The sequence below is a fragment of the Garra rufa genome, chromosome 17, assembly GCF_049309525.1.
Source record: "Garra rufa chromosome 17, GarRuf1.0, whole genome shotgun sequence".
Taxonomy (NCBI): Eukaryota; Metazoa; Chordata; class Actinopteri; order Cypriniformes; family Cyprinidae; genus Garra; species Garra rufa.
Window position 1 is genome coordinate 32,871,773 of NC_133377.1, and position 72,089 is coordinate 32,943,861.

The 72,089-nt window shown below is 33.6% G+C and overlaps 3 protein-coding genes and 1 long non-coding RNA gene across 5 annotated transcripts; 2 read left to right on the top strand and 2 right to left on the bottom strand.

The window, feature by feature from the left end:
- Positions 1–1,679: 1,679 nt before the first annotated feature.
- Positions 1,680–16,040, top strand: LOC141289710 (uncharacterized). Its single transcript, XR_012339976.1, has 3 exons — positions 1,680–1,803; positions 2,162–2,292; positions 15,901–16,040. It is a non-coding gene; the product is annotated as an uncharacterized lncRNA (long non-coding RNA).
- snx27a (sorting nexin 27a) lies at positions 13,120–34,006 on the bottom strand. The gene is made up of 13 exons (XM_073821883.1): positions 33,602–34,006; positions 27,102–27,333; positions 26,807–26,999; positions 25,383–25,447; positions 25,202–25,306; positions 24,998–25,076; positions 21,625–21,788; positions 21,128–21,217; positions 19,549–19,698; positions 19,306–19,434; positions 19,139–19,198; positions 19,009–19,057; positions 13,120–16,896 (listed from the first exon to the last, which is right to left on the bottom strand). The coding sequence occupies exons 1-13, from the start codon at positions 33,925–33,927 to the stop codon at positions 16,829–16,831; spliced, it is 1,710 nt and encodes a 569-aa protein (XP_073677984.1). The 5' UTR covers positions 33,928–34,006; the 3' UTR covers positions 13,120–16,828.
- Positions 34,007–38,179: 4,173 nt separating this feature from the next.
- Positions 38,180–39,098, bottom strand: s100a10a (S100 calcium binding protein A10a). Its single transcript, XM_073822064.1, has 3 exons — positions 38,988–39,098; positions 38,729–38,896; positions 38,180–38,611 (listed from the first exon to the last, which is right to left on the bottom strand). Exons 2-3 carry the CDS (start codon positions 38,867–38,869, stop codon positions 38,447–38,449), a joined length of 306 nt encoding a protein of 101 aa, XP_073678165.1. The 5' UTR covers positions 38,870–38,896; positions 38,988–39,098; the 3' UTR covers positions 38,180–38,446.
- A 2,879-nt stretch (positions 39,099–41,977) lies between these two features.
- trim46b (tripartite motif containing 46b) lies at positions 41,978–58,267 on the top strand. 2 transcript variants are annotated; one of them, XM_073821923.1, is made up of 12 exons: positions 41,978–42,112; positions 44,817–45,072; positions 45,163–45,313; positions 47,093–47,291; positions 47,512–47,658; positions 49,222–49,317; positions 49,401–49,654; positions 49,748–49,869; positions 52,353–52,691; positions 53,585–53,814; positions 53,918–53,985; positions 56,777–58,267. In XM_073821923.1, the coding sequence occupies exons 2-12, from the start codon at positions 44,823–44,825 to the stop codon at positions 57,213–57,215; spliced, it is 2,295 nt and encodes a 764-aa protein (XP_073678024.1). In that variant the 5' UTR covers positions 41,978–42,112; positions 44,817–44,822; the 3' UTR covers positions 57,216–58,267. The 2 variants fall into 2 exon arrangements, with proteins under 2 accessions (XP_073678024.1, XP_073678025.1); XM_073821924.1 differs by lacking the exons at positions 53,918–53,985; positions 56,777–58,267 and having other exon boundaries at positions 52,848–53,675.
- The last annotated feature ends 13,822 nt before the right edge of the window (positions 58,268–72,089 follow it).

A 72,089-nucleotide genomic window follows, 5' to 3' on the forward strand; every position in this document is an offset into this window, starting at 1 on the left:
TGGAAAACGAATTTTGAAGTCGTTTATCCGTTTTCTACCTGTGAACCAAAAAAACGAAAAATCGAGCCAAAATCTTGTTTTTTCGTTTTCTGAACAAATGAAAAAACGAATAAATGAGCCGTTTTCTTATTTCTGCTTATTTCGTTTCAATTTGAAAATGGAAAGGACGAATGATACACGGATTTAGGATAAATAAATCATGGGGTAGTTTTCATTTTTGGGTGAACTGTTCCTTTAAGGAAGTAAATGGGCTCAATTTTGATTTCATATTTACTTTAATGTTGTATTAACACTTTTGTACATCCTTCTTTGATAACCTGTATTTATAAATTCATTGAAAATGTCTGAATTGATATCAAGTGTTCATAAATCTGTAAATTAATTAGCTTAAAAATTGTTGAAACAAAAAGTAAATTTCACTAAAACTTGCTAATTGACAGGAGTTAAGTTATACGATTATGATTTGACCTGTTAAACTACATTACAAATCTTACTGTTCAAATACTTTTGACTGGTAATGTTTTTTTTTTTAAGTATCTTCTGCTCACCAAACCTGCCTTTATTTGATTCAAATTACAGCAAATTTTTTGAAATATTTTTACTATTTAAAATAACTGTTTTCTATTTGAATACATTTTAAAATGTAATTTATTCCTGTGATCAAGGCTAAATTTTCAGCATCATTACTTCTGTCTTCAGTGTCACATGATCCTTCAGAAATCATTCTAATATGCTGATTTGCTGTTCAAGAAACAATTATTATTATTCATATTTAAAACAGTTGAGTAAATTTTTTCAGGATTCTTTGATGAATAGAAAGGTCCAAAGATCAGCTGAAATAATAAGCTTTTGCAACATGCAAAGCTTGGAAAAATTATAGAAATTCATACTTTTATTTAGCAAGGATGCTTTAAATTGTTCAAAAGTGATGATAAAGACATTTATAATGCTACGTAAGCTTTCTATTTCATATAAATGCTGTTCTTCTTAACTTTCTATTTATCAAAGAAACCTAAAAAATTTTTTTTTTACTCAACTATTTTCAACATAATATTTATGTTTTTTTTTAAAAGCAGCAAATCAGAAATTAGAATGATTTCTGAAGGATCATGTGACTGGAGTAATGATGCTAAAATTCAGCTTTGAAATCACAAGAATAAATCACATTTAAAAATATATTCAAATAAAAGCAGATATTTTAAATAGTAAAAATATTTTAAAATTTTACAGTTTTTGCTGTACTTTGGATAAAATAAATGCAGACTTGATAAGCAAAAAAAAAAATCTTAATGTTCAAAAACTTTTGACTGGCATTCATGCATTTCTGTTTTGTTATAGCACTGTTTCTAATCCCAAATGGATGTTGGGCCAAAAATGCCATTTTATAAAAGTAAATGTCTATTGCAATTTTGACAACATTATGATATAAGCCACAACATCCCCAGAGTTGAGCGTTTAAGCAATTCTATATATCTCAATTTCCTATCCCAACATGCACTATGGCTCTCAGTTAGTGCATCAATGAATAAAGATTGCGTGTGTCTGCCATTACTGCAGCAGCCATGGCTCGTCTCGTCTGCCAGAGTAATTCACTCGCCTCTCTCTGCGAATGTGCTGTGCTGGCACATTGACTTGTCCAGATTTACCGTGCTCACTCAGATGGAGAAAAAGAGGATATAGGGGAATAAGAGTGGGTGTGTTGGGCAAATAAAGGTGATGGCACACATGTTTTTTGCAGAGATATGCCAGAGATGATGATTGTGTGTATGAGCTGGAGAAGGACAGAGCTAGTCTTGTGTGAAGGTAAAACTAGCGTGGATTTGACACTGTGCTAGAAGATTGATAGTTTGGCTTCTCAGTGTGTATGAAATGTAAAGGGTTGAATGTAACTGTAACAATCTATATGATTTATAACTATATAAGGTGTGTACTGTAAGTGGGAACGAGGGCTTAAAATGGTGCGACAAAGTGTGAAATTAAATCCTTAATGAGCCTTAAATGCATAAAGTCAGTTTAAAATCTGATAAATTTGTCTTTATAAGGTGAGAGGGTAACAGGGTGGAACTATGTTGATAAGCACTTATGAAAGGCAGCAATATTTGAAGATGCATTAACATTTGCTCTTTAAATTTGTTAATTGTCTGTCTTTGTTTTTTTTTAGTGTCATTCATCGTCCCTCTTAAAGACACTGACACAAACAAATATCGGCTGATCTCTGAATGGCTCTTCCTGTGACGCCGTCCACAATATTGCTGGCGTGCAGCCGGCGATCAATGGCTTTTAATTAACGGGGTAAGATGGGCACGGTCGATAATAATGACAAGGGAGAAGGAGAGAGAGAGAGAGAGAGAGAGTGATTGAAAGAAAGGGATTGGGCTGTTTAGGGAAAAATAAAAGAAGATATAAAGATGCAAGTCTATAAACGTATGTGGAAGGAATGCATATAGAAATGTTGAAAATACATATTTATTATATTAAAACTATATATCTGTCTTTTTTTGTATCTTATCTGAAGAAAAAAAAGAATAAAATAAATATTTATAAAATAAAATCCTATTAAGATCCTATGATTATTTCATAGCACATTAAATAATGTTTAATTTAAGTTTAAAATGTTTAACTTTTTTTTTTTTTTACTTTTAATAATAATAATAATAATAAGGAAACCCTTTAACATTACCTTAACAAACCTTTAATATTTATGAATAATAATAACAATTTAAAGTATAACCATTTTACGTTATAATAAACATTATTTGTATTAATAATACTTTACAATGTGAACCTACATGTTATAATAATTAATAATAGTAATAATACTAATAATATTTTAATAATAATTTACATTATAAACATTATACGTTATAATAAATAACCTTTATGTAAACATTTTATATAATATTAATAATAATGAAAACATTTTACATGTTATTATCATAATAATATTTATAAATAATAGTAATAATAACTGAATTTATTAATAATAATAATTATTATTAATAATAATAATAATAATAATAAATTAATCATAATAATAATTTAAAATGTAAACATTTTACATGTTACAATAAATAAAATAGGATAATTATTAATTCTTTACAATTTGGACCATTATGTTTTTGCTAATACTACTACTACTACTACTAATAATAATAATAATAATGTTATAATAATTAATATAATATGATTAATTATAATAATTTAAAATGTAAAGCTTTTATATATAATATAATAATAATAATAATAATTAATAATAATATTATAGTCATAACAATAATAATTTAAAATGTAAACATTTTACATGTTACAATAAATAAAATTAATATAATTATTAATACTTTACAATGTGAACCTTTATGTTTTGTTATAACAACAACAACAATAATATATTATTAATAAAATAATAATAATATAATAATGAAATGTTATTATAATAGAAAATGGTTAAGTATAATTATACTTTAGATTGTGAACCTTATGTTACAATAAAAAAATTATATTTTGAAATGTAAACATTTTATATAATAATAATAATAATAATAATAATAATAATAATAATAATAATAATGAAAACATTTTCATTATCATAAAATGTATGAATAATAGTAATAATTGAACATATATAATAATTATTAATAATACATTAATAATAATAATAATAATTTAAAATGGAAATATTTTACATTACAATAATTAAAATAGTATAATTATTAATACTTTAAAATGTGAACATTTTTGTTAAATTAATAATATAATAATAAACATTGTATAATTAATAAAATATGATTAATTATAATAAAACTTTAAAATGTAAATCTTTTATATGAAATAACTAATAATAATAAAAATATATTCATAATAATAAAAATAATTTAAAATTAAAACATTTTACGTGTTACAATAAATACAATAATCTAATCATTAATACTTTACAATGTGAAAAATGTTTTTTTTTGTTTAAATAATAAAATAATATATTTCTAATAATAATAATAATAATAATAATAATAATAATGTTACAATCAATATAATACAATTAATTATAATAATACTTTAAAATAAACCTTTTATATAATAATAATAATAATAAAAATGTAGATGTTATACTTTAAATATTATGAACAATAGTAATTATTTAAAAGTAAACACTTTACATGTTATAATAAAGAAAATAATATACTTATTAATACTATACATGTTGTTATAATAATAATAATAATAATAATAATATTAATATAATAAATACATATTAATAATAATACTATAAAATGTAAACATTTACGTTATAATAAATTAAATAAATATAATTATTAATACTTTACAACGTGAAAACCATTGTTTTTTTGTTAAATAACGTCACCAAATAATTATAAATTCATAAAAGTAATAATGTTGTAATAATTTAGACAATTTCGATATTGTTATATTTGAAAAGAAATATGAACAATAGTAATTATTATTATTTAAAATGTAAACACTTTACATGTTACAATAAAGAAAATAATATACTTATTAATACTATACATGTTGTTATAATAATAATATTAATATAATACATAATACATATTAATAATAATACTTTTAAATGTAAACATTTACATGTTATAATAAATTAAATAATATAATTATTAATACTTTACAATGTGAACCTTTACATGTTACAATAATAATAAACATTTTAAAATGCAAACCTTTTAAATCTATTAATAACAACAACATTAATACGCAAACCTCTCAGTAATAATAATAAAAATACTTTTCAAATTTAAATCTTTTACTTATTATTAATATATATTTTTAATAATATTATTAAAAACCCTGTAAGCATAAGCAAACACCACTGAAACATGTAGAAGCAAAAGAATAAAGATGCAGCGAGTGCTTCCTGAACTGACGACTCTCATGGGAGCATTAGTTAGCACAGATTTGGCTCACTAAAACACCTTCAGTCCAGCGGAATGACCACAAGTGGCCCTATGAGACCACCACGCTCTCTCAAACACAGTATCCCTCATTTAGACTCTAATCTTTCAAGCATCAACCACTTACAGGCAAAGACACACACGCACTCTTCAGACAGCTGAGATCTGAGCTAAAGCGGACCAACACTTCATCTAGTTTGACCTCTGCAGATCGTTGCAGTTTAGAGCTGTATTGATTCCCTCTAACCCCATGGACAGCTTCATCCTTCAATCCGGCAATGGCAATTTATTACACTCTCGATCCCTCTTAACTTTACACTGCTTTTATGACGATGTAATTATGTATGTAAATAGAGAGCGGAGCATGCTGAAGTCTCTAAGTGCCTATGTTTATATGCACACCATGGGATATGGTGTTAAAGTTCATGCAATGCTGAAGATGCAGCTATTTGCTAAATAGCTGATGATCAGATATTTCTATCATCGTCATACTCATGTGAATCAGATGTTGATTCAGAAACTGCTCTGTTGGATTAAATTTAGTATGAGTCAGACTGATTCATTCAAAGAACTGAGTCAGGCTACACTGCTCATGCTCGTGTGTTTTTTCTATTAAAGAGATCCGGATTATGAGTCATTTCTTTATGAAGATTTGAAGTATATACTAAATTGGATGAAGAGCTTTACCATTAATAACATACACATATATAAGTCAGATTTGGAAACGTGGAAATTTTTTCTTTACACTACAAATTTAGTATGTATTCAAATTGTATAATATCCAAGGTACATATTACTAGTAATTGCGCAGTTAATCCTCATATTGTATTTTCAGAAAGTTTTGAAATACGTCCTCTCCCTTAAATTTGTCACTACTGAAACACAGTAATTTATAATTTAATAAGAAGAGTTATATTTACCTATTAAGATTTTGCTTACATCTTCCTTGTATATATATTTGTTTCTATTTTATTAAAACATTTTTAGAGGTAAATCAATAACAATTACAATTTTAACAATATTTGAACTGTGATTTATGAGATTTGAATCCAGTTTTTCTTTGTAAAAGGCAAAAAGTTGATCATACTGATTTCAAACTTAAGTATTTATTAGTCTGAATATACATTGAACCAAAAACTTCATAACATCTTAGCTGATAATTCAGTTTATTTTTTTTATTTTGACAAAACATCGGCAACGTTTTGGTAGTGATAATAACTTGCATGCTACAACTACTAAAACATGTTAAAATACAAAAAATTGGCATAACTGTACAAAAATTTGATTTCCCCCAAATATGAGGATTATGTGTTCCCTTTGTCACTGCCGAAACAATGATGACATATATATGGCTGCTCGATTTTGGCAAAAATCATAATCACTATTATTTTGGTCAATATTGTATTCACGATTATTTAACACGATTATGACTGGGTCCAAAACTTTATAGTAGGGATCAACTTAAAGATAGCAATACAGCAGAAAAAAAAGATACAAATAAGAAAAAACTGCTTTAAAAAAAAAAAAAAAAAAAAAAAAAAATATATATATATATATATATATATATATATATATATATATATATATATACTTCTCATTCAGGTGTGTCCAAACTTTTGGTCTGTACTGTAGATATGAATTCAACTGAAAAAACTTGTGAAAAATATCTTTCAGGTGGTCAAATAGCAAATAGTGGAGCCACCTACTGGTAAAAGTTATTTGTAGTTGTTTTTTTTTACTTTTAAAACTGGATTTTCCAAAAGATGGGCAAAAATCTTACACTAAACCATGTGAAATTATCCATGTTATACCTATGAATTAAAGTTAGAAATGTGGGTCTTTTATTTTGCATAAAAAGCAGTTTTTGTATAAAAACCCCATTTAAAAAATATTTATTTATTAATTTATATATATTTAAAAAATATCACTAACCCACTGAAAACTGCACAAATGTAGAGTAAAAACTTTAATAAACAGAAAAATATACAGTACAGACCAAAAGTTTGGACACACCTTCTCATTCATTTGAATGAGAAGGTGTGTCCAAACTTTTGGTCTGTACTGTATATTCACTGCAATAGTTAAACATACTCTGTTTCTTTTTAAAACTACAAAAGTCCTTCATTCATGAGTTCCCTCTTACAGATAATAAACTGAGTGAAAGGTTGAGCGTATTTGGCGTGCTGTCCGGGAGAGGGCCTCGAGCTCGGTAGCCATTTCCGAGCCCGGGGCTCTCCCCCGCCCAGGGCAGAAGGTGAGGAGACGGGGTGGAGGAGGGGCGTTAACAAGACAAGAGATGGTGAAGGTAGGAATGTTGTGATATTTATAGGGATTTCCTGGGTTGATTGGATATGGAGAGTAATTGCTAAGGGTGAATCAGCCGTGTTAATTATCTGAGCGAGCTCCTCCCGAAATTTGTTCAAAAACATCACTTCAGTGGGTGATCAGTGCATCAAGAGCAGTGGGTGATTTTTCTCTTTGTATTTAAGTTTTATTAAAATTAAGCACAGAGACGGCAGAAGGAATATTATTTGTTGCTGCTTTAAGTACCACATGGATCCAATATACTTTTACATACGTATTTTCATTCTCAACTGTTTATGATCATTTAAGACATAACTGCGAAGGGTTTACATGAATAATCACCAAGCGGTTTATTTTGAAATATTTTTGCGTGTTTGCATTTAGGCGCGCAGCTTGAGCTAAAAGATAACTTACATGTCCGTGTTCTGCTCAGTCTCTGAGCGCATACACAGAACAGCGCAAGTTTTCTTACGCACTATTAAAACCACGAAATCAAAGAAACATTAATAAATCAAGCACGTCCCATTTTATGAAAGTCACGTTACATGATTTTGCTGATTTGCATGTGAAATTAGGCTTTTATGGAGGAGTAAAAGCACACCACTGGTAAGGGGCGGAATGGGGTGCAATCAAAAATATGGACGTAGTATCCGTGACGTCACCCGTAGGATTCTGAAGCGCTATTTTGTTATTTTTGGATATTTTGACTCAGACCCCACAAAAGAAAATACTTGTTTTATTATAAATTTAATTCTTTTCCTAAGCAAATTTTATATTCACAAATGTAAATTCTCAAATTCTAAACCTGTCTTTGTGGTCTTTTTAAGAGATATGGAAAATTATATTAATTTGATTTCAATATCTAAAAATAAGAAAGCTATGAAGACTGTTAAAATTTGCTCTGCACTTAAAGTTTTTGTGTAAGAAATCTTATGTACAAAAATAGCCCTTTTTTGCTTTGTTTATTTTGTTTATTTATTTTTTTATTATCTGTTTAGTTTTTTTTGTTGTTTGAATGTTTGTTATCTTTCAAGTATGACTACTGCTGATATTTGTACCGATTTGTATGATGATTTGATACAATAAAAAAAAAAAAAAAAAAAAAAAAATTTTGAAGCCTGTAGTGGGCGGGATTCGGCCGTCGCCATCTTGGAATCGCGTCACCGCACGTCACTCCCGGATAATCGAAAATGGGCAAAAAGGCGGGACGTGGGTGGAGCTGGTTGCTGAAACCACGCCCGCCTAACACGACAGTGGTGACAGCAGCGGCAATCCCCCTGTCACTCAAGTGGCCACGCCCTTAATTATGCTGAACTTTAAGGCTTAATATAACTTAAACCGATGAGTTATAAAAAAAATTCACCCCTCTCACAGTTGACATGAAGGGCAAAACTAGCTATATAGACCAAAACCACTTTTTGAACCAGGCTGTAAACATACTTTTTTTCTGCTGTAAAGTTGGGCATTTTAACATGGGGAGTCAATGGGACTGACTCTCTAGTGGCCAGTCGATGAATTGCAGTTTAAGCCACTTCCGTGTTGGTTTCAATCAGGTTTCAATAGAGAGAGCGGGAGGTTGCCGCTTGGGTGCAATAATAGTTTCATCTCAATTACTGCATTTTCATGATCGTTTCATGAGCAGAAATCGAAATTCAATTAATTGCTCAGTCGGGACTGTTTTTTGGCAATTTTAGTTTAATGTTGAACCTAGCTCAACGATGCTAATGGTTAGCTAGCACAGTTCTGAACAGTTTTACCCATATAAAAACCAAACATGTATGAAATAACTCCCAACAAAAGCATTTCATTATAGAAAAATGGTGTTTTGTAGTGTAGTGACATTCTTTAAAGTTACACACAGATTTTTCATATTTATGAACATATTTACCTCACCATGTAGCTGTGAGAGATAGGAACACATCAATATTTTCTGTTCATAAATGTAGCAGTGTAGTTAAAATAAATCTTGTGAAAGTATGTTGAAGACTGACACAAAAAAGATCAAATTGTTGAATAAAGTCATGATTTTCTTTGCGCACAAAAAGTTGAACCACTGATGTCGCATGGACTATTTATTGTTGTCCTTACTATAAATGTGTCAGTTGCATTGCTGTCTATGCAGGGTCAGAAAGCTCTCGGATTTCATCATAAATACTTATTTTGTGTTCCGAAGGTGAACAAAGTTCTTGTGGGTTTGTAATGACATTAGGGTGAGTTATTAATTACAGAATTTTCATTTTTGGGTGAACTGTCCCTTTAACTTGTCTATATGAGGCTTTAATATTCAGTTAACAGCACAAATGTCATACCAAGCACTGGTTTCAGACTTGCCTTTTATCTGCTGAAAACAGTTTTTTGTGTAATACACTAATTGGTCTACTGAAACCATATCTGCCTGCTGAACTCTCTGTTCATATTGACGTTCAGGCACAGACATGCTTTAAGTGTGGCTAATTCTCTTGTTAAATCCCTGGAGTCCTTGTGATAATAAATTAAATTCCATTTAAATATTTAGCTGGCTTGAAGCAAATTATTTCCCAAGTGGTTACGCATGAAAGACAACGATACAAATTGGTATTTAATTCCAAAGGCAATACTACAACAGGAGCACAAGATTTATTCTTATTATGAATACTGGATAATTTCTTGAAGATATTCTGTTTTCTTTTTATGGTTTTAGTGTTTTATTTAAAATAATGCTTTGTTGTCGAAGCCTACTAAAATTTTTCAGTTCGCTTGACTTTAACAAACATATTTCACGGAGTAAACTATAAAACGTTATGACATACCTTAAGATAACGCATTGTCTTTTCTGCTCCGTTGGCAATGGCTGACATTTTCCACATTTGCACCACCAAGTCTCCTTTGAACCTGAACGCGGTCTGCCCGAAGCTTGTGTCGCCACCGCCGCCGCCGCCGGGTAAAGACTAGAAGGGAGACATGATTCGCTACTGGGCATGCGCACATCAATCTAACGTTATTTTTATCACACTGTACAACAATAATACTGTTTTTTTTTTTTATTATAGTAAGGGCTAAGTTTAGGGTTGGGGTAGGTGTAGACGTTAAAAAACACAATCTAATAGGTACAAAAATTTATTTCATTGTTAGTTTCCGGTCGTAGATGTATCCCTAGCCACAACCCCGCCGCCGCCGCGGGTCTTTAGTTCTGCATACGTCACGCGTGACCTTTCCACGTGATTGCGTAGTACGAGATAGGGGTGTTCGGTTCCGTTTTTTTTGGAGTCGACTCCGACTCCCGACTCCTAATTTTGGAGTCGGTGGAATCGACTCCTCGACTCCATTTACTTTGAATTAAAATAGGGTCAGGATTCAGAAGGTGCGTCTCAATATGCTTCCTCGTTTCCTCACTTTTTGCTCGTATGTCCTACGACCCTAAAAAATGACGCATTTCTATAGACAAAATGCATCTAAAAATGCATTTGAGATGCTGCAGGAGAGTTACCTGATCCAAGCTGGCCAAAACATGAGAATTTATTATTTTAAACTTGAAGTTTATAGCGTAATTGCTTGCCCTGTGAGGCGCTTTGAGATCCGTTTGTAACCCTTAGCATGAAAACTTTCAGTTTACGGTCATATCCTTATCTGTAAATGTCATACATTCACACAAGCATTTCCATTTATGCATAAAAGTCCATTCTGGCAGTCTGTACTGAATGAGCGAGTCAGACTGGAACACAGAACACAGACAGGGAGACAATTAATACTCAGCGAAAAAACATTCATTGTACTGAAACATCTGTCGTTGAATGTTAAATTTAGATTTAAATTCAACATGTAGTGCATGAATTTATGGAGGGTAGGAATGGCTGTGGCTCAAACATTATTCACAATCATGCGTGTTTATTTTAGCAATTCCGTCGGTGAACAAGCAGCCTACAAAACGCTAAAATAAAAGAAATAATGCATTTAAATAAGAAAGTAGCCTAAATAAGTGTTAAATAGGCACGTTAAATATAAACAAATATTTGTTGCAAAAATTCCTAACCTCGACAGCTCATCTGAATTACTACTGGCCGAGTTCTCTTTCTCTTGTTCTTTGTTTTCCTGGCATTACTTATTTTTTCCTCTCATTTCTTTATCTTTTTGTTTTAATTTTTGTATCTTTACGTTCATTATAATCTTTTCGTTATAATGAACTGTTGCTGTGTTGAACTTGAAAAAAACACTCGACACTGGGAGTGAATTCCTGACCTGGAGTCGATTCCGACACTAGGGCTGTGAGAGTCGAGAAATTGACTCTTTTGGAGTCGACTCCCCATCTCTAGTACGAGAGTCGCGAACGCGCATCACAGCCCTAGTGCTAGACGAGTTTCAGTGCTTAAAATGTATAAAAATATATATTTTTCTAAGAAAATGACCGATCGTTTACAGCCATTTGAAGCCGCATTTAAACTGCATTTTGGAGGTTCAAATTTCAAAGCACCATTTAAGTTCATTATATGGAGATATTTCCAGAAATGTAAAAACAAAATTTCTCAACGACTGACGAAAAAAGACATAAACATCTTGGATGACAAGGGGGTGAGTAAATTATTGTTCTGAAATTGAAATAATCCTTTAAGTCGGCCAAGTATTGAGATGCTACCGACAATCAGCAATCAAAAGCAGCAGCTGCGCAGCTATCAGAACCAAACTACAAAAGTTGTAGTTTAAATGGCGTTTATGAACGAGCTTATTTTCTATTGGTCCAGCCGACGAGTAGTCCCGCCTTAAGCTAACGCTATTGGTAGAGAACTGCCTCCAACTTTTCTGATTGGTTAATAGGGTCTCGGTCAGATTGTTTACTAAAGATGTAACATTATGCTGCGTTCCAGCCTTTACAGTCTATGGTTCCAGCCAGGCAGGCTTTTTTTTACTGGTAAATCACCACTTCAAACCACGACTCACGACTTTGTAGCGTTCCAGGAAAGTCACGCCAAATTGCCTGGGCACATTTATGAATTACTATTATTTTTATATTATTATTAATTTGATTGCACCGTTATATTGTCCTAAACTCTATTTTTCCACCGTGTGCCACTTGCCTAAACACCGCACGCATTAGGGCTGACTTTGTTGCATGCTATGTTACGTCAGAACTTGTAACTGGGAGTCCATCGATCTAGTACGAGTTCACGAGTGTGAAGTCACGGGTTTGACTGCCGTTTGTGCACTTTCACTGGTAGAAGGTCGGAAAAACACGAGTTACGTGTTGTCTGGAACGTGGCATTAAAAATGAGATTTGGAAAAAGAAATCCGACAATACAAATTATTTTTTGCCATTTATCACATTATTTTACATGATGATATTTATAATTGCCTACTTAATTATACACCTACTTTGAAAACAACGTTATCATTACCCCGGAGAAGACTAATTTATGTAACGATCATTAAAAATGAACGGCGCTTCTGTCGCTAATTATAAAGCCATTCTATCACAGTTGGCACACACTGCATAGTTCTGTTTCAAGTCAGCTGGAGTTTAGCAAGGTTTAAAGGCATAATTCATCCAAAAATAATTACTCACCCTCATGTTTCTCCAAACCCGTAAGACTTTAGCTCATCTTCAGAACACAAATTAAGATATTTGTCAAATCTGAGCGCTTTCTGACCCTGCATAGACAGCAACGCAACTGAAACGTTACCAGGCCCAGAAACGTAGTGAGGACATCAGTAAAACAGTCCATGTGACACCAGTGGTTCAACCGTGATTTTCCAAACTACGAAAAAATAAAAATAAAATATCGACTTTATTCAACAGCTCTTCTCCTCCAAGTCACATTTTACACCATTATTGAGTACAGCGATGTATGTGTTGTCCTTACCACGTTTCTGGTCCTGGGAACAGCGAAATCCAATAATTAATAACACACACAACCTTTTTTTTTTTTCAATAGGTCATTTTATTTAAAATAGTATGTTACAATGTTTCAACCTACATGATGTTTCTCAAAGTTTTTTTCATGTTTTATAACTCTGGTTAGTTTAACCTTCACACATTTCAGATATAAAACTATTGTATCCCGATATTATTGTTAATTTACGCCATTATCTAGGCTACATGAAATAATGCACGCCCGTTTATCTCCTTCACGGATGCATTATATCTTTTTTCCATACAAAGCCCCTCCCTAAAACCACCACAGCCAAGGCCTTGTTTCAATCCCCTTGATTTAGCAGAAAAATAAATTAATGTTTTCAGTCAGAAAAGCTACAAAGACTCTGTCAGTACTACACATAAGCAGTAAAATTTACAGATGAAGCGCAGAACACAGACATAGAGCCGTTAAACTTGTCAGTAATCGTCCCGACACACCAATTTTGGGGAAAACACAGTCAAAACAACAATAATACTTTCAAGGTGGGCCTAAAGTTAAAAAAACACTCAGTGGGAGGTTAAAAATAGGTTAGTGTTTTAAATTTTAAACTGAAGCGTTATGATAATCGTAAATGGTTGCAGTTCAAGTTAATGTCAATAAGTAAATACATTCTGGTACATTCATATTCTTTTTTTTCCCCCCTGGCACATTGACACAAAATAAGAAACACTGACCGAACAATTCATATTTTATAGCGCTGGTGAACAATACAGGGTGGAACACTTTTGACATTTTCCAAAAGTGTCACACCTGCACTCCTGACAAAAAGACAAATTACACAACCATAATAGACAGGTCTTACTTTTTTTTTTTTTTCTTCATTCACATTGATAAACTGGCTGAACTAATCAAACAGGGAAATAATCAGGAATGAAGACACAAATGAAGATTTTGTAAATATGCTTAGACCACAGATGCTACTGTGCTGCTATAATAGAAGCCTTTATTCTAACCAGAGAGCAATCTGATGTGGAACACACACACACACACACACACACACACACACACACACACACACACACACACACTACAAACTCACTTATTGATCAGGGTATCCTAGCCAAGGTGGCTTAAGCATTTTGATGAGGATAAGCTGAGTTATCGCAGTATTGTGCTGGAATGAAAAGCTTTTGACTTGCATTAAAAATGCATGTCTGTTAAAGGTACAGTTCACCCTAAAATAAATATTTGCTGAGAAATTTAGCATTGCATCACTTGCTCACCAGTGGATCCTCTGCTGTGAATGGGTGCCATCAGAATGAGAGTCCAAACAGCTGATAAAAACATTACAGTAATCCACACGACTTCAGTCTATTAACTAACATCTTGTGAAGTGAAAATCAAGTGAGGTAATTCTAAATTTCTCCAAATATGTTCCTAGGGTTAGTACATTTTAAGATTTTACTTTCGGGTGAACTCTTCCTTTAAGAAAATGGTACAAGTGCTCCTGTTTCTGTGACAAGGGGGGCCCACTAAGGTCTTTTATAGTATATCATTTTGGCTATACCATATTTTAAGCTATGGTTCTCTACTTAGATTTTAAGGTCAAAAGTTTACATGCACCTTGCAGAATCTGTAAAATGTTAATTATTTGACCAAAATAAGAGGGATCATACAAAATGCATGTCATTTTTTATTTAGTACTGACCTGAAAAAGACATTTAAATATAGTCCAAAAGATAATAATACTGCGGTTAATACACAGTTAATACTGTGTTCTTACCTGAATGATCCACAGCTGGTTTTTTTTGTTTAGTGATAATAGTTGTTTGTCCTGAACAGTTAAACTTTTATTGTGTGTGTATTTTAACTCTTTCCAACAATGACCGTATGATTTTGAGATCCATCTTTTCACACTGAGGACAACTGAGGGACTCATATGCAGCTATTACAGAAGTTTCAGACGCTCACTGATGCTCTTAGAAGAAAAAATGATTAATTAAGAGTTAAAAAAACAACAACTTTTGAACAGAATGTGTACATTTTTCTTACTTCGCCTAAATATATACATTTTTTTTTTTCATGTAGTACCTCCCTTCAGAAAAGACATAAGATATTTAATGTTTCCCAGAGAAAATAAGTTAAATTTACCAAGTTTTCATCCCCCAGCTTGTAATGCATCGCTTTTTTTTTTTAGTTGCATATGAGTCCCTCAGTTGTCCTCAGTGTGAAAAGATGAATATCAAAATCATACAGTCACTGTTGGAAAGGGTTCAAATACACAAAAATGCTGAAAAACCAAAGAATTTGTGAGACCTAAACGATTTATCTGAAGAACAGCGAGCAGTTTAACTGTTCAGGACCAATAAGGGACTGATGAACAACTATTACTAAACAAACAAAAAACAACCAAAAAAAAAACCACAGTTGTGAATCATTCAGGTAACAACACAGTATTAAGAACCAAGTGTGTGTAAACTTTTGAACGGGGTCATTTTTATAAATTCAACTATTATTTTCTCTTGTGGACTACATGTAAACGTCTTTTATGTGACATATCTTATTCAGGTCAGTACTAAATAAAAAAATAACATGCATTTTCTATGATCCCTCTTATTCTACAAGGTGTACCGAAACATTTGACCTCAACTGTATGCGTTAAAGATTAGAGTTACAAAAAGAAAAAGAAAAATAGCTGGAAAACAAAATGGCTGTTATTTTTAGCACTCTGGGGATTTGTAAATGAATTGAAAAGCAACTGCCTTCTGCTGCCTCAGTTCTTTTTCCTGAAACCATATAAGAAAAACACTTCTGATATTCTCAATCTGTCTCTTGTTTTTGCTCTTCAGATTCTGTCAGCAAGTAGCTGTGGTGCTGTTGTCTCCTTACGACTGAGCAAGGGAAGCCTCTGCAGTGTTAAACAATAAATAACACTAAAACCAACTCAGACGAAGACTCCATGATGCTCCCTCTGAGACCAACAAATAAACCGAAGGCAAAAACAACTGTATTCTGAGCGCGGCTGCTTATGTGTTTGATACTGGGGCCCCCTACAGGTCGCTTATGCAAACTACACCTGTCCATATACACTCCTGTCCTTTTACCTCTTAATTACACAATCACACTTACTCTTCTTAGTGCTCCCACACACTTGTTAACTTCTCATTTAATGGGAAATAAAGTGAAAACGAGCTTTGGGAAAATTAGAATCAGTAATAATGCCATCACAATATAATTTTAAAGAGATCCCATATTGTGGCGACCTTGCTACACAAATTAACTTTTGTTAAGGCATGACTTTCCCCCTCCCGTATATATATTGATTTTTTTGAACAATTGTGATAGCGGCTGCTGTTCAAATCACAAAGTGGTTGTTTGTTACTACGCTGCCCTGATAACAGTGCTCTATTTTAGCTAACGCTCCCCCAAATCCAGCCAGTAGACTTACAGAAGAGCGTGTCTCCTAAACCGACGGCGTGGAAGATCTCGTCCTATGTGGTATTTTACATGAGTTCAAAGTATCTATTGATGAAATGACAGCAGAACCCGTTGGTGCAAAACATCCCCACAGCGATAGTAATGCGTCTGCTTGGCCACGATAATGGCGTTTTTGCGTTGCCGTGGTTGCCATATGGAACGCTCTGCATCTGGAAGGCACACTTTTGTCTCCGTGGGAAACGTGGTTGGTATGGCGTCGCTAGGGTGTTGCCGTGGTAACATGGTCGTTATGGTGGTCTGCTCTAGTGTGATGATCCACAGGGCGTCTAGAGATGAGGTTTAGGAAGTGGCAATCTCGCCCCCTAGGTGGCGCCATCCCTGCTGTTGCTCCAGTGGCGAGAGGTATTCTGCAATACAGAACTGGTTCATTAGCTCTAGTGAATGATTAGAAGAGTTTTTATAAATTCTCCTTTCTGTTTTACAGGTGCAACCAGTTCAAAATCATTGGCCTAGAATGGGGCATGTCACACCCTTCATACTAAACTTCGTAAAGTTTAGTATGAAGTTTAAGAATATTTTTTATCACCGAGGAAAACAAAAGCTAAATATTATACTGTATATAAATATGTAGAAAAATAAATACACAATAAAATATAATAAAATATGTATGCTAATTTTTAATAATAATATTTACATTACATAACTATATTTTTAAATATGTAGAAATATTTTTTATTAAATATATGCTTCATATTTACAAATATGAAGAATATATTACACACACAATTGAAAGATTATTTAATAAATATTATTGTTTATATTTAAAAACATTTGAAAACTATTTTATTTTATATTTGCTCAAAAATAGTATTGTTTCATATTTAAATGTATTAAATAATCTTTATATTTATTTATTAAATATTATTCTTTAAATGTAAAAATATTAATACATTGTTTTTTATATTTATATTTTTATATAGCTATTGTTTTATATATAAAATGTATTAAATCTTTTTATTTAACATTTATGCAAATTATATATACACACACTATACATTATAATTTTCACATAATTATTTATAAATCTTTACATTTAAAAATGATATATAACTATATTATTAAATATGTATAAATAATTGTATATTTATTAAAAATGATAATGTATCACAAAATGTACTAAATAATCTTTAATAATCATTTACAAATATATACACACACTGTAATTTTTAATATATTTATAAATATTTTTTAAAAGATTTAATAAATATTCTTTTATCTAACAATATTTATAAATTATATTTTGTATTTGTTTAAAAATTGCATTGTGTCATATATGAAATGTATTAAATAATATTTTTATTTAAACATTTATAAATACTGTATATATTTTTCACTAAATTATTTATAAATCTTTACATTTAAAAAATGATACATAACCATCTTAAATATTTATACATTTTATATTTATTAAAAATGATAACGTATTACAAAATGTATTAAATAATCTTCATATTTACAAATACATATACATACTATAATTTAAATATATTTTTAATAAATTTTTTTAAATGGAAAGACTATTTAATAAATATAAATATTTATATTTAACAATATTTATCGATTATATTTTGTATTTGTTTAAAAATGGTATTGTTTCATATCAAATATATTCATTTTTATATTTAAAAATATTTATAAATATTATATACATTATAATTTATAATAAATTATTTATAAATATACTATATATACACAATATATTTAAATATTTATAAATATCTTCATATTTACAAATGTACACAAACACACTATAATTTTTAACACCATATTTTACATTGAAAAATTATTTAATAAATATTATTCTTTATATTTAACAATATTTATAAATTGTATTTGTTCAAAAATGGTTGCTTCATATATAAAATATATTATAAATCTTTACATTTAAAAATATTTATAAATATTATATACACTATAAATTGACACATATATAAACATTTATGGATACTTTTTATATTTATTAAAATTTGAAATGTCACATAAAATGTATTAAACTTTAGATTTACAATATTTTTTTTTAAATATTATGAATTTAGTACAGAAAACCATTAACATTTATTGTATTACTTCCCATATTCACTTCTATTGCACAAGCACTGAAATATGCCAATTTATTATTCACTCAATGAATAAAACAGTGTTCAATAATAAAAGCACATTTGTTGGAGTATTTCCAATCTGTGTTTGCCTACAGTGCAACTGAATCAATCTGTTTCCTGCATTTTGTTTTACATAATAAAGGGATACATGGAGGGTGCAGGGTTCATTTCATGCATTGACGGTTCAAATGAGCATCACACGCATGACATGTGACTCTGTACTTGAGACTTAAAGCAAGTGAGGTAAGAATGAACCAGTACTTCAGGTTTCATTGTGAGTATGGTCATCAAATGAGTACACTCAGAAAAATCCCATTAACTTGTGGGTGATAAAATAAGGGCATGCAGTTTTCTTCTTACCATTATTACTACAGTTCTTATTGCCTTTGTCCGAGGCCTCGTCTTCAACCTTTAATATATCAAAAAGAAACTTAACAACAAATTACAAGAAAGGTAAAGAAACTATAAGACAAAAGTAAGCTATTAATACCTCTTTCCTCCATTTGAGCTCACAGAAAATCCTCTCAAAGCACTCGTGCATGTAGTTGAACTGAAGAAAAGAAAACAAGCGCATAATTTAGAGACTATTTCTGTTCAAAATCTACAATGAAACATAATTGAACAGGAAGCTCTAATTCAAATCTTTGGATGACTCACATAAGGAGTGAATATTTTGACCCAGCGAGGTTTCTTTTCTCCCCGCACATATTCAAAGCAGAAGGCCATTCCTTCCTCATCCGTGTCCCATCTTTGCATCTCTGACCATTCGAACACGATCACCTGATTCTGTGAGTCACAGATAAAGTATTACTATGGCCAAAACATATTTTCACAGAATTCGGTGATATGCTTTAATACTATATATACATAGAGAGGCAAATGAGGTATCGTTCGACCCACCTCAAGAGTGCCGTCCTCCGTGCAAGCGTGCAGTTTGAAATGCTTCATGCTGATGGCTGTGATCACATGACCTTTCCTCCGTGAGTCACATGGACAGTGAGGGAACGTAACCTCGTTATATCCCTCACATGAGCGCAAAAGACTCAGATACTAAAAAAGGACAACACAAATGTTTATTTTAATGTTAAAACTAAATGTGTTTACACTACCAGTCAAAAGTTTTTGAACAGTAAGATTTTTAATGTTTTTTAATGTAAAGAAGTCTCTTCTGCTCACCAAGCCTGCATTTATTTGATCGAAAGTACAGCAAAGAAATTTTTGAATGTTTTTACTATTTAAAATAACTTTTTGTTTTTATTTGAATTTATTTTAAAATGTAATTTATTGCTGTGATCAAAACTAAATTTTCAGTATCATTACTCCAGTCTTCAGTGTCACGCTATATATATCTAATATAACATTTTTTCAGGATGATGAATAGAAAGATCCAGAGATCAGCATATATATATATATATATATATATATATATATATATATATATATATATATATATATATATATATATATATATATTAAGAAACTATAGAAAAAAACTATATTTAACTGTAACTATACTATAACTATATAAGCAAGGATGCTTTAAATTGATCAAAAATTATGATAAAGACATGTATAATTTTACAAAAGATTTCTATTTCAGATAAATGCTGTTCTTTTGAACTTTATATTAATCAAAGAAACCTGAAAAAAAATATACTCAGCTGTTTTCAGCATAATAATAATAATGAATGTTTTTTGAGCAGCAAATCAGAATATTAGAATGATTCTTGAAGGATCATGTGACTAGAGTAATGCTGCTAAAAATTCAGCTTTGAAATCACAGGGATAAATTAAAAACAGTTATTTTAAATAGTAAAAAAAAAAAAAAAAAAAAAAAAACACATTCACCTCAAAATCAGAAAATTTTAAAACAAATAATATAACACTGTTGTAATCAATTACTTTGTGCCCAGTGTTCACTAAAACTAAAAATATATATAAAAACGTTAATTGAAATAAAACTTAAAAAAATAAAAAATGATGAAAAACTATAAATGAATATTAAAATGTTGCCTTGGCAACTTTTAAAATAAAAGAAGTTCTAAAATTTACTCTGAATAAATATATTAAAAAAATTAAATGAAAATAAAAATGACTAAAATTTAACTAAAACTTAAATTAAAGGCATAATTCAAAACATCAATAAAAACCAAAATAGTATTTAAATGAACAGTTTGTGCCATTTTTGTGCCATATTAAGATGTATTTTACATTACACTAATAAGAAAGATTTTTTTTTGTTGTTTTTGCTTTAAAGTAATTCGATTTTTTTTTAATTATTAAATACGAAATTAAAATAAATTGCCCGTAAAATAGGCTTGATTTTATGTATATTATTTTTTATATTCTATTCTATTTTTATCTGATTTTGAGGTGAAGTGATGCATGGATGTGTTACTTACAGGTTTCAATGAAAAGATAAATAGCATTTATATGCAGCATTTTATGGATATGGATAAAATAAGAAAGTATGAGAGACCGTTGTCATCTTTCTCTGTTCTGCTAGTTTTTGCAGTTGGTACGCTTTATCCTCTGCTTTAATGAATCCCTTCTTCACATCATCCTGTGCCTGAAAAAACGAGAAAAAAAAAAAAACAGAATATAAAGGATGAACAGCACTGACTGATAAATGAGGTTAAGCCAAAGGGGTTTGAATAATAAATATGGATTTGCTTTAAAGGCATCTTATCTGACTTCAGCAATACAAATATGCTGAATAAAATGTAAAAACTAAATGAGCATGTGTGGTATTAGATGAGGCATTAACCTGACACCTTGCAAGCTGTACAAAGTCCATTTGTGCTGTTTATGGACTGAATTTATTGTGGATGGAAAGTGGTTGCACTTACTTCAGTTAAAGCAACCATCATAAAGAAGTATTAAAAGTCTTGAGACACTATATATATATTTTATTTGCAATAAAGGAGAGAATTGACAATAAACTGACTTTAGTAGCTTAAGGATAGTGGGACTGACCTGATGGAAACAGTAGTGCAGGGCAAGAGGGTTGTCCCTCAGTAATTCCTCTTCCTCTGTGCTGAAGAGCCACTTCCGCATCGTGAGACACGTCCCGGGCACAGCTGAGGTGTAGTTTTGAACATAGAGCTTGTGCGGGAACTCATTAGGAGCCAATTTGCGCACTGACAACACAGAAATAGAGAGATTTTTAGTAAGCTATGCATATAAACAGTTTAGTGATTTATGGTAAATCTAATAAATTAGATAACAGCTTTGTATGATGAACAAAATGAAATCCTGTAATTCACCAAAAAGGTTGAAACCTTGAAAATTTAGTTGTTCATGAGTCCCTTGTTTGTCCTGAACAGTCAAACTGCCTGCTTTTCTTCAGAAAAATCTTTCAGGTCCCACAAATTTTTTTTTTTTTCAGTGTTTTTGTGTATTTAACCCCTTTCCAACAATGACTGTATGATTTTGAGATCCATCTTTTCACACTGAGGACAACTGAGGGACTCATATGCAACTATCACAGAACAGCCAGGGGTGTAAACTTCTGAACAGAATGAACGTGTAAATTTTTCTTATTTTGCCTAGATATCATAATCGTTTCATTTAATACTGCCCTTCAGAAGCTACAGAAGAAACTTGCATGTTTCCCAGAAGAGAAAATAAGTTAAATATACTCTAATCTTAAAATTCCAAAAGTTTTCACCCCCCGCCTCTTAATGCATTGGGTTTCCTTCTGGAGCATCTGTGAGCGTTTGAACTTTCTTTAATAGTTGCATATGAGTCCCTTAGTTGAGATGGATCTCAAAATCACACAGCCATTGTTGGCAAAGTGCTCAAATACACAAATGCTGAAAAACCAAAGAATCTGTGGGATCTGAGGGATTTTTCTGAAGAACAGCAGGCAGTTTAACTGTTCAGGACTCATGAACAACTATCACTAAACAAAAAAAGAAAAAATAGCTGTGGATCATTCAGGTAACAACACAGTATTAAGAATTAAGTGTATGTAAACTTTTGAACGGGGTCATTTTTATAAATTCAACTATTATTTTCTCTTGTGGACTATTGTAAACAACTCTTATGTGAAATATCTTAGTCAGGTCAGTACTAAATAGAAAAAAATAACATACATTTTGTATGATCCCTCTTATTTTGCTAAAATAAATAACATTTTGCAAGGTGTATGTAAACTTTTGACTTCAATTGTACAGTAAAAGCTGTTCTTTTTTAACTTTTCTTCTGCTTTTGAGTTGGATCTTTTCAATGAATTAGCTAACCCAGTTCACAAACTGATTCATTAAATGATGCACTGACTCAGTGATCTAGTCTAGTTCAACACAACACAACACAACACAACACAACACAACACAACACAACACAACACAACACAACACAAAGCTATCGTATGACTAGGAACAGTGCATAATTTACATGGACCATTCTAATTTTCTTTTGTGGTACATTTTCTTCATTTTTGAAGTTCGAAAGCCCCACACAACTTATTAAGTTATATGCCAAGATAGCACACGTACATCTGCAAGATGTCTGTTAAAGATCTCTTGATCTGGAAAGCATCTGCTGTGAACAAACTTCTGGCAGATGTCTGTAAGATGTCAGTTTTACATATATTCTAAATCATAAACATCTTAAAGACATCTAATAGACGTCTATTTAACATCTGATAGGAAAAATCCAATAGTCATATTGCAGATGAACAAACTATGTCTTGACGTCTCCAAGATGTATGTGTGCTATCAGGGTGGTAAATATTAGTGGCTTAAAGATACATTTTACTACTTTAAAAGTACACATTAGAACCTAAAGTGTACATATTAGCAGTGGTGGACAGTAAAGAAGTAGTTGTACTTCGTTACTGTACTTAAGTACATTTTTCAAGTATCTGTACTTTACTGGAGTAGTTTTATTTTGAGTGACTTTTACTTTTACTTCACTACATTCCAAAGCATAAGATCGTACTTTTTACTTCACTACATTTCATAAAACATATCGTTACTCCTTATAGTATAATCACGTGTTCCGAGACGCAGAAGCGAAACATTAAAATAACACACGTTCATATTCCTCGCTGCTGTAACCTTAACAGTTTTATTAAAATGCTACGAATTTAGCCCTATGTGACGTCTGTTTCTATATTGTTTATTAACGGTATAATTTTTTGTATTGTTTGGATCAACTAGCCTAGTAGACAGATATAAATGTTTATTCATAGCTAAACTGAAAATAAGTAAATATTGTTAGCTGATGCAAACTGTCTAGCTAACAAGCTTGCTGCTGCTAAGTTGAGGTAATTTTCAGATATGAAGTCCAAATATTTATAATCAACCACCTAGACAGATTACATCTGAGGGAAAAAGAAAAGATGTGATGTTCAAAAACCTGGTAACTACAGTAATGATCAAAGTGGGAAGTGATGCCTTCTGGGGGCATTTGGCCAGGGCTGTTTTTACACCACAGACAATGTTTGAGAAAAAAGAAAAATATTATGAAAATATAATTACATTTTTCTTCCTAACTTCAGGCCTTATTCTCATATCATGTAACATTCTGCAAAATAACAAGCTTTAAAACTCTTTTCTTACTGGTGAAAATGAGATGATCAAATCAGTTTTCTCTCAGGTACATCGCAATGTAAGCTTCACAGTGAACATCACTCTCGTCAACGTAGTCCATATCAACAACAAAAATATATCTTGACTCCATATAGGCCAGTGGTTATTTTGGGAAAATCCAAGGCTTTTTGAACAGTAGGATTATATATATAAAAAAAAAAAAATTAAGTAGCCTATATAAAATTGCAAAATAGTTCAGTACTTTTTTACTTAAGTACAAAACAAATGTAGTACTTTTGTACTTTCACTCGAGTACAATTGAAAAAGGAGTACTTTTACTTTTACTGGAGTAATATTCTATTATACGTATCTGTACTTTTACTCAAGTACTTGATTTGTGCACTTCGTCCTCCACTGCATATTAGTACCTTTTGAAAGAGTACCACCCCAGTGACAGTTTTGTACCTGCTTTTTCTGAGAGTGTTCTACGTTAGAAGAGTTTTGTGAATGATTTATACTGAAATTTGTTCTGTTCATGTTTCATTACCAAGGCCCGCTGTCCTTTATGTGCTGGGTAGCAGCTTATCTGAGCTTGCCAGCTGGGTCAAAACATATGGAAGGTTTGTTCGTTTGATTAAGAAGGAATCACAAAGTGGCAGTTTAACTTCTCTTAATAAGAATCATAAATGCAATTACTTTTGACTTCATATCAAGGTCAACCGCTTTCCATAGTGAAAAGTAAAAGTTTTCTTCCTGTCAAGTCAGAAACTGATTCAAAACAGTTACAAGAAGAAAACACAGCTAATTCTCACCAAATGAGTGGTTAATAACTTCAAAGAGAGCAAAGTAACTGGCCATGATGCTGTCCATCCCAACCTTCACGACAAGAGCCTGAAAAATAGGAGAAATGATACTTATTTTAACTAGGATGAGATACCTGTTGAGGTCATTGCGTTAATATTTAAATATTCCGACTTTATTGCCTGATAGTCAGACTGCAGTGTATAAAATCTTACCTGGTAGACCTGGTCAGTGGTGCTGTTCTTTCTGACTCTCACTGAGGCTGTGGTTTTATCTGGCAGCGCTATTCGTAGCTCGACATCAGTTATGCCGTTGTGGTTCTTTAACACAAGACACATGTTGAAACGCTGTTGTTAAGCAAAACTATTTGTGCTTGCACACACATACTGTACTTACCTCGTTTGATTCAGACAGGAATTCCTGCATAATATCACTCTCACCTATGACCCGCACTGAGCACACTGAAACAAGTCAAAAGACAGACAGAGAAACAGGATATGTATTTATATACAGAAGCGCATTTCATATCTCATGCATCCATCACAAACTCTCTGTAAACAAGCGTGCAAAACAACTTTCATTGTGGCTTACTGGAAAGTTGAAAAAACAAAAACATCCTTTGTAATAAAATAAATTAATGCAAAATTAATGTGTTAAAAAACAAAAAAAAACAAAGAGTAAAGAGTTCAGGTCAGATTTTACCCCCACAAAAAATACACAATGAAGACTATTTAACAACCATTAACATTTTTGTTTTAAAAACAATTTAAAACATTTTTGGTAACTGAAATAAAACTGAAAAACTAAAATATATTTTGGTAACACTTTACGATAAGGTGTCATTGGTTAACATTAGTTAATATATTAACTAACATAAACAAACATTGAACAATACATTTTTTATTACACTTTTTATTAATCTTTGTTAATAAAAATAGTCATTCATTGTTTGTTCATGTTAGTTCACAGTGCATTAGCTAATGTTAACAAACACAACTTGTGATTACAATAATGCATTTGTAAATGCTGATATTACCATTAAGGTTAATAAATGTGACCTATATTCTTATAATATAATATTTATAAGTATTAGATGAAAAAAATAAAATGTTTTAATGCTTTGACAAAAAAAAAAAAAAAAAAAAAATTGTGTATAAAGAATAAATAAATCAGTGTTTAAATAAAAAAGATTTACATTCTATTGTAAAATTAAGAAAATATTAATAATATAAAATATAATAATATATAATAATAAAAATTAAAAAGAATAAACTAGCAAAATTCTAACTTATTTTATTACAACCCACATCCTGTTTTGTTTTAATTAGTTGTTATCGTAATTCTTGAAGGAGTTAAAATTAGGCGGAAAATGTATTGTTTTAAAAATAACAGCATGGATTTAATAAAGTGCCATTTAAATGTCATTTTATTAAACAGACATTTACTAAAGAATGGAGAATTATAAGTGTTGCAAACGAGACCTGCATTTTTTCAACACTTGCATTTTTTCATTATTGTAATAAAAAAAATACATAAGAATTGACCTGGGGTTAATTTAACACAGTTTCCCCCGGTTTCGTAGACAAAGCTTAAGCCTAGTCCTAGACTAAAATGTAAGTCTGAACTGTTTCAACTGAAAGAAACTTGCACTGACTGATCTTAAAAAATTTCAGTGCCTTTGTTTTGTCTCAAGATGCACACCAGTAATGTTTGTTTCCAAACGTGTTAATAAAAATTACTAAAATGCCCTAATTGAACAATGGCCTAATCCTTGCTTAGACTGGGCCTTTATTTCCTCTTCTCTCTGTCCTTTTTCTCACCTCTCTCCATGTATTCCTCCAACCCCCTTCGGCGAGCATCCAGCTGCTGTTCAGACAGAGAAAAAGGCCATTTCCCTGGTAGCTTTGGAAAAGTGTAATTGGAAAACTCTCTCTTCAGATTCTGATGAAGTATTGCGAACTCCCTGTAACGCTTCGAGCACAGCTGTCTGCCTGACATGTACACGTTATACACCTGAGACACGAGGAGCAAGACCACAATGATTATTATCACTAAACATTACACTAAAATTATCACAAGTAATACGCTTTCTTTCTTTCATTCTGCACAACTCACCACAAACTTCTCTGAGTGCTGTTCCACATGTTTGTATGTGGGGACTGAAATGGGAACGGCCTGCTTGTCGCCGTAGTCGTAACTGGGCTGCACCGCAGTTTCCTCGCCGCCGTCAAGTCCGTCCACTTCCTGTGCCGGCACAGAGAGCACGGTCAACACCAGCTCCCTCTCTCCAGCCCGGATCAGATCCACGACCTGCTTGTGCGTAGCCCCCTCCACGCTCACTCCGTTACTGCAGAAGAGATGCAAAAAAAGTGTGTCATGTTACGGGGTGAAATATTAAGATGACTTATTTATAAACGGGTCCACGGTGCATCTACCAACCCAGAAGTGAAAACGGACAACCTAGTAAGCCTTTTTTTGCAAGCATGTGAAAAAATTTGCTTCTCAGATTTCGCTCCCCCTGTGACGTATGAATGGGAACTTATTATAATATTATCACCCCTTAATTTGTGGTTGGCTGCACAGACAAGTACAGAACACTATTTAGAGTCCCGGCCTCAGATATTATGCTGCTGCCATACAATTTTAATATAAACATGCAATTTCTTTCATAGCTCTTTACCTTCACAGACATAACCGACTGTTTTTGTAACTCAAGTGTGTTTCTAACATAAACTTGTATGTATTTGACAGTTTAAGCGCAATTCGACATGAAAGAGAACTTAGTTTAGTACTCACATGCTGTGTGACAGCAGCTTTCTCTCGCTTGTGCTTCAGATGTGTGCGTTTAGAAAACCCTATATCAGAAGCTTTAAAGTAATACGGTTTAAAACACATGATTTAAACGCAATAGACATGATAATCAAACCCAAACAGATGTTTTTTAAGCAGAGTCTCTGTATGAGCTGTAAAGGTACAGCCCAGTTCTGGAAAAGGAGGCGGGGAGCAAAGGCTCATTTGCATTTAAAGAGCCATGGACAAAAACAGCGCGTTTCTGCTTCCATTCAAAATGGCCATTTTCAAAATGATATATTAAATGATCTGTGGGGTATTTTAAGCTGAAACTTCAAAGACACGTTCTGGGGAATAATAGGTCACTTTTAATGCTTTGGAAAGTCTCTTATGCTCACAAAGGCTGCATCGAAAATACAGTTAAAACAGTAAAATTGTGAAATATTATTACAATTTAAAATAAACATTTTCTAGTTTAATATCTTTAAAAGTTAATTTATTTTTGGGATGGCAAAGCAGAATTTTCAGCATCATTACACCAGTTTTTAACATCACATGATCCTTCAGAAATCATTCAAAAATTCTGATTTGCTGCTCAAGAAACATGATTATTGTTATTATCAATATTTACTAAATATTATAGTACTAAAGTCAATTTTGAGATCCAAAATATTTAGTCAATAGTACTAAATATTTGTGTCTTTTTTCAAATGTGTATGTCTAGATATGCAAAAGCTCACTGGGTAAAAATGTTTTTATTTTAAATGGTTAACTGTGCTTTGCATGCAACAAAGGCCTTTACCATACACCAAGCAATGAGATTGGCAATAATAAAACAATCCAAACATTGTTTCGTCAACATTAAAACAAAGGTTACTCTCTTTAAACTGGTATTATATAAGCCACTATACAATTTGAGGAAATGAAACACAGAGATGTCTACTAAGCAAAGGTTTACATTTCATAGGGAACTGCTGATGAGCAAAACAGTCTCTAGTTATGATTTCTTTTTGCAGCTGGGTTACAGAGTTTTTCAGTTAATAAAGGTTGAGGGTCATAGGGATGAATTATTATTGCACATGCACATGAACCCACCAACAATGACAGCGATAGCACATGCCACCTGCCCATCACTTATTACCACCATCACTAATTCATAACCCAGGTGACAGATGGAGGGAGACCGTATATTTCATGACAGGACACAATGGGGGCAGACAGAGTGGACAGACCAGCCATCTACACTACCACAGAACCAAATCATTAGTGATCTGATTGTATTAAATGGGAGAGAAATTAAAAATGCAAGACTTTTCGAAAATGATTCACTTATTCAAATTTAAATAAAGTCAGATCGCTAGTGATATTCAATATATACTGCATAAAAGGAAACAAAGACTTTATTTTTACAAATAAAACTTTCATACCATCCATACCCAGTCTATGCCAAGATGTCATACCTCAATTCAATTCACTATAAAATCATGTGCTTGAAAACTTTAAACATGCTGAATAATGAGTTGGAACAGGAACAATCTGTTGTGTAACAAGACATTCACATGACCAGCTAACTGCAATGATTCCCTGATACTGCCAAAACTTCCTCATTTCAGACTGGATGTACCGCTAACTTTAAAAAAAAAAAGCGAAGTAAATGAAAACTTGATATATTACAAACACACCACATTGATTTTCTATTCCTTCTTTAACATATTCATGTTTATATTATTGAACCGAGGACAGGCGAGACGCTCACCAAAGACTCTAAATGGAAAAACAGCTCAACACTCATGAATAAACTTGGGTTTGTGAACCCACTCCTTCTTCCTCAAAGGAATTCCTCAGGAAACCAGCCCAGGGCTGATGAAACCTTATATGTATTAGGAATAATTCCCAAAAAAAAAAAAGATCCTGTTAAAACATTACAAAAATAAATAATAATAAAAAAAAACTGTAAACAGCAGTTCCCAAATGACTAGAAGATTCTTTCAAATGGTCTAAAATATGCAACATTTTAAGGGACAGTACACCATAAATGAGAGTTGTTACATTATTTACTCTCCATCATGTTCCAAATCTTGTGTGGAACACAAAAGAAGATATTTTGAAGAATGTTGGTTACCAAAGAGTTCTATAGTATGGGAAAATAAATATTCCCATTGAGTTCCACAGGTTTGGACCAACAAGAGGGAGCAAATGATGACAAATTTTAATTTTGGGGTGGGCATCCTTTTAGCATTTATGATAAAAGATTTAAAAAAAAAATCACATTGATTAACACAAACGAGGACTTTTTTTCTCTCCATAAAAACATACTAAATGAAACATTAAAAAAAAAACATTCTTTCCTAAGAATTTCTGGTGCATTATTGGAGGTAAAATGTAATGTTCAAGTTGATGTTAGGTGTACAGTTGAAGTGTTTTTTTTTTTTTTAAATAAACTTGACCGAGGCTCAGCAAGTAACAACCTTCATCCTTAATAACCTTTTGCATTTCCTTCCTTTCAAGGAGGGGTACATGTTTTCATGACATTTTCAGTGAATGTAATATGTCAACATGGGATAAAATTAGCAACATTGAATCAGATCATGCTCAAGGCGAATAAAACTCATGTTCTAAAGAGAACAATGAGCGATAAAAATGTCATTTTTACACAGAAAACAGTAATAATAGAAATGCACTTGTACAGCCTCCTGACACTAGTGTGTGCAGTACACAAATGATTTCTTTGTTTACATACACATGCCTTGAGTTGATCTAATACACACAAATTAGATGACCGCACCACACATCAAGTTCAGGTGATAAAGATTGTCTGGGGAAAGTGGTTTGAGTGAAACCGAGTTTATTAACTGGGATGGACTTTATGAAGTGCTACACCACATTCTGCTGCCCTTGTGAAGCCTTATTCAACTCCTGATCTTCCCATAAGATAAAACAGTGACCCCAATACGTCTCATTTTTATAATGCTGATCATGTTACCTGTCACACCTCCAATGACTAATTATGGCCAGTGGCATGGCTCTATACATGCATAATGCAGCTTATGAATTAATATGCAATGTAGACGGTCTGCAAAATATTCACTGAAGGAAGATACTTGCTCACTCAGTTGGTCAATGCAGAAAACCACTGCAAATTACACCACTATACAAATATTACTGTAAAGTAAAAGGCCAAATACTCAGACAAAATTTTGAAATTAATATTATTAGCACTACCCTAATAAGATAAGTAATTCTGCCAATTTATGTCAAAATTTACTGACGGTCTTGTCAAGGGATATGTGACCCTGGACCACAAAACCAGTCAAACTGACATTTATACATCATCTGAAAGCTGAATAAATAAGCTTTCCACATCGATGTATGGTTTGTCAGAATAGGTCTTGGCTGAGATACAACTACACTCTTAAAAATAAAGGTGCTTCACAATGCCATAGAGGAACCCTTTTTGTCTAAATAGTTCCATAAAGTACCTTTAACATCTGACGAACCTTTCTATTTCACAAAAGGTTCTTTGTGGCGAAAGAAGGTTCTTCAGATTATAAAAAGGCAAGAAAGAGATGGTTCTTTAAAGAACCTTTGAATGAATGGTTCTTTGTGGAACCAAAAATGTGACCCTGGACCACAAAACCAGTCATAAGGTTAAATTTGACAAAACTGAGATTTTTACATCATATGAAAGCTCAATAAATAAGCTTTCTATTGATGTATGGTTTGTTAGGATAGGACAATATTTGGTCGAGATACATCTATTTGAAATCAGAAATCTGAGGATGCAAAAAAATCAAAAAGACTGAGAAAATCACCTTACAAATCAAAAATTACACTTTGATATGTTTACAGTAGGAATTTTACAAAAAAATCTTCATGGAACATGAACTTTACTTAATTTCTTAATGATTTTTGGCATAAAAGAAAAATCAAATTTTCAATTTTGACCCATGCAATGTATTTTTGGCTATTGCTACAAATATACCCCAGCGACTTAAGACTGGTTTTGTGGTCCAGGGTCACAAATGGTTCTGTGGCATCGCTGTGAAGAACCTTTTAAATCATCTTTATTTTTAAAAGTGAACCTGAAAATCTGGAATCTGAAAGTGCAAAAAAAAAAAAAAATCAAAATGAAGTTCTTAGCAATGCATGTTACTAATTTAAAAATTAGGTTTTGATATATTTAGGGTGGGAAATTTACAAAATATCTTTATGGAACATGATCTTTACTTAATATCCTAATTGCATAAAGAAAAATCTATTATTTTGACCCATGCAATGTATTGTTGGCTATTGCTACATATATACCCATGCTACTTATGACTGGTTTTGTAGTCCAGGGTCACATATTTTTAAATATTCTCAGGTTTAAATAAGTATTATTTGAGGTTGCAATGACATGCCACAAACTAAATAGCATAGCAGCCAATATAATACTAATATATATTTTCAGGGTAACGCGCACGCGAACATGACTGCTCTTGACCGCATTGTCCATATCACTTCTTCACATAATTTCAGTTATTTTAAAGATCCTTACAGCCTAAACCAGCAAAATAACCAAAACCCACAACAAAAACATGGAGTATTTCCATGTGTACGAAATAGACTTCTTTCAAAAACATAAAAAAAATCATACTGTCCCCAAACTTTTATGGTAGTGTATGATAAAATTAAACCATTTTAAACTTGTTGGGACTGACACAAGAGACACTCCATTTAAAACAGCAGAGTGGACATGTCAAAGCTGCCAAATATTAGAATATTTATCACTAAATCATGTAAAATGTGTGTATGTTTTTTTTAACTGATCGATTTTATATAATATTATTTGCTATTATATGTGGACTATATCAGCTACTCCGCTCCAAATACAGGTACACATAGTGACCCTGGATCACAAAACCAGTCTTAAGTAGCACAGGTGTATTCGTAGCAATAGCCAACAATACATTGGTCAAAATTATTGATTTTTCTTGTATGCCAAAAATCATTAGGATATTCAGTAAAGAACATGTTCCATTAAGATATTTTGTAAATGCCCTACTGTAAACATAACAAAACATTTTTTATTATTAATATCCATTGCTAAGAACTTCATTTGGACAACTTTAAAGGCAATTTTCTCAATATTTAGATTTTTATTTTTTGCATTCTCAGATTCCAGATTTTGTATCTTGGCCTAAATATTATATCCTAACATGAATGAAGCTTATTAACTTAGCTTTTTATATATTAAGTTTCAAACAAATTGACTGGTTTTGTGGTCCAGAGACACATATGTTGTAACATTTCATAGACTGCCTACTTTTCAAAACGATCAATCATATGCACTTCCCAGGCCAGGATAAAACTGACATCAAAATCAAGCAGAATTTAGGATGCTAACGTGTCAGGAACTACCTTTATCAGCTGCAGCAATGATAAGAGATCGATATGACAACATGTGATCATGCAACTGTCATGCACCAGCAAGACTCTTCTGGATTTATGACAATCCAGCTTCAATGGAAAGACACGATTTATATTGAATACACCAAACCAATGACCCTGTTGCACAACACCCGTTTAGCGTTTGAGAACTTCCCAATACGCGTTGTCTGCTCAAGTCTTACATAATAATGATCTGTTTATTGTATTAGCAGCAGGGATGTGTTGGCATGCACGGCTACGAAAAGCTTAAACAAGTCTACAGATCCCCATGCTAACGTGTAAAAATAACGTAAGCCAACAGTGCGCTGGGTAACTGTGTGTCAAACAGACTGACAGCAGAGCAATGCTGATTTCTAAGCTAAAATGAGAAATAAAGTGGAAAATAAAAGACTTACACCTCTAGTATTCTGTCTCCTTTCACTATACCGGCCCGGTCCGCCGCACCCCCGGGTAGCACGGCGCTGACATGCTGGAGAGGAGCGTACAGCTCCCCGTTAATGCTCCGCAGCTGGCCGCCTTCACTCACTTGACCGCGGACGTTGAATCCGTATCCCGATTCCGACTTTATGATCCGAACCACGCGTGGACCCGAAGTCACCATGGTCGGGGTCTGACTACCAGAACTGACCGCCCCTGAACCGTTAACGCGGGGCGCTGCTGCTGCGGGTAGCAGTGACGGAGGAGCGGGCCGAGCAGTCTCATCTCCTTCGATTTCCGCCATCTTTAACTCGTTTTTTTTTTTAACCCCCCTCTCCTCCCGTAGGCCTTCAAAACAACAAGCCAGAAATACGCTTGACCCGCCCAACCATCACAAGACTTCTTTCACTTTCCCTCACAGACTGTTTCCAGTGTCTTTAGAGGGGACCAGAGGGCCACTATGGAGCCTGTCAGTTTGTTTTGGTGAATTATGTAACAGGACATCCTGTAGCTATATGTTTACAAGACACAACTGAAAGTTAGTTCCGTATAGGAAGCTACAGCGATACAATTGATACATTTTTTTTTAATTTTTTTTTATGATAGTATTTATAATAATTTATTTGTAATAGTATTTTTTTGTAATATTATATTTTGTATGCTGGTTTCAAATACCAAGTTTATATTTTTTGTGAATTAATCTCCAAAATAATCTCCATGTTATAAAATAATAAAATAATGCCCATGTTTTTTGTTATAGCTGTTGTGTAAACAACAGATGTAAAAATAAATAAATAAATCTGAACTTTTTAAATTCAGATTTGACTTTTTTTCATATTTATTTATTTATGTATTCAGATTTTAACTGAAAAGAATATTTGCAAGAATATTTTTACGTATTCAAAAACCTTGGTAATAATTTTTGTGAATTAATCTTCAAAATAAAAGTTCTATAACATACTTGTTATAGCTGTTGTGTAAACAACTGAACTAAAAATAAATAAATAAATAAATAAATGCTGACAAATGTTAACTTTCAGATTTTTTTATTTTATTTTCATATTTATTTTTTTTTTTTTCAGATGTTAATTGAAAGGTTGAATTGTGTTTTCAGTGCAAGAATATTTTTATATGTTCACAAACCTAGTTCATAATTTTTGTGAATTAATCTCCAAAATAAAATTTCTATAGCATCATATTTTTTATAGCTGCTGTGTAAACAACTGAACTAAAAAATAAAAAAAGAGAATTAAGAAAAAAAGAAAAAGAAAATTAAATACATAAATACTGACATTCTGACAAATGTTAACTTTCAGATTCAGATTTGACTTAATTTTCATATATATATATACCCCCCCGGGTTTTAACTGAAAGGTTGAATTGCGTTCTCAGTGCAAGAATATTTTACATATGTTCAAAAACCTAGTTCATAGTTTTATGAAATAATCTCCAAAATAATTTTTTTATAACATCATATTTTTGCTATTACTGTTGTGTAAATAAAGAAACATTCTGACAAATGTTAATTTTAAGATTCAGATCCGACTTTATTTTTATTTTTGTTAAATAAATATTAAATTATTAAATAATTTATATAATTCATATTTATTTTAGATTTTGACTGAAAGGATGATTTGTGTTCTCAGTGTAAGAATATTTTTTATATAACAGTATATTTTTTGTTGTAGCTGTTGTGTAACAACTGAACTAAAAAAATAAAAAATAAAAAATAAATACTGACAAATAGTAACTTTCAGATTTAGATTTTGACTTTATTTTCATATTTATTAATTTTCAAGATTTTATATAATTGAAAGGTTGAATTGCATTCTCAGCGCAAGACTATTTTTCATATGTTCAAAAGCCTAGTTTATATTTTTTTTCTAAATTAATCTCCAAAATAAAAATTTTTGTTTTTTTGTTACATATTTTTTGTTATAGCTTACGTGTTAACTGAACTAAAAAAAGAAAAATAAATAAACAAATAAATAAATAATAACATTCTGACAAATGTTTCAGATTCAGATTTTATTTTATTTTTAATTTCATATTTGTCTTTTCCCCCCCAGATTGTAACTGAAAGGTTGAATTGTGTTCTCAGTACAAGAATATTTTTGATATGTCTAAAAACCTAGCTCATAATTTTTGTGAAATAATCTCCAAAATAAAATTTCTATAACATTATATTTTTGTCATAGCTGTTGTGTAAATAACTAAACTTAAAAAAAGATAAATAAATACAAATAAATAAATAAATACTAACATTCTGACAAATGTTAACTTTCAGATTCATATTCGACTTTATTTTCATGTTTATTTATGTATTATTATTATTTTTTCTTTCATATTTTAAACGAAAAGGTTGAACTGTGTTCTCAGTCCAAGAATATTTTTCATATGTTGGGAAAAGTTGTCATATTTTTGGACAAAGCATTAATATTTTGGACTTATTTATTGTTTAAAAAAGTATGTTTATATGTCACAGGAATGAATCAAAGGAATAAATTGGGAAAAAAAAAACTAGTTTTCTTACAGTTTTTGCCCAAATTATACATTAATAAGAATAAGTGGTGTATTTTCACCATTAAGATAGCAATGTATATGTAATCTGAAATAATGATAAAGCAACATAAATAAATAACATAATTTTTGACAGAAACATACCTTTGCAGGAAGCAACATTGTTCAAAATATGACATTCATCAACTCTGTGCTGGGCTTACTGAATTATAAAAGTAGAGCGACATCTAGTGGATTTATTACCACAGTGCGAATGGTGTGACACTAGAGTCCTGGGGTGGGTACCGATTTCTTAAAAATCAATTATTTTATGTTGTGTATTTGTCTATGTGGTGTTTTTAATATGCTTTTAGACAAACCATGTGCCAATCTATTAATCAACACTATTGCTCCTTAAAACTGGTTTCACAAAAGCTGTCCCAGAAATGCTGTTTGAAACAGCCTTTTTTTTGCTAGGCTACGTCACAAAATTCAATAACCAATCACGTCAAAGGATAGATTCATATCATTAGCATGCAAAATATACCAATAGGATTACCAGCACAAAATCAAAAATTAAATAGAGTATTTTAGTTTAGTTTAGTTTGCATATTGTGTCTGTCAATATATAAAACAATTATTTGCAGTAGGGATTATTTGGTTTGCTGACAGCATGGTTTGCTATTTGTATATTTAGCAGTCCAGAAAAGGTGGCAAACTGTCTGAAATTCAGCAACATTGGCAAAGCCCCGAGTTAGTAAGCAAAACTGTGATGACTTGGCAATGTGCTGTGGTCAAAAGATCTGATCATGCATATTTGTTGTGAGTCAGCAGACAAGGCTGAATTTTGGATTCCTTTTATTTATCTTTATTGTTATTAATAGTTGTAACAGTACATACAATGTAATATTATATATATTTGGAAACTAAAATGCTAAACTGAATTATAATACAGAAAACCACAAGGAAGCCACAAAATTACAGGTTTCTGTAAACATAAGCAAGAAATAGCTTCTGGAGCTTTACTTGCTGTGACTAATCACAACATGTACTGTAACTAAAGAAGAAAAAAAGTAAACATTTTTATTCATCTTACATAAACTATGACTCCAAAATGTCTGTAACTTGGAGAAAATTGACTGGATATCCAGTTGAGGTTAAAAGTTTACATACACCTTGCAGAATGTGCAAAATGTTAATTATTTCATCAAAATAAGAGGGATCATACAAAATGCATGTAATTTTTTATTTAATACTGACCTGAATAAGATATTATGTTTCACATAAAATACGTTTACATATAGTCCACAAGAGAAAATATTAGTTGACGCTTGATTCTTAATACTGTGTTATTTCTTGAATTATTATTATTATTATTATTATTTTTGTGGTAGTTGTTCAAGAGTCTCTTGTTTGTCCTAAACAGTTAAATCCACTGTTCTTCAGAAAAATCTTTCAAGTCCCACAAATTTGTTTTTTTAAGCATTTTTGTGTATTGTAAACCCTTTTCAACAATTACTGTATGATTTTGAGATCCATCTTTTTCACTATTGCAGTAGGTTCAAACGCTTACTGATGCTTCAGATCCAAACCTAATGCATTAAGAGCCAGGGGGTGAAAACTTTTGGAATTTGAAGATCAGGGAAAATAAACTTGACATTTAGGCAAAATAAGAAAAAATGTACACATTTCATTCTATTTAAAAGTTTTCACTCTGGCTCTTAATGCATCAGTGAGCGCATTATTATTCAGGTCCGTATTTTGTATGATTCCTCTTGTTCGTTGGTAAAATAATTAACTTTTTGCAGATTCTGCAAGGTGTATGCAAACTTATGACCTTAACTTTTTAAACAACTGTACACTCCATTAAATGCACTTTGTCTCTCACGTCCTCATTTTAATTCCTCTTTCCAGCCGAGCAGCCTTGGGTTTACAATGTAACCATTAACAACGTGGGACACACCCTAGTAAAAGTATTGTGACAATAAGGTAAAGAGAGCACAAAAAACTGCAGGATATGAATCACACTTTAAACATAAACTTCTGCACATAAAGACTTGAATAATTTAAAGCTTTATTTGAACTAAAACATATTTTACTTTTAGCACAGACAGGCTTAAAGCTCAAAGAATACTGTTTGTAAGCCAAAGAGCGTTAGGAGCTGTCATACACACCCACTGTACTTTAACCTGGCAGCGAGAGTAGTTTTATGGTTTTCATTCGATACTGATGTACACACACAAACACAAACACAAACAAGAGAAAAGTAAAAAACAATCAGATGTTTTAATAGACATCAGGATTAACTTTACAGTTTTAATTCTTCATTTCCAGCTTTGTGTCTTCTTTAACTGCATTCTGTAGCATGCCTCACAAGCAATGGACAAACCCACAACCAAAGACACAAACTCCTCAAAATTCACCTCCCCATCTCCATTGGCATCCAAGTCCTTCATAATTCTGTCTATGGTGGTTGGATCCTTCTGAGACTGTGGGAAAAGAGAGTGAAATGTGTTTGATAAACGAGAGGATTTCATTTTCTTGGAAAAAGAAGGAGAGGAGACCAGAATTATAGTATTTGCGAGAGAATGACATAAGCTTTTCACCTTGAGAAACCCAGAGAGCTCGTTCTCCATCAGGGTTCGGAGTTCACGGCGGGTCAGTGTGCCGCTCTTGCCCTCTTTTCCAGCGTAGCGGTGGAATACCATGATGAGGGACTCCATGGCGGTCTCTAGTTCGGATGGCATGGCTGCTTACTGTCTGGGTTTTTACCACTGTAGAAAGTTGATATGAATCTAATATTAACACAACTGATCTTGACAATGCATTTATAAGCTTAAAGAAACAGCAGAAAGAAGAGCTTACCGTTTGGGCGTCTGAGTGAGGAATTTTAGAAATGCCGGTTATCTCTGTCAAGACTTTATATGACCGAGCCCATGGGCAGGAGAAGGTCTTATCAGGGGAAGTTGAGCAACACATTGATTTAGAGCACAGCACAGCATACCTAAGGGTATGAGTTAAGCAGACTTTGTGTGCTCTGTATAGATCGCATGAATCACCAGATATTGTAACATTAGAAATTGTACAAAATACACTACCAGTCAAAAGTTAATGTTTTTGAAGAAGTCTCTTCTCACCAAACCTGTGTTTATTTGATCCAAAGTACAGCAAAAACTGTACAATTTTGAAATATTTGTACTATTTAAAAGAACTGTTGTCTATTTGAATACATTTTAAAATGTAATTTATTCCTGTGATTTCAAAGCTGAATTTTTGTCATTACTCCAGTCACATGATCCTTCAGAAATCATCATGCACAAAGAAAACATTTATTATTATGTTGAAAACAGCTTGATGAATAAAAAGTTCAAAAGAACAGCTTTTATCTGAAATAGAAATCTTTTGTAGCATTAATAAAATGTCTAAACAAATGTCTTTATCATTACTTTTGATCAATTTAAAGCATCCTTGCTAAATGAAAATATGAATTTCTATCATTTCCTTAAAAAAAAAAAACAGAAAGAAAAAGAAATGATACTTACTCCAAGCTTTTGAATGGTAGTGTATAATGTTACAAAAGCTTTTTGTTTCAGATAAATTCTGACCTTTGGATCTTTCTATTCATCAAAGAATCCTAATTTTTTTTTTTTTTTTTTAAATATTGATCATAATAATTTAAAAAATGTTTATTGAACAACAAATCAGCATATTAGAATGATTCCTAAAGGATCATGTGACACTGAAGACTGGAGTAATGATGCTGAAATTTTTGCACTTTAAAATATATTAAAATAGAAAGCATTTATTTTTAATAGTAAAAATATTTTACAATGGTATTTTTTAAATAGTATTTCTTGAAATTGTTGTATTTTGGATTGAATAAATGCAGGCTTGGTGAGCAGAAGAGACTTCTTTAAAAACAAAAAATCTTACTGTTCAAAAACTTAATTATACACAAGCAGGCAAATGTTTGCAATAAATACAAAGTTTTAAAATGCTTTTAAAAGTAGTCTCTTTTATTCACCAAGGCTGCATTTATTTGATTAAAGATACAGTAAAAATAGTATTATTGCGATTTATAATATCTGGTTTCTTTTTTATATATATATTTTTAAATATAATTTATTCCTGTGGTAAAGCTGAGTTTTCAGCATCATTACTCTAGTCTTCAGCGTCACATGATAAATCTCTCAGAAATTATTCTAATATGCTGATTTGGTGCTTACATTTCATCTTTTTTGCGAATTGCGATACACTACAATTTTTTTTTTTTATAAAAGTAAATTAATACTTTTATTCAGCAAAGGGTAAAGTATTAAAGTAACAGTAAAGACATTTGTAATGTTACAAAAGATTATTATTTCAAATAAATGCTGTTTCAAACAGAATACTGATAAATCTTTTAAAATATTATTAAATCACTAAATGTTTTTATTTGCTTCTTAAAGGGATAGTTCACCCCAAAAATAATATTCTGTCATTAATTACTCACATGTCGTACCAAAACCTGTAAGACCTTCATTCAGCTTCGGAACACAAATTAAGATACTTTTTGATGAAATCCTACATCAGCAACACCACACGCATGCATTTATGTGCAGATCAAGACATAATACATCGTGGTACTCTCCAAAATGGTGCTAGGGTGACGCAGAGGAGGACAATTGTTGAATAAAGTTGTTATTGTTTTTATTTTTTGCACACAAAAAGTACTCTTGTAGCTTCATAAAATTACGTTGGACCACTGATATCACATGGACTGTTTTGTCTATGTTCTTGGTAACTTTCTGGACCTTGAATTTGGTAGGACCCTTGCTGTCTATGTAGGGTCAGAAAGCTCTCGGATTTCATCAAAAATATCTTGTGTTCTAAAAATGAACGAAGGTCTTACGGGTTTGCAACAACATGAGGGTGAGTAACTAATGACAGAATTTTCATTTCTGGGTGAACTAACCCTTATCGTCCCCTTCCAATAAGTGATGGGAGAACCAACGCTTGCAAAACTCTGAATCAACTGAACCGATTCGCAAATGATTCACCACACGCTGGCGGCATCTGCTGGTCAAAACGCTTTAAGTGCAACAAAAACTCAGCCTAAACAACATGACACCTTTTACAATGCAATTGCAAATGTTTTCATGAAAGTGTACAAATAATTCCACAATAAAATCCACAAATAAGTAATCGCCATTAAATAAGAAGGCTCTATAAAATTCGTATTGTCCTAATGTGTAGGGGGCTTGTTTTGTGTGGTATTAAATGCGGGGTTGACAAACGAGATCGATTAGAAGCAAATATCATTCTTCTTTATCTATTAGCAGCAGGCTATAGATTCATAGACGTGTTGAATGAATTCATACTTAAAATGAACCTACAATATAAACTGACCGAAACTTTGGATGGACACCCGTTCATGGGTTCACAGATCAAAGCCATCTGGCGGCGAACCAATGGAATTTTGAAATAATTCCAAACAAAGATTCGAAACAGTACATTGTAACGAAGCCTCGTTTGCTGGAATGCCGAGACGTAAAGAGTTCTATACTAGCCCCCAAACACTCATTCGAAACGAAAGATTCGTAAATATTTCGAAGCCTTATGAAGCATCGCCCATCTGCCTTTCGAAGGTAAACACATCGCCCGCACAGGTTTACATTTTAGTTTAACAATGACTGGAAAAAACTGTCAGTTTGACTAAAATACATTCAACAGCTCAGTTATGATTTGGTACTGCTGAGGAGGCAGTAGCAGTAATCCTGTGCATTTCAACCTGCAGCGTGCTGCTGCTGATGAAGCGGACGTGCTTGTTACCACGGAAACGGGATGCGGGCAGGAGACCTAGAGCGTCGGTTTAAAAGCATCTCCAGCTGCGTGCGGATGTAGCGACATCCTACTAACCTACATTTCAACCTGAAAGAGGCAATGGCTGCCAACGGAAGATTTCTCCATTGACTTATCATGATCAACTGCGACGAAACGAAACATAAACGGTACGTTTTGCAAGAGTAATAGAGAACATATTTAATCCGCATCGTGCATGTGGCAGCGTGATGCTTTTAGCATGCGGTGTTCTATTGATTAAATTAATTTAGCTGCATGTTGGTTTTTCTTGCTTTGCAAATTAACGTGTGTATCGCGTTAAGTCGCACTGATTTGCGACAGTAGTGCTGTGATATGAAGTAAAGACAGCAGCATCCCGTAATGGCGCCCAGATTTCAGGTGAAGGTAAGGGCGCTGTCGAATACAGCATGAGCCGGTGTACCGTGCTAACCGGTTATGCAGTCACGTCTGTTTGCAGTAGGTCAAACCTCAGTCGCGTTTATTTTGTAGTGAAATCGCGTTAAATCTTTTGTATTGTGGGATGGGGTAACCTATAATGTCAGGTGACATTGCTGAATGACCGCTTAACGAGAAAGAAGCCCAAGAGTGTCTTTAACCTGCCACAGGCCTTCCTAAAGCATGCGTTTTGATTTTTAAAGTATGATTTGAAGGGAAAACGTTTGGCTAATATAAATATGTACGGTTAGATTTTAATATGACATTGCCATTGCATGAGACAGGCAAGTGTTGACTAGCGTATTTATAATTATAACTAGCCTATTGTATTTGCACTAGGAATGATTATCAGATAGTATTTCTCCGTCACAGTGGTTTCTAGAGGGCAGAGTTACTAAACACATTTTTAACAAGTTTTGTTTGCACATACAGTATGTTTTTATTTTTATGGAGATGCAAATTGTCTCTGTCAGTGCATGCTTTGGAAAAAAAAACAGGTGTCTGTTTGTGGTGCTGTTGCTCAGTCAGTCTTCTAACAGTCACTATGAATATGACTCTACGGTGCTAGTCTGATGGACAAGGTCATTCTTTAAGCTGACGTGGCATTTTTAGAGCTTCCAATGTCACCCAGCTGTCTGCTTAAATCATCAACATCAGGTCACTATCCATTTTTAAAGAGCAATGCAGGCTGGTAGCAGCACACCAGAGACAGCTATTTATAAAGGTGTGCATGTCTCTCAGCAGCCGGGCAGGATGAAAATCTTAGACCCTTTCCTCTTTCTTTAAATCAGTGTGCAACAGAGACAACATAATTCTTCATAGAGCTCAAAAAGTCTGTACTACATATGACTTAAGGACTTCAGTTTAGGGATTATCCAGCTGTGCCGTTCTCTGAGTGTTCAGTTTATCGTTGTGAAAGGGGCTACCGCTTACTGTTTAAAAAAATAATAATAATAATTTCTGTTCCTGTATTTAAACTGGTAGTGCATTATGTTAACCATGGGTTTGATCCCAAGGAATGCATTCATGATACAATGTATCTTATTTGCTAAGCTACAAACATACGGCAAACATCCATTTCAAACATCCTCATTTTAGGGGTAGGGTTAAGTTTAGGAACATGACCTGAAATAGCATTCTCATCAACCAAACATTTTTCTCTGATTTTACATTCAGGGTTATGGATTGGTTAGGGATGTTAATCTGGGAACATTTGGAACTTGGACAAATGATGTTGTGACTGAATTTTTTTTTGTTATTTGAAATAAAAAATAACTTCTTAAGGACATTAAATCGATCTGAATTGACAGTAAAAACTTTTGTACTGTTACAAAAATTGTATTTATAAAAGCTGCTCTTCTCTGAATTTAATCTACGACTTTGCTTTGATTATGTTAAAAGTCCATCACTTGTTGTTGTATTCTGTTGTTTTGTATTGTTTAGTTGGGGTTGTTCTGGTTGCATCATTTGGTTTCCTTTGTATTCTTTTAGGGTATTATGTAAAAAATAATAATAATAAAAATAAAAAAAGCTTCTCTTTAGACTATTGATAAAATAATTGGAAAAAAGTATCATGTTTCCAAAACATTAAGCAGCACAACTGTTTTCAACACCACAATTTTTTGACAAAAATAATAAATATTTATTGAGCACCAAATTAGCATATTAGAATGATTTCTGATGGATCATGTGACACTGAAGACTGGAAAAAAATAATGCTAAAAATGTAGGAATCATAGGAATAAATTATATTTTAAAATAAAAAAAAAATAAAAAGTTATTTTAAATTGTCACAATGCAGCCTTGTTGAGAATCTGCAAAATGTTAATTATTTTACCAAAATAAGAGGAATCATATTATATTCATAATATATTTTTTGTTTAGTGATAGTTGTCCATGAGTCCCTTGTTTGTCCTGAAGTGTTAACCTGCCTTCTGTTCTTCAGAAAAATCCTTCAGGTCCTACAAATTCTGTGGTTTTTCAGCATTTTTGTGCATATTTTGTTGCATATGAGTCCATCAGTTGTCCTCAGTGTGAAAAGATGGATCTCAAAATCATACAGTCATTGTTGGAAAGGGTTTAAAACAACTAAAATGCTTAAAAAAAAGCAGGCAAACAAGGGATTTGTGAAAAAAAAAAAAGCTGTGGATTATTCAGGTAAGAACACAGTATTAAGAATCAAGGGGATGTAAAGTTTTGAATAGGGTAATCTTTATAAATTCAACTATTATGCACAACTGATTTAGTTTAAATAATTACGTTTTGCAGATTCTGCAAGGTGTATGTAAACTTCTGACTTCAACTGTATATATCTATGTTTTAAATGTTGTTTCACTGCAGTCAGTATTTGTATTATTCCTCTTCTGTTTTCTCTTGTCACTCATCCCTTTTCTTTTCCTCCTCCATTTTTTTCCCCAGTCCAATATGAAGAGTATGGAGCAGGAATTGCAGTGTCCTGTGTGCAAGGACATTGTGAAGCAGCCTATTGTACTTCCCTGCCTGCACAGCGTGTGTCTCATGTGTGCCTCCGAGGTGCTGATTCAGAGCGGGTATCCCCAGCCTGAGCTCCCACCGGAGCCCAACTCGCCTGCTTCCACCCCCAACACACGCTCCCCACGGCAGATGCGCAGGCCTATGCCCAAATCTGACCGTGTGGACCGCCTGTTGCGCTCAGGTGTGTAAAGACGAAAAATACTATATACCATCTTCTGTCTTATAAACAGGTTGATATATATTTAGTTCATCTCACTGTGTGTATGTTTAGGTTCTGGGACGTACCCAGGCCGCAGGCGAAAGGAAGGGCCTCCACCTCTCATGCTTTTCCCTTGCGCCCCCTGTGGGCGAGATGTAGAATTGGGTGAGAGAGGATTGGCTGAGTGCATGAGGAACCTCACACTGGAGAGAATTGTAGAAAGGTAATAAATATACAATATATGTATACACATATACATATATTTTTAAATTAAAAATATAGTATCATTTGACAATTTTTCCTTACTTTAGTGATCTAGTAATATTAAATATAATTTTAAATACATAATATAATATAGTATTTTCAGCATTTATACTTATGTTCTTGTTTAATTAGTGACCTTGCAATCTTAAATAGAAATACACAATTTTATTTGACATTATACAATAATATATATTGGTAATATAATACAATATAATATTTTCAGCATTTATACTTCAATACTTATTTGTTTAGTGACCTAATAATCTTAAATGTTAATTTAACAAATAAATGTGAACTATATTTTCAATAATATAATATAATGTATTTTCAGCATTTATGCTTTCTTTTTTATAGTTTAATTAATGACCTTGTAATCTTAATTTCTTTAAAAATCTTAAATACAATTTATTATACTATATTATAATATAATATAATATAATATAACATTTTCAGGATTTATACTTTAATACTTACTTGATTAGTGAACTAGTAATCATAAAATACATCTGGATTTCACAGATTAATATTATATTAACTATATTTGTAATAATATAATATAATATAATATAATATAATATAATATAATATAATATAATATAATATAATATAATATAGCCATTTATACTTCAATACTTATTTGGGTAGTGACCTAGTATTCTTAAATTAAATCTTAATTTCACAGATTAATATTACTATTAATTATATTTGTAATATAATATATTATACTATATTATAATATAATATAATATTTTCAGCATTTATACTTCAATACTTATTTGATTAGTGATTTAGTAATCTTAAATGAAATCTTAATTTCACAGATTAATATTATATTAACTATATTTGTAATAATATAATATAATATAATTAAATATCACCATTTATACTTCAATACTTATTTAGTTAGTGACCTAGTAATCTTAAATTAAACCTAGTATTCTTAAATTAAATCTTAATTTCACAGATTAATATTATATTAATTATATTTGTAATAATATAATACTAATATAATATAATATAACGTATTTTCAGCATTTATACTTATTTTCTTGTTGGATTAGTTACCTTGCAATCTTAAATAAAATCTTAAATACACAATTTATTATATTATATATTTGTAATAATATATTTTCAGCATTTATACTTATATATTTGTAATAATATAAAATATTTTCAGCATTTATACTTGCTTGATTAGTGGCAGAATTATATTATTCTATAATATTAAAATGTTTAACAATATTTATTAATAATATGTTTTATATCTAAAATATTAAATACACAATTTTATATTACATTAAATATTTGTAATGGTATAGTGCAGGGATCCTCAAATCTTGCCCTGGAGGTCCAATGCGCTGCAGAGTTTAGCTCTTACCCTAATCAAACACACCTGAGAATGCTAATCAAGGTCTTCAGGATCATTAGAGAATCACAGGTAGGTGAGTTTGATCAGGGTTGGAGCTAAACTCTGCAGCGCATTGGACCTCCAGGGTAAGATTTGAGGAACCCTGGTATAGTGTAATATCATATATGTAATATTTATTTATTATTTATGTAATGAAATAATCAGCATTTATACTTTTTACTTATTTGATTAGTAGCCTAGTAATCTTAAGTAGAATATTGAACACACACTTAACCCTGTGTATTACTATATCTACATGAATAAAACCACATACAGACCAATAAACATACGCTTCACTGTGAGATATCTTTCTTCTCTTGCTTTCTTTAGGTACAGACACACAGTGAGTCTGGGCAGTGTGGCTGTGATGTGTCAGTTCTGTAAACCCCCACAGGCCCTGGAGGCCACTAAAGGCTGTGCTGACTGCCGAGCCAGCTACTGTAATGAGTGCTTCAAACTCTACCACCCCTGGGGCACTCCACGCGCCCAGCATGAACATGTTCTGCCCACCCTCAACTTCAGGCCAAAGGTGAGCCACCTCTCCTGGACCGCCCAGGATTACTACCCGATTACCTCTCACACCTTGAGGTCCAAACCTTGGTCCAGGGTCTAATAAATTATTTAACACAAAAGTTAATTCACAACCCCTTTTACTTCCATAATATACTGTATTTCTAAACTAAGCTGAATATTCACAAAACAAATCTGCATATTCAACATCACTTTACCCATTATTTCCAACTCTCTAGGTGTTGACATGCCCAGAACATGATCAGGAGAGACTGCAGTTTTACTGCAAGTCATGTCAGATGCTTCTTTGTTCGCTCTGTAAACTGCGTCGAATCCATGCGGGTCACAAGATTGCGCCCGTCACCCAAGCCTACCAGACTCTTAAGGTAGGTTTTCAGTTCAGCTCTCTTTTAATAATGTACCTGGCATAAATCCCAGTCTTATATTAAGTTGCCATGCTTTTCTCTTTCAGAGAAATGTGACAATGGACCAGTCATAAGGGTCAACTTTTTGAAACTGAGATTTATAAATCATCTAAAGCTGAATAAATCAGCTTTACAATGCTTTTCCATTTGTTATGATAGGGCAATATTTGGTCGAGATACAACAATTTGAGAATCTGGAATCTGAGGGTGCAAAATACTGAGAAAAAACAACAACAAAATACTGAGAAAATCACCTTTAAAGTTGTTCAAATAAAGTTCTTAGCAATGCATATTACTAATCAAAAATTAGGTTTTGATATAGTTATGGTAGGAAATTTACAAAGCATCTTCATGGAACATGATCTTTACTTAATATCCTAATGATTTTTGTCATAAAAGAAAAATCGATAATTTTGACCCATAAAATGATTTTTTTTGTTATTGCTACAAATATACATGTGCTACTTAAAACTGGTTTTGTGGACCAGGGTTACAAATGGATTTAATTGCATTTTTAAAAGCTAAGAAAGACCAAATATGTGACCCTCTTAAGTCTTAAGTCGCTGGGGTATGTTTGTAGCAATATCCAAAAATACATTGCATGGGTCAAAATTATGATTTTTTCTTTTATGCCAAAAATCATTAGGAAATTAAGTAAAGATCATGTTCCATGAAGATTTTTTGTAAAATTCCTACTGTAAATGTATCAAAATGTAATTTTTGATTAGTAAAATGCATTGTTAAGAACCTAATTTGGACAACTTTAAAGGTGATTTTCTCAGGATTTTGATTTTTTTGCAGCCTCAGATTCCAAATTTTCACATCTCAGTTTTGTAAAATTTAACCTTATGACTGGTTTTGTGGTCCAGGGTCACATATATGATTTTTTTTAATGCAACAACAGTGCCACCTAATGGCAGTGCCAATGCAGAACCATGAGTTGTTACTGTAAATGTATGGAGTTTCAAAGCATTTAAAGAAGCAAAAACTACAACAATGGGGAAAAGTCATGTGGTCAGATGTGTTTATCTCTCACAAACATTTTGCACAATGGTTTTGAGTTTGTTTAGCTGTGATGTGCAGGTCTATTCATCACATGTCTTAGATCTATGGTTTATGAACTCTTGAAAGCCAGGAAATCAGCAGTAAACACACTCCATTGTGGGTGATCTTTCAGTAGTGAGGTATTTTTACTCTAACAGGATTGGTTTTTCATCAGAATGACAATATTCCCATGATCTAAAGGATATGAGAGGTCACTAAATAATCCACTGAGCAAAAAATTATACTTCTTATTCACAATGACGTATGAAAGCTTTTCAAAATTTGATCACAAATGGGCTATAATATTATTTCTAATCGGTTTACTGCTAAAAATAAACATTATGAAAATACAAATGCATCATATCACAATTTTCAATGCATGAATCAAACTCACTTTTCTGACATTTCTACTCGTAGAATTTATGCTAAACTATAATGAAGATACAATAAAAAAAGCTTTGTGTTGTTTTTAAACCCTAGGACAAGATCACCAAGGAGCTGAACTACATCCTGTCCAATCAGGACATGGTGTTGACTCAGATCACACAACTGGAGAGTGCCATGACTCAAACCGAGGTATGGCCACCTTTCCCATCTCTGTCACAAAAGGAAAGCAGGTGTTTGATGTGCTGAGCAATTGTCTGTGTACACGAATGCAGGTGAACAGCGTATCAGCCAAAGAGCAGCTTTCTCACTGCGTGAAGGAGATAATGGCATTGCTAACTGAGCGGCAGACAATGCTGGCACAAGCTTTGGAAAGCTCACGACAGAGAAGGGCAGATGCTTTGGCCAATCAGGTGGCCGAAAAACGGAGCCTGCTGGAGCACGCTGGCTTGATGGCTTTCACTCAAGAGCTGCTCAAAGAAAATGACCCGTCGAGCTTTGTGCACGCAGCCAGAGTAACACACAACAGGTGGGGCGGCTAACCCACATTACTATCTGCTGATAATACTGATGTCTGTTCCCAAAATCTGAAACGCTGTACTGTTATCTCTGTTTCTGGCAGATTGGCCCAGGCTATTGAATCTATGCAGCGTTTCTCTCTCTCTGCTGATCCTTCGTTCCGTCACTTCCAGCTTGATGTTTCCAGAGAGCTCAAACTCCTCACAGATCTGAACTTCATTCAGGGTATGTTATCATATCAGCACTACACTGATTTAAAGGCATAGTTCAGCCAATGAAAATTCTGTTATTATTTACTCACCCTCATGTCTTTCAAACCCCATAAGGCCTTCATTCATTTTCAGAACACAATTCACAAGATTCACTAGCAGACCACACAGATCATACTGTATGTTTTGATTCACCAAAAAGAGACAACTCTTAAAGGAACTGTATGTAAGAAATTTATTTCAGTTAATCATAAAATGGCCCTGATATGTCACTAGACATTAAGAAATCATGTTCATTTCAAAAACTTATATCACTGACAACAGTGGTCAGGCCAGGATATTGTCATTTAAAAGTGAGAGTTGCAGCCCACAACTGATGTTATTGTTGTCATTTTGTGTTTTGGTCTGAGGCTCCACCCTCCAGCTATCGACTAATCACAAAGTCAGTAGAGTTTCGTCCTCCGGGTTGCCAGCTCAGCTGCAGCTACGAACGTATCGGATAACACATGTATAACGTTACGAAACCTAAAAGCCTCGTTATGAATCCGAAATACGTCGCGACAAAGTCCGAAATAACACAAGGATTTGTATAGGAGATGCCTTTGAAAGATGCAGACGACTGAAAACGGAGAAGAATTTGAAGACAGACGCCATTGTTGCTAATTTTCTCCTGGACAGGTAAGATTCATCTATGTTTGGCTAACTTTGCTTCCGTACACAGTGGATTTTTCACGGTTGTCCGTGCTAAATGCGTTCATAAAAAGCGTTACATCTCACCACTAGCAGAGTATGAAAACAATCTATGTTCCGACTGAAATGTGGTATTACAGTACATCTTTACGAAGTATTTCGCTAATCGCCATTAGTACATTTTTGCGATACATAATTACTTCGCAAAACATCTCTCGTGAAGCATAAACATAATTAACAGAAGAAAAAAAAAATTACTGCGTAGGACTCGTCACTTGCCATTGGAAGCTCCTTGTAGCAGCCTACGTTCCTGCTGAATCCTGCAGCTTAGCTGGCAACCTCGAGTCAGGGGGGAGCGGGAGGGGATACACTGTTCAACAGTATTTTGAAAGTGATTGCAGTACCAGTTTTGGCCACAATCCTACATACAGTTCCTTTAAGCGTCATTAGTTTGGGAATCTGACTATGTTGGTCATGCTGTACATCTTGATTCACTACAAGAACTGACTCATAAGTCATGTTTGTTTTGATATGGGACCACACAGGTTATACTCTATGTATAGATGCACGAAAAAGAGCTGTATCATAAGAATCATTAATATGGGAATTGGACTACTCTGGACAAGCTGTATGTCTTTATTTACTAAAAGAACTGACTTATAGGACTTGTTCATTGAAAGGTAGGCTATATATTGAATAAAAGTATCTTAAGTAATTTAGACATTTCAGGAATTGTCTCCATATAGTGGACTTCTATGGTGCCCGTGAGTTTGAACTTCCAAAATGGAGTTTAAATGCAGCTTCAAAGGGCTTTAAACAATCCCAGCCTAGGAAGAAGGTTCTTATTTAGCAAAACGATTGGTAATTTTCTTTAAAAACATGACAATTTATTCACTTTTTAACCTCAAATGCTCATCTTGTCTAGCTCTGCGATGTGCATGCGCACTCTGTGCACTCCAGTTCAAGACAGTTAGGGCATGTCGAAAAACTCCCATCTCATTTTCTCCTCCAACTTCAAAATCGCTATTTTATCTTTTTTGTATAGTGCGTTTTACCTTCTTTGTAAACACTGGGTTGGTACTTCAGCAGCAATGTAGGACAATTTTTAAGTTGAAGGATAAAATGAGACGGGAGTTTTTCGACATACCCTAACTGTATTGAACTGGAGTGCACAGAGTTTGTAAGCACATTGCAAAGCTAGACAAGACGAGCATTTGAGGTTAAAAAGTATATAAATTGTGAATTTTTCGCTAGAAAAGACCCTTCTTTCTTAGCTGCGATTGTTTAGAGCCCTTTGAAGTTGCATTTAAACTGCATTTTGGACGCTCAAACTTGCGGGCACCATTGAAATCCACTATATGGGGAAAATTCCTGAAATGTTTTTCTCAAAAAACTATTTCTTTACGTCTGAAGAAAGAAAGACATGAACATATTGGATGACAAGGGGGTGAGAAAATTATCTGTCAATTTGTGTTCTGGAAGTGAACTAATCCCTTAATTATATTTTTGCATGTCTTAAAAAGGTCTGTAAAGGTCCTAAATATAATTTTAAAAACTCAGCAGAATCCCTGCCGATAAAATAATATTGTGTTATCACAGTATAAACTAATGTGCAGAATTTCACAAAAAGATCACAGAAAGTTATGGAGAAAAGAGTGTTTGAGTCATATTTGTGACTTTATGTAAATAAATACATAGAAAAGTGTAAAAAGATATTATGGTGCAAACTGGATGTTACTTTACTTGAAAATGTAATCTGATTGCAATGTCATGTAATCTAACACCAATCAAAATGACCTATCCCATCAGCCCCTCTCGCTCCTGTGATCGACACCCAGCGAACCCTTGCCTACGACCAGCTCTTCTTGTGTTGGCGGCTGCCTCAAGACTCCAGTCCTGCCTGGCATTACTCTGTGGAATTCCGGCGGCGAGGGGTGGTGCCAGGGGGCGGGGCAAGAGGAGGTATTCGCGGGGGATTGGCTGCTGCTCGTTGGGGCTGGCAGAGGTTGGAGGAGGTGACTGGGACCTGTGCTGTAATTGACAGGCTGGAGATGGACAGCGTGTATGTGCTGAGGGTGAGAGGCTGCAACAAGGCCGGCTTCGGCGAATACAGTGAGGAAGTATATTTACACACACCACCCGCTCCAGGTAAGAAACACCCTCTGAAGATTTTTTCAACACAAATGAAGTTCATTCCCAAATGATGCTCATCTGCTCATCTATCTTCTATTCCCTTTATCTTTTTTCTTTTTTATCCATACCCATCTCCTTCTCTACAACCTTTGGTTTTTCCATGTTTTCCAGCTTTAGTGACAACAGCGCTATACAGCCACCTTCCCTCTATAACCCTTAAAAATCTTTCTGTTATTATATCTTTTTTATTGTTTATATTTCCCTCATTCTTTAATTATTTGAGCCATTTATTCTCTAAACAACCTGTTTGTTTATTTTCCACACAAAACCCTGAATGTAAAATAATGTAACATTTTGATCTGATGTGAATGTTGATCCATCCGCTTTGTAAATGTGGCCACAAGCAACTTTAATGCTCCATAATGTTTGTTCATCACATTAAATGGAGGCCCATGTTACAAATAATAATCCAAGATTTGCAACATCCAACCAGGAGGCAGATGTTCACAACAAAATGCGAACACTAGCTTCTGCTATAAACGAAAACAAGGCATACAAAGAAAATAAAATAATTTTTAATGTGAATAGGCCTTAACTCTGAAATGCATCTTTTCTTCTCTGCCTGTCTGCTGGAACGCAAATCTTCCTGCTTTTTGCAGTCTTGATTTCCCCCTGCTATTCCCAAAGTGCATTTCTTTGTCTTCTTTCCTTGTTTACTGTTTTCCTAATTGCTGTTTATGCCTTGTCATGCTTTTGCATATTCTATACTTCTGTTCTCCCCTTCCACCCACTCTTCTATCCCTCCTTTTGGTGTCTTAATTATGTGTCCCTCTTTCCCCTCTTCTTCTATCCTCCTTAAAATTTCTCCCGTATTCCCTCGCTGTTGTCTTCCTCCCACCTCCCGACAGTGTTGAATTTTTACCTGGACTCTCGTTGGGGTCTGCACGCGGACAGACTGGTGGTGAGTAAGGAGCAGCGTTGTGCCCGCAGTGTGCCCGGTCTTTCCTTGCTGCAGGCTGCCGATCGGGCCCTCACTTCCTGTCACCTGACAGCAGATCTGCTTGTGGGTGACGTGGCCATAACGCAGGGCAGACACTATTGGGCATGCTCAGTGGAGCCGGGGTCATATCTGGTCAAGGCAAGTTCTGTAAAGAAGAAAAATATATTAACTGTTGGTCCCGTAATTCCTTCTATATCATTTTTTTTTTATTACATTTTTTGTGCTTGAATCTGTTCTACAGGTTGGCGTGGGCCTAGAGTCCAAACTTCAGGAGTGGTTCCATCTGCCTCAAGATATGGCTAGTCCAAGGTAAAAACAAAATATCCAAGTAATTGCTTTTATGATGACTAAATATGATTTTAAACTATTTAAATCTAAATGAAAACCTGTTCATAAAAAGGTTTTACGGCAATTCTATAAAAGATCTTTTTCAGTTGTCCAAAGAACCTTTCATGGAACAATTTAAAGAACCTTTTGTGTTATGGATGTTAAAGGTTCTTCTAGCCTGGAAAAATCCAGACCCTAATCTATTAAGATTAAGGGTCTGGCATTGAGCAATGAAAAGGACCTAACTCGAGGGGCGGCACCAAACGTGCATTTGAAACTCTCACTGCATGCAATTGGATAACGCCACGACCAATCACAACAATACATGGATTGTACAATACGTATCCAGAGCGACGGTGAACATATAAGAGTGGATTTCAATGTTATAACATAAACAATGTGACAAGATTAATAACTATTAATTACGACAGCCGAATCAACCTCATAAAACAATTAGGTCCGATCAAACTATTCATTATATCAACTAATATTTGGATGGACACTAGCGTTTCATTCAGCAGCGAGACATATCGTCCTGTTCAAGTTGGGCTACTGTATTACTATTGAATAGTTTTTCGTTACAGTAAGTTTACCAAGTGACTTGTACCATTTGTAAATGAGATGGACCTCATCCAGCACAATCCCGATCAGGTTTTCCCGGTAGACCTTGTTCGATAACATTTATCGCCACTTTTTTTTTTAACAGCCAGGACTCGAGACTGCCGAATGCTATCTGGCATTGCCCGCTTCGGATCTGTTCCTCTTCGTGGTCGCCCCATACGCTTAACTACCAGCAGAGCTAACTGCTAGATAAAACTCTTGCTGTATCCAGTCGGCAAAACAGCAAAAACGTCCTTCTGGCAAAAGAACTATTCGAGCGCGGTTTTCTGTTGCTCTTTTAAATGAGAAGCCAAGTCTAACTCGGTCATTGTAGCGCCAAAGCCATTTTAAACAACTGGTGTTCATCTGTAGAATAGATCTCTTTCAATGTTTCCTAATTGAGTCCGGACATCGCAGCGCTGTCGTCATCAGCTTAGCTCGCCTCTGGCCCGCAGTCTTTTTGTACAGTCTTTTTAAGCTGCATTGAAACTGCAATTTGGACCTTCAACCTGTGGGCCAACATTGAAGTCCACTATATGAAGTAAAATCTTGGAAGATTTTCCTCAAAAACCTTAATTTCTTTTTGATTGAAGAAAGAAAAACGTGAACATCATGGATGACATGGGGGTGATAAATCATCAGGAAATTTTTATTCTAAAAGTGAACTAAGCCTTTAAGTACGACAGCGTTTTAGTGTCACGTTAAAAAAACCCCTACAAGATTAAAGTCGTAATTTTTTTTCGAGAATGAAGTTGAAATTATGAGAATAAAGTCGAAATTAGAATAAAGTCAAAATGTTTTGATAATAAAGTCAAAATTACGAGAATAAAGTCGAAGTGCTTCAAAAATAAAGTCAAAAAGTTTTGATAATAAAGTCAAAATATTTCGAGAATAAAGTCAAAATTACGAGAATTAATTAATAGCAATAGCAAGATTAAAGTTATTGCGCATGCAGATGGCCCTGATTGGGAGCCATTTTAAAAGTCTCAGCTTTCAAAATCTGTCAGTTTTATAGCAAAATACAAACAATATATCTATTTCAATAATGTGTTTTTCATGCTCTTTAATGTGGCGTAACAGATCGTTATATCCGTCTCAGTTTAAGCAGCATTCCGATTAAAGTGAGACATTCGTTTCACTAAATTAGGCTACACTGTTTTGTTTCACTGCTTCTTATGTTCCTTCACATTTTTATTGTGCTATAAATTTAAAATAAAGAACAACACATTTATAATTTGTATTTTGTGATAAAACTGACAGAATTTGAAAGCTGAGCTGTGTTATATTAAATACAACAAAAACAAAATTATTGTGATTACTGGGTGGCTGTCACGCTACAAATATTGAATGGAAGATGTAAAAAATTTCCAATAATTTACTGAATTATACAGTGAATGAAACAGCGTGTGAATAGTCACTTATATACCTCAGAAAAGACAACATAATTTATGTGAACAAACTGGAATTCATTTTAACCTTTAGAACGTTTTATTGTTTTTAATTAAACACGTGAGGAATGAGAGATTGGATGCCTCAGACATTTTTGCAGAGTAGGTGGTGGAATTTTCACAAAGAAAACAGTTCAATTTAATGAAACGAATGTCTCATTGTAATCAAAAAGATGAATGATTCACATAGGTATAGCAATACAGCAATCTGTCCCGCCACATTAAAGAGCATGAAAAACACATTTCTGCAAGACACATTGTTTCTATTTTTCTGCCTAATGAAAGCAATCAAAGACATGAAATATTATTTCCAAGCATACTGCCCCTGCGAGTATGACACATGGTATGATTTCTGCTAATAATCCCATATTTAAAACAATTCCGGTGGCCTGGCAACTTCTCCTGGTGCTCTCAAAATATTATAATTTAAATGCTACTATTTAATTCTCATAATTTCAACTTTATTCTCAAAACATTTCGACTTTATTCCCATAATTAATTCTTAAAATATTATGACTTCAATTTAGATTTTTCTTTTTTTTAACGTGGTAATAAAATGCCATTGTATTTAAGAGTTTTGGAAAGAGTTTTGGCGTTTGTTATTAAGTAAAAAAAAATGCAGGACAAACAGCACATTCAATGGAAAAAATGGATGGTACTTGATTTCAACCATTTTTTAAAAATGGAAACTTAACAACATTGAATCCATCTTCTATGTCTGATAGATATGATCCAGACAGCGGCCATGACAGCGGAGCTGAGGATTCGTCAGATTCTCCTCCCCCTTTCTCTTTCCTCACAATGGGCATGGGCAAAATCTACCTGCCCTCCTCCGCCAGCTCCCATCACGCCAACGCCAATTACCGAGAGTGTGGCTTCACTAATGGCAACGGGCCTTCATCGCCATCTGGCATCACCTATCCGCTGCCTCCAAGACTAGGAGTGTGTCTCGACTTTGAGAAGGGGCGTGTCACGTTTTACGATGCCCACTCTCTCCGCCCACTGTGGGAGGGGCCTGTGGACTGCTCCGCCCCTGTGTGCCCTGCTTTCTGTTTCATTGGAGGCGGAGCCCTGCAGCTACAGGAGCTGGTAGCCAATCGTAATGCGAATCAAACCCCTGTAAGACGAGTCACTATTCAATCACGTGTGACAAAACTGAACTGAACTCTGATTATTGTTTTTGTAATTCGATTTTAGAGACGTTGTTTTTAATTGCACCCGATATAAATCTGCTTATTTTTCTTTTTGTTTTGAGAGGCCTTTATTGCTGCACTGCTTGCTGAATTACTAATGAATTATTAATTTGCTGCTGCCACCTATATACCCAAGAAAACTCTTTAAAATGCATATTCACATATACATACACACAAACGAACACACATTAAATATGCAAAAATATATCTTTCCCAACTTATAATCAATGACCTCTCTGTTCCAGTGTAGGAAATGTGCCTCAAAGTTTTTTTTATACTAGATTCCTCCCACACTGCGTATACTGTAGTGAAATAATATACCTTGTATTAAAATGATTTTGTTTATTAATCTCTAAACAGAGCCGAAATTCCAGACTGTTACACAAGGCCTCATTTTATAACCCACAAAACTATCATAAACATCTGGTCTTTCAACCTCTGGCTATGTGCTTTCAGGACAGACCTGTCAAACTCTTTCAGCTATCAACTGCAGCATTTACAAAGGTATTTACTCAACATACGTCTCCGACCAAATGCTTCTCGCTGCTGTTTTTGCCTTAGATGTCTAAGAAGAATTTAGATTTGTTGAAATATGTGGCTTCTAGACTGCAGTCGGTATATAAAAGCACTATTTCTGAGTAATTTATTAGGGCACTCTCACCTTATATCTTACACAAATTGTTGTTTTGAATTCCCTTATGCTGTTGGACAATTGAAAAGTATTTAAAGCTAAATGAATTAAGTGAGGTTTCCTCTTAAGAATGAAACTCTTTAATGCAATAGATTTAAAGTGCACTGCTTTACTCATGTATGTGTGTGTAACGCACTAACCCCACCATTATAAGTCACCTTATGCAAATTCATACTGAAGCTTGTAGAGAATATTTTTTAAGAGTCTGACTCATGCGCTTGATTTTGGTCCAGCCTAAAGCTGTGCTTCCCTGGAATGGCTTTAGTGTGTGGTTTGAATCTTGCTGGAGAGAATGGTGGCTTTTGCCTGCTGGTAATAAATAATAAATAATTCTCTGAGAATTTTCTGAAATTAATATCATTCATAGATATACTCTACAAATGTTCTATTGCTGCTTTTTATCAGTAGGGGGCAGCAGTTTATTCAAATATGGGTGCAGGTCCTTTTGCAAGGTGGATTAGCATTTAGCTGAACATTTGGCTATCAAAAGAAATTAGGTCACATATGAAAACAAGATATAGTGGGCCTTCCAAATGCACTGGTGCAGGGCACTTTTATTTAATTTTTCATCAAGCATATAAACAGATAATGTGCCATTGTAGAAAACCATGTCTCTCAAAACTATGGAGATCTGGTGATGTATGACCCCCCCCCCCCCCCCCTTAAAAGGGATAGTTCACCATAGTTCGTTGTTAATTACTCACTCTCATGTTGTTTTGACCCTGTAAGACCTTCATCTTTGCAACACAAATTAAGATACTTCTGATGAAATCTGAGAGCCCTCTGCCCTCCAGAGACAGCAAGGGTCCTTCCATGTTGAAGATCCAGAAAGGTACCAAGAAAATTGACAAAACTGTCATTGTGACTTCAGTTGTTCAACCACAATAAACCCCAAAAATAACAACTTTATTCAACAATTCTCTTTTGCGTCACCCTTGAGCCATATTGGAGATTACCATGATGCATGCGTGTGATTTCCTCTGCCCGTAAACAACGTATTCTGTGGTGCTTTTGACATAAAACACGTTTTTGCCACACTTTGTTAACATGCAGAGAAAATCTCTGATTTCGTAAAATGTATCTTAATTTGTGTTCTGAAGATGAACAAGGGTCTCACAGGATTGGAACAGTATGAGAGTGAGTAATTAATGACAGAATATTTATTTTTGGGTGAACTATCCCTTTAAGGCTTGAATCATCAAAGAAGGTCACAGACAAAGATTTGGAGATCTTAAAAAATATTGTTTAATACTTTATATACACTGCCACTCAAAGGTTTGGGATTCACGATTTTTAATGTATTTTAAATGTTACAGAAAAAAATTGAATATTGTGAAATATTATTACAAGGTAAAATAATGTTCTTCTATTTTAATATGCATTAAAAATCTAACTTATTTCTGTGATCAAAGCTGAATTTTTAGCATCATTACTCCAGTATTCAGTGTCACATGATCCTTCAGAAATCATTCTAATATGATTTTTTATCAGTGCTGGAAACAGTTGTGTTGCTTAATATTTCTTTGGAGCCTTGTGATACTTTTTTCAGGATTCTTTGTTGAATAAAAAGTTAAAAAGAACTTTTTTTAACAACATACACTTCTGTTCAAAAGTTTGGGGTTGGTAGTTTTTTTTCTTTCTTTCTTTGAAAGAAATTAATACTTTTATTTAGTAAGAATGTGTTAAAATGATAAAAGGTCATAGCGAAGACTTATATTGTTAAAAAAATTATATTTCAAATAAATGTTCTTTTTAACTTTTTATTTATCAAAGAATCCTTAAAAAGTACCACAGGTTAAAAAAAAATAGTTGGTAGCACAATTGTTGCCAACATAGATAATTCTAATAATAAATCAGCATATTAGAATGATTTCTGTAGGATCATGTGACACTAAAGACTGGAGTAATGGCTAATGAAAATTCAACTTTGCGTCACAGAAAAAAAAATGTTTAATGTATTTTAAAATAGAAACCATAATTTAATATTGTAATGACATTTGGCAGTATTATTGTTTTTTCTGTATTTTTGATCAAAAAAATGCAGTCTCGAAGAGATTTCTTTAAAAAAACATTACAAATCTTACTGATCACAAACGTTTGACCATCCGTGTACAAGCAGCCTATATATGTACATTTCATCTCCTTTTATGTGTTTAGTAACCACATAAGATTACAGATTAGTCCATCTGTGCTAAATTCATGTGAGGCGGCAACAAAAGTAACAGCTATGCGATCACTGAGTAAAAAAAAAAACGGCTACTACAATCACAACTATATCACAAAAACCACTGATGTTTTATTTAAAATGTCTTTAATAGTGCTAACTGCACAAAGGGTGCCAAAATACGATTTTGTTCTGTTAAATATTTGTACACTGGAGTTAGTGACACATTATAGAGGAACGATTTCAGGCACAGTTACAGTCTTAAGTTGCATCCCAAATGACACACTATACACTATGGACCTATGCAATATGCACTTCACCGTGTAATGTATGAATTTTATAAGGTTATTTTGACATTCATAATTGGAGTCTGATAGCCCCCTCACCCTCCCACAACATTCTACACTTTTTCAGTTTTTTTCAGCTTTTCAGTTATTTAAGTGCATCATGCGGGTATTTAAAGTAAAAAGTATTTTTTAAGTGTGAATGCACTGCTTGCTCCATTTATACTACAAAACAACATAGAATAGTGCAAAATTTGGGATGCACCTTAACTTCTACTGTCACTTCAGGTTCTACAGTGATATCACCTTAAAGGAATAGTGAACCCAAAAATGAAAATTCTGTCATTAATTACTCACCCTCATGTCGTTCCAGACTTGTAAGACCTTCATTCATCTTCAGAACACAAATTAAGATACATTTGATGAAATCTGAGCGTTTCCTGACCCTGCATAGACAGCAACGCAACTACCATGTTTAAGCCCCACAAAGGTAGTACACTGCCCTCCAAAGGCAAAGAGCAGTAACTACACCAACATTGAAAGTGAGAAAAATGCCTTTAAAGTTTTTACGCCAGCTAGTCAAACATGTTGACACTCTTGTTTCTCTGAAACACTCTAATTTCTCTGGGACAAAATTGAACCAGGAGACTTTGCCACAGGACAAAACAGTTGTCACAAAGTCCATTTTAAGCCTTAACTCAATTTTGACCAAATGTGTAGTTACTGTAGCCTAGAAATCTAGACGCACCCTAGCGGCAGCAAAAATTATTTTCTTTCGAATCGGCTTTGGCCGCGACTCTGGAGGACTTGGAGTTAAGTTTTTCTTTAAGAAACGAGCAAAGAACGGCACTTAAGTCATTTTTAAAAAAGGAAGATGTGTTTGGAGTTTTGCCGACTGGATACGGAAAAAGCTTAATATACCAATTAGCTCCGCTGGTGGGAAAACGCATGGGACTCAGCCACAACCCGCTTGTGATTGTTGTTTCACCATTGATAGCGCTTATAGAGGACCAGTTAAAGGAGGCTACAAAATTTGGACTTAAGGCCATGCAACTTGGCAAAGGCGACCAGGGGGACATTCGAAGCGGCCGATGTCAGTTGCTATACGGGAGTCCTGAATGACTACGTCACCTTCTTCGTTGCTCTGATTGGTTGAAGCGCTATCCTATTGCGTGCATAGGGATTTTGAGAGACAACCGTTTATCCCGCCCCTCGGAGTAAGCCGCGTCTATGGAGAGTTTCCAGACTAAACATCTTGATGTAAGTCTGGCTCGCCAGGCTATAGTTACTGCGCTTTGCCTTTGGAAAATAAAGGTGCTTCACAGCAATGCCATATAGAAGAACCATTTTTGGTTCCACAAAGAACCATTCAGTCAAAGGTTCTTTAAAGAACCATCTCTTTCTTACCTTTTTATAATCTAAAGAACCTTCTTTCGCCACAAAGAACCTTTTGTGAAACAGAAAGGTTCTTCAGATGTTAAAGGTTCTTTATGAAACCATTTAGACTAAAAAGGTTCTTCTGTGGTTCCTGAAGCACCTTTATTTTAAGAGTGTAAGGACATCGATAAAATAGTCCATGTGACATCAGTGGTTCCACGTTCATTTTGTGCAGCTATGAGAATACTTTTTGTGCACTAAGAAAACAAAAATAACAACTAACGATTTCTTCTCTTCCGCGTCAGTCTCCGCCGCACATTCAAGTGCTATGGTGCATATGTGTGAACATCGTACACATGTCTGAAAACTTCAACAGAGAGGATATCTTGCAATTTTTTGCCCAGCCTTACTTATTTTAACCGGAATATACAGACGATGAACTAAGAGAGATGGATGTCAGAACGCTGGCTCCTGCGTCAGCAGCACCACACATGTTTTGTAGAAATCATGTCAAAGACTGAGACAGAAGAGAAGAAATTGTTGAATAAAGCTTTCTTCTTGTTTTCTTTGCAAACAAAAAGTAGCCTTTTGTGTGTCTCATAGCTTCATAACATTACGCTTGAATGTGGTAGTTGCATTGCTGTCTATGTAGGGTCAGAAAGCTCTTGGATTTCATCAAAAATATCTTAATTTGTGTTTCAAAGATGAATGTAGGTCTTACAGGATTGGAACCACATGAGGGTGAGTAATTAATGACAAAATGTTCATTTGTGGGTGAACTAACATTTACTTTTCATAACTTTTTCATTAGAAATGCTTTTATAAAAGTTTTTAAATTAGTTTCTAACTTCAAACGTTTCTAAATTGTCTTTTATTTAACATAGACATCATGTGAACCCTATTTTCCTTTCAGTTATATATTGGTTAGAATTCAAATGAACCAAACAGGCCAAAAAAGATTGATACTATGCAGATATGCATGTCTGTATATGCTTCTTTAAAAAAACTTCTTATATGAAAATCCACATATGTCTTTAATTGCTGCCATATTGGTAAGAAACCAGAAAGTCGAGTGGTTAGGTATGTTTCAGCTTAGAAAGACCCTTTGAGAGCCGATGAGCCAAAGGAGGGGTTAGCCAATGATTTCCTCTCATGGAATGTAACGTTTCAGAAATGTTCGGTTTTAAAAGCACAGATTTCTCTTTTGGCTTAAGTTTCTGGTGACAGAAATCCAAGACTACGTCTTTCTTTCTCTCTCTCTCTCTCTCACACACACACACACACACACACACACACCTTTTTGCCCTCACTGAAATCATTGCTTTAGGGAGTGTGATGGCCCAATAAGAGCTGAGGGTGATATGTCTGAAAGATTGTGTGTCATAGGTTGATTTTCTCTGTCTTTCATCTCGGCTTTCATCTAAACGACAGATCCGTACCGTCTCCTCCATCATTCTCTCCCGTTTTCCACGATTCATCTCCAAGAAAGTTTTGCACGCTTTATCTTCATATCGATCTCTTTCTTTCTCTTTTCCCTCCCCCTCTCCATCATCCATTTCACTTTTGGCGATTCTCGGCCCGAGGAGAAGGAAAGCTAAGCAGCAGATTGGGTTTTGACTGACTGAAGGTATGTAGCCACAACACCACATGTAGCTGCAGCCTCTAATCCGTACCAGGAAGTCTTATGCACAGTCAGGGGGAAATAGTCAGGGGGGGAATTTTTAAATACCTCAGAAGCTTTGCAGCTGCTTAACCTTCTGTGATTTTCGTTTAATAAGACCAGTCATTTCCCGAAGCCCCACAGACTAAAATATCCGTAAAGCGTCCATCCGTACTGTCGGTGGCTTGTCGTATAGCTGCGCCCGTTGATCCGTTTTGTTACGAGCTTAGACCTATACCAGCTGTTGTAGGTCTACCCTGGTTGTTGCCATCTGCGTCAAGCCTCTAGCTGACTAGACTAGAAGGGAGGGCTAGACGGTGGTAATACTCCGTTATTGTAGGGTAAAGACTTTCGACAGACCGCTGCGCGCTCATATTTTGTTTTTATTCACCGCAATGACTATTGACTAATGGTAGGATTGAGTTTCATGGAGTTCGCAGATGTATCTAAAAATGCTTCGTACAAAATAGTCGTATCAAAGAGCTGTCGAACTTTTCACTTCTCACGAAAGTAATTTTGAAAAAGACATAGCAAAGATCTAAACTGCTGGATATATTTAGTTGTTTCTTCAAGCAAGTAGGGAAAACCGAGCTTGTTGTCGCACTGGGAAAATATAAATCAGTAACTATAAAAGTTGAAGTCAAAAGTCAAATGTGTTTTTATCTCGAAACGGTTTTGTATGATTTTCCCAAAAACCTACACTCTTATGAATAAAGGTGCTTTACGATGCCATAGAAGAACCCTTTTTGTCTAAATGGTTCCCTAAAGAACCTTAAACATCTAAAGAACCTTAAACTGAATGGTTCTTTGTGGAACCAAAAACGGTTCCTCTATGGCATCGCTTGAAGAACCTTTTAAAGCACCTTTATTTTTAAGAGTGTAGTTCAAAACTCTAAACTATTGGGGCATGTTGTCACAAGATCTCAATGTTTTTGCTTTGTGTAGCAAAGACTTGAAAAAAAAAGTAATACAATTGCAACTCCTTTTCTGTTGTTTTCAAACACCTACACAGTCGATCAAAAGTTTGAGATCAGTAAGATTTTTCATGTTTTTTTCATAATAAGTCTCCTATGCTCATCAAAGTTCCATTTATTTGACCAAAAAAAAAAAAAAAAAAAAAAAAAAGAGTCATATTATTGCAATTTAAAGTAACAATTTTCTATGTAATATACTTTAAAATGTAATTGATTTCAGTGATGCAAAGCTGAATTTTGATCAGCCAATACTTGCATGATCCTTTTTTGGAACCTGTGATGCTTTTTTTTTTTTAGGATTCTTTGATAAATAGAAAGTTAAAAAGAACAGCATTTATTCCAAACAGAAATCTTTTCTAATAAAAGTCTTTGCATTTTAAAAAAAATCAATTTAACACATCCTTGCTGAATAGAAAAGTATAATATTCCTTCAAAGAAAGAAAGAAAGAAATAAAGACCCCAAACTTTGAACGGAAGTGTATATTGTTACAAAATATTCCTATTTTAAATAAATGGTGTTTTCTGTAATGTAACACAGGTTCCAAAAGAAAAATTAAGCAGCACATCTGTTTGCAACATTGATAATAAATCAGCATATAAGAATGATCTATGAAGGATCATGTGACACTGAATACTGGAGTAATGGCTGATGAAAATTCAGCTTTGCATTGCCGAAATAAATTACATTTTAAAGTATATTACATAGAAAGTGTTTATTTTAAATTGCAATAATATTACTATTTTTTTTCTGTATTTTTGATTAAATAAACTTTGATGAGCATAAGAGATTTCTTATGAAAAACAACATAAAAAATGTTTTAAAATAAAATCACATTTGTGTAATTGAACTTATGATTCAATCCTTATAGCTACTAAGATTAAAAATAATTTAGAGTCACAATTTTATTATAACTTTTTTCAGTCAATTTCTGTATAGACAAAACCTTCAAGTCTTTGCTACACAGATAACAGTATTATATGCTGTCCTTTTTAATAAATGCTGTTCTTTTAAACTTTTTATTCATCGAAGAATCCTGAAAAAAGCATCAAAGGTTCCAAAAAAACATTAAGCAGCACAACTGTTTGCAACACTGATAATAAATCAGCATATTAGAATGATTTCTGAAGGATCATGTGACACTGAAGACTGCGGTAATGATGCTGAAAATTCAGCTTATCATCACTGAAATAAATTACATTTTAAAGTATATTAAAGTAGAAAATTGTTATTTTAAATGGCAATAATATTACTATATTTTCTGTATTTTGATTAAATAAATGGAGCTTTGATGAGCTTGACTTCTCATGAAAAAAAAAAAATCTTACTGATCTCAAACTTTTGATCGGCAGTGTAGGTGTTTGAGAAACGACAAATTTTTTTAAAGATAAAAACACATTCGTGTAATTTAACTTTTGACTTCAATCCTTATAGCTACTAAGATTTAGAATCATAGACTCACAATTGTATTACTACTTTGATTTTAAACCTTCAAGTCTTTGCTACACAAACAGCAGTATTGTCAAAAGATACAGCTTACAAAAACTAAGATTTTGTGACAACATACCCCAATAGTTTAGAGTTTTTAACTAAGTGTTTGAGAACAGCATACAAAAGCATTTCGAGATAAAAACAAAAATTTGACTTTTGAATTCAACATTTATAGTTACTGATTTATATTTTCCCAGTGTGACAACAAGCCCAGTTTTCCCTATTTGTTTGAAGAAATATATTCAGCAGTCTAGATCGGTGCTGTCTTTTTAAAATTACTTTCTTGAGAAGTGAAAAGTTCAACAGCTCTTTAACATGACAATTTTGTACGAACCATTTTTAGATACATCTACGGACTCCGTGAAACTCAATCCTACCATTAGTCAAAAGTCATTGCGGTGAATAAAATCAAAATATGAGCACGCAGTGGTCTGTCAAAAGTCTTCACCCCATATTAAAACTATTGGGGCATGTTGTCACAAAATCTTAATGTGTTAAAATGTTAAATTATTTTTCATAACCAAGTTGTTCTCTCCACAAAAATTCAACAATACAGCTTTTTTTTTTTTTTTTTTTAATATTCACCATAGTTTTTCCCAACTGAAAAACTTTCCCGCAGCACGCTTTTAGTCACCACATTCCCTTTAACAGGAAATCTGGATGTTTTCATCTTTTAAAGCCTTTAGCAACCAACGTAAGCCATTTTGGCACAATAACTACTGGAAGGAATGCATTAGAAAAGTGCATTACTATTAACTTCAGCACGATCCTCATCCCACATGAAAGGCAAAGCAGGGCGATCAAAATCACCCCGTTTCATTACTTGTTAAGAAGATTTGAGAGGTAAAGCTGTCGCCCGACTCCCATCCCCCTCTGTATACATGAACGTTACACTAATACGCTCCTGTCTCCATATGGATCCTCTCGTGTGCCGGACAGCAGCGCTGGAGCGGAGGGGATCGGCCATGTTTAACTGTTTCAACTCTTCACCCTCCCCTCACAGCCGCCCCATCTGTCCTGCTATTAGTAAATCCCCACAGATAAATAGAAGCTTTTGAGGATCATTGCCTAGGCAGGTTTTCCGCAGTCTGAGCAAGACCAAGTGTGGCTGACCTCGATAGAAACTCGCACCACATTTCGCATTTGGCCTGACTACGTGCAAATGTAATCCGCCCCGCTCCATCCTGTGCAAAACCATTTCATTGTACGCTGCTAATATTAGAATAACAGCTGAGCAACTAATTGCTGGTGAATTAGCTAGACAGCACATCATATGAAACTCATTTTCAAAGAGCACCTGTTTGGTTCTGCATCGCAAGTGTCAGTTATCATCAATGTTAGATCATATAATACCAACGAAGTCCAGTACCGGAGTGTCGCGCTTTCCAGGTGTTCTCTCTTCTGAATAAGTCATTTCAGACATCTGAAAATGAGTTATGCATGTCTGGATACAGCATGAATGTTAAAAACATGCCGCGGGGTGTTTTCACTTTCACATATCATGAATCATTAATCACTGATTTGAAGTCTCCTGGCAAGGGTGGGATTATTTTGCCGGCTTCTTTGTTTAAAAAATAGGACGTTAAACAGTTTTATATTCATCAATTGAAAAAATCGCTATAATTGCATTGCAATTATGAAGGTTTTTTTTGAAGTTCACCCAAAAATGAAATTTCACTGTTGTATTTGAGTTTGATAGTTAATCAGAACAATTTTGGAGAAATTTAGCATTTTGCTGACTAATGGATCCTCTGCAGTGAATGGGTGCCATTAGAATGAGTGTCCAAACATCAGAAGTAATTCACACGACCTCTAATCTATCAGTTAACATATTGTGTGTTTATAAGAAATAAAAGGCCTTTTCACTTTAAACCATTTCTTTTAGTAAAATATCCATATTTCATATTAACACTTCCTCCAGTAAAAAATTCCATCTTCTGTTGTCCTCTCTTATCAAAAGTTTTTGAACAGTAAGATTTGTAATGTTTTTTAAGAAGTCTCGTCTCCTCACTAAGCCTGGGTTTATTGGATCCAAAGTACAGCAAAACCAGTTCAAATTTGAAATATTTTACTATTTTAAATATCTGTTTTCTATTTGAATTTAATTTAAAATTGTATTTATTCATGTGATTTCAAAGCTGAATTTTCAGCATCATTACTCCAGTCTTCATTCTAATATGCTGATTTACTGTTCAAAAAACATTTTTATATTACTTTTATCAGTATTTAAAACAGCTGAGTACATTCAGGATTCTTTGATGAATAGAAAGATCCAAAGAGCATTTATCTGAAATTAAAAAGCTTTTGTAACATTATACATTATATCATTCAAAAGCTTGGAGTCATTATAATTTGTTCCTTTTTTGGGAAAGAAATGATAAAAAGTAATACTTTTATTTAGCAAGGATGCTTTAAATGGTTTAAAAGTGATGATAACAAAAATACAAAAATATATATTTCAGATTAATGCTGTTCTTCTGAACTTTCTATTCATCAATGAAACCTGAAAAAAAATTCTACTCAGCTGTTTTCAACAATAATAAATGCTTTTTTATAGTGGTGGGCCGTTATCGGCGTTAACGTGCTGCGTTAACGTGAAACTCTTATCGTGCGATAAAAAAAATATCGCCGTTAATCTATTCTCAAATCTGGGTTGGGAGCTGGGTCTAAACTACGCAAGCTATGATGACTTTCACCTTGATAGTTTAACGCGGATGTATACCGAAGACTATAGAATATGGTCGCGCGTTTAAGTCTCCTCCGCCAAAACACAGACGGGATCGCGTCGTCCTCCATTCATAAAAACCGAATCTACTATAGCGAAATGCCACGTAAATTCGTCGTTTTTTGGATTCATAAATCAAATGTTGGTCTGTCACTTAATTCAAATCGCGATATGGACTAGTGTATGTGAAAACTGAAATGCAAAAAGACCGTTTTAATGTGAATCCGATATGTTCCGTTTGCCTAGCTGTATGTATGCATTGCGGAGACGAGCTTTTACTACACGCATACTGAAACACACGTGACGCTCCCGGTAATTTTTGGCATTTTCATCTCACATGAACAGATAAACTCAATCTCCCAAACTGCTGTGAGTGTCACTTTTACCGTTTCATTTGAGAAAACTAGCATCATATCATACTGTATACACAGAAACTTCACGGCAACCTGTCAAAATAAAAGTACGGTGTAACATGTAATGGGCTGGGTAGGTGTTGACGTTAAAAAAAACACAATCTAATAGGTAGAAAAAATAATTTCATTGTTAGTTAGTTAATAAACACAAGTACATCTAATTGAACATAATTTATTTTCATCAACAAATTATCATAGAACAGCTTTATGAACTTTATGATCCATTCACAAAGACTTAGCCTACTTTTAGTCATTATTTGGGTAGCACACATATTCTGAATGCCTTCAGCAGAATTCAAATTAGCCATTTTAATCTAGATTAATCTAGATTAATTCCAAGATTTAATCTAGATTAAAAAAATTAATCTATGCCCACCCCTACTTTTTTAACAGCAAATCAAAATATTAGAATGATTTCTGAAGGATCGTGTGACTGGAGTAATGATGCTAAAATGTTGCTTGGAAATCACAGGAATAAGTCACATTTTTAAATATATTTTAATAGAAAACAGTTATTTTAAATACTAAAAATATGTTTTGTACTTTGGATCGAATAAATGCAGGCTTGGTATGCAGAAGAGACTTTTGGCTGGTAGTGTATTTGTTTAGACTTTTTAAACAGTGCTTGATCTGTGCATATTTCTCTCCTGAATCATATGAGATGACTTTTTCACTAAATCAAGTAGTGTTATGGATAGAGGACTCATATTTTAGTATTTTAGAAGCAGTGGTTTGAGACTAAAAAGATGGATTTGTTTCTTATAAACGTGCAGCTTTTTGTTTCACAAGATGTTAATTGGTGGACTAGAGTGGTGTGGATTACTTGTGGATTATTGTGATGTTTATATCAGCTGTTTGGACTCTCATTCTGACGGCACCCATTCACTGCAGAGGATCCATTGGTGAGCAAGTGATGCAATGCTAAATTTGTCCAAATCTGCTCTGATGAAAAAGCAAGCTCGGATGGCCTGAGGATGAGCAAATTTTCAGCAAATGTTAAATTTTAGATGAACGATTCCTTTAATGTGTATATCACAACAATGATTCAGGGTTTATAAATAGTTTATTACTGTGATCTCCAGAAGCACAGTCCAGCACTGGAATGCTGATCAAATTCACTAGTAACATTCTCCCCAAACAAAACCAGATTTAATGGGAATATGTAACTCATGCTTTCAGTTATGCCATCCACCCATTTGATTGGCCATCTAAGGTAGACTCTTGCAAAAGCAAGTATACATCATCTCGAGTATATACAATATAATGCATCCCTATGGAACATGACCAGCATCTGTTCAGTATTTCCATTTTGTTCCAAATGTCTTGGATCACATCTGGAAGCATCAAGTTTGAAAGTTACGTTTCAGCAGTGCATCTGTTTTATTTTTTAGCTTGGTTCCCTAATAAACCTGCATGAGTTATACAGCACCAAGTTAAAGAACTGAATGATAACTTATTAACAACAAGAGAGAGAGCAGTGAGAGAGACCTGTTAAGGCCTGTTAATTTTATGTGTTTTGTTGGACAGTCGATTCATTGTGTTAAACATGGCAGATTTTAGTTGCTGATGGAGTAAAGGTGTAACCACAGACAGACGTCTAATGTGAGCCCATAACTCACAGAGAACAGGTTAACACTGTTCCCATGGTGTAAAATAACAGGAATCGTTCAGTGGTGTTCATCGGGTTAAAATGGCATAAGAATATAGAAACTGGTTCTTATGAGAATACGATGTTACATACATTCACCTTGCAGGATCTGCAAAATGTTAAATAAGAGAGATTCATACAAAATGCATGTTATTGTTTTATTTAGTACTGACCCGAATAAGATATTTCACATAAAAGATGTTTACATATAGTCCACAAGAGAAAATAATAGTTGAATTTATAAAAATGACCCTGTTCAGAAGTTTACATACACTTGATTCTTAATACTGCGTTATTACCAGAATGATCCATTTGATATTTGTTTATTGCTAGTTGTTTATCAGTCCCTTGTTTGTCCTGAACAGTTGAACTGTGAAAAATCCTTCAGGTCCAACAAACTTTGGTTTTTCAGCATTTTTGTGTATTTAACCCCTTTCCAACAATGACTGTATGTTTTTGAGATCCATCTTTTCACACTGAGGACAACTGAGGGACTCATATGCAACTATTACAGAAGGTTCAAAACTCACTGATGCTTCAGAAAGAAACATGATGCATTAAGAGCCAAGGGGTGAAAACTTTTGAACAGAATGAAGATGTGTACATTTATCTTATTTTGCCTAAATATCATATTTGTTTCATTTAGTATGACCCTTTAGAAGCTACAGAAGATGCTTACATGTTTCCCAGAGGACAAAATAAGTTAAATTTACCCTGATCTACCCTGAAGTTTTCACCTCCGTCTCTTAATGCATCTTTTTTCTTTCTGAAGCATTAGTGATCATTTGAACTTTTTGTAATAATTGCATATGAGTCCCTCAGTTGTCCTCAGTGTAAAAAGATGGATCTCAAAATCATACAGTCATTGTTAGAAAGTGTTCAAATAAACAAAAATGCTGAAACCCAAAGAATTTGTGGGACCTGAAGAACTTTTCTGAAGAACAGCGAGCAGTTTAACTGTTCAGAGTAAACAGGGGACTCATGAACAACTATCACTAAACAAAACATAGCTTTGGATCATTCAGGTAACAACACAGTATTAAGAATTAAGTGTATGGAAACTTTTGAACAGCATCATTTTTATAATCGCAACTATTATTTTCTCTTGTAAATTATATGTAAATGTCTTTTACATTAAATATCTTATTCAGGTGAGTACTAAATAAAAATAACACATTTTATAAGATCCCTCTTATTTTGATAAAATAATTAACATTTTGCAGTTTCTGCAAGGTGTGTGTAAACTTTTGACTTGAACTGTAAATAGGTCAGTGTGAAACATGCTGGCCTGACATTTGTACAATTTATTCTTTTTGACATTTTCTACTTATCTAACCGTGAATTTTAGCATGATACTGAACACTTGTCAAACACACCGTGGCTGTAAAAATTCCAGATCCCATGAAAGCGAAAAGCCGAG

Bases quoted from the DNA above. Each gene is read 5' to 3' on its own strand.
- snx27a (XM_073821883.1), bottom strand. From the start codon at position 33,927: ATGGCGGAAATCGAAGGAGATGAGACTGCTCGGCCCGCTCCTCCGTCA. The intron at 27,000-27,101 runs GTGAGTTGTGCA...CTCGTGTCTCAG, and splicing joins AGCACTCAGAGAAGTTTGTG to GTGTATAACGTGTACATGTC. The intron at 19,699-21,127 runs GTCTCTCATACT...GTCCTTTTTTAG, and splicing joins AACAGAGAAAGATGACAACG to TATCTGAGTCTTTTGCGCTC.
- trim46b (XM_073821923.1), top strand. From the start codon at position 44,823: ATGAAGAGTATGGAGCAGGAATTGCAGTGTCCTGTGTGCAAGGACATT. The intron at 45,073-45,162 runs GTGTGTAAAGAC...GTGTATGTTTAG, and splicing joins GGACCGCCTGTTGCGCTCAG to GTTCTGGGACGTACCCAGGC. The intron at 53,815-53,917 runs GCAAGTTCTGTA...TCTGTTCTACAG, and splicing joins CGGGGTCATATCTGGTCAAG to GTTGGCGTGGGCCTAGAGTC.
- s100a10a (XM_073822064.1), bottom strand. From the start codon at position 38,869: ATGCCATCCGAACTAGAGACCGCCATGGAGTCCCTCATCATGGTATTC. The intron at 38,612-38,728 runs GTGAAAAGCTTA...CTTTTCCCACAG, and splicing joins AGCTCTCTGGGTTTCTCAAG to TCTCAGAAGGATCCAACCAC.